General features: G+C 42.5%; 1 protein-coding gene and 1 non-coding gene across 9 annotated transcripts; one reads left to right on the top strand and one right to left on the bottom strand.

The window, feature by feature from the left end:
• Positions 1–781: 781 nt before the first annotated feature.
• Positions 782–41,777, bottom strand: SIRT5 (sirtuin 5). 8 transcript variants are annotated; one of them, XM_028152400.2, is made up of 10 exons: positions 41,388–41,524; positions 29,223–29,399; positions 25,490–25,639; positions 21,346–21,479; positions 17,887–18,112; positions 15,094–15,181; positions 13,321–13,374; positions 11,934–12,057; positions 9,163–9,278; positions 782–1,110 (listed from the first exon to the last, which is right to left on the bottom strand). In XM_028152400.2, the coding sequence occupies exons 3-10, from the start codon at positions 25,602–25,604 to the stop codon at positions 1,035–1,037; spliced, it is 933 nt and encodes a 310-aa protein (XP_028008201.1). In that variant the 5' UTR covers positions 25,605–25,639; positions 29,223–29,399; positions 41,388–41,524; the 3' UTR covers positions 782–1,034. The 8 variants fall into 8 exon arrangements, with proteins under 8 accessions (XP_028008201.1, XP_054577432.1, XP_054577431.1 ...); XM_054721457.1 differs by lacking the exons at positions 29,223–29,399; positions 41,388–41,524 and adding exons at positions 24,002–24,085; positions 25,299–25,345 and having other exon boundaries at positions 25,490–25,575; XM_054721456.1 differs by lacking the exons at positions 29,223–29,399; positions 41,388–41,524 and adding an exon at positions 41,751–41,777.
• On the top strand, positions 9,789–9,868 carry MIR9251 (microRNA mir-9251). The gene has a single exon (NR_128949.2). It is a non-coding gene; the product is annotated as a microRNA mir-9251 (primary transcript).
• Positions 41,778–72,089: the final 30,312 nt, after the last annotated feature.

Raw genomic sequence — 72,089 nt, forward strand, 5'->3', positions numbered from 1 at the left:
TTAGTATGGGGCCTGAGGATGAGAGATATGTTCTTGCTACTTTACTCTGAGGTAAAGTCCTATTGAAAACACTCCCTTCAGAATTCAGTGTCTGGGAAAGCTTGGCTTCTGTGTTTATAATATCAAGAAATAGTCAACCATCACCTCTTCCTTTCCTCCGTGGCTGCTAAGAAGGCTAGCACTGCCCAGCCGGTGTGGCTCAGTTGGTTGAGCATCATCTCATACACCAGAAGGTTGCAGGTTCCATTCTGGTCAGGGCACATGTCCCCCAGTAGGGGACATGCAGAGGCAGCCAACTGATATTTCTATCTCTCTCCCTCTCCCTTTCTCTATCTGAAATCAATAAAAACATATATTTTTTAAAAAGGTTAGTACTACATTTTAGTCAGTTGTGAATACCTTTGGAATCTATATATTTGTGTCATTTTGGGGTGGGGGCCTCATCCTGATTTTCCACCTTGTTGCTACTTTTCCTTCTTGAGCTCCTGTTCTAGGCGATCCCACATACTTTGAGGTAAAGCAGCCAAACAAGGTAAACACGGAAAAGAAAAAATCCTCAACAAAGATATCTCTCAGGGTCACATCTGTATACCATATATTACCTCCTGTAGAGAGTGATTTTATTTTCCACCAAAATTTGTATAAAAATCAGAAATAGCAATGTTTTACCTGTCTACTTCTATCTTTGCCAAATAGCAAAAATACGATTGAGATAATTACATTTTTAAGACAATCTAATTAGAATTTCCCCCCTCAATAACCAACCAAACACATCAGAGGATCAAGGTACGTTATGTTTAAGTTCAAACCAAATAACATGCATTAACTTTACAGTTCTCTGACTTCTTGTAACTATATTTGCTACTGTTACCTCTAAGGCCCCTACCACTTATCAACAGGTTGGATCCCAGCCAGGAAATCAGAGAATATTTTTAGATCTTCCAATACTCAGCTCCCCAATCCATAAGACTGTGTGTCATCTGTTTCTGGCCTGGTACTTAGATGTATTACAATCTCTTCCTTCCCCAGGACAATTAAGAAACCGTCTCAGTTTCATGAGGAGCCAGGGCTTCAGGAAGGGTCCTACCACAGAGCCCCTGGAAATGAAACCTGAAACAGAAGGACAAACACAGCAGTTAGGAGCTAAACCAATATATTCCTTCAGCAAGTCACACATTTCTTAATTTTACCCAAAGTAAATCCAAATTCTCACAAATGTGGCATTATGAGCTTTTGTGCCCACTTCTTTCATCTAGTTTCTGACAACTCAAGATATAGACATTTCACCATGGGTTTGTCCTTGTGATCAAGAAAATTTAGGAAATGAAATGCCTAGTATTTCAGTGGTATAAATAAGAATTTTATTTTAAAGAGCAGAGGGAGATATGATTGTAAAATGTATTTCATGATTATATTGCCAAACTCATAAAAGGTTGTTTTTATTTGATTTGAGAGAAAGAGAGAGGGAGAGAGAGAGAGAGAGAGAGAGAGAGAGAGAGAGAGAGAGAGAGAGAGAAACATTGATTTGTTGTTCCACTTATTCATGCATTCGTTGGTTGCTTCTTGTATGTGCCCTGACCGGAGATTGAACCCAAAAGCTTGGTGAATTGGGATAACTATCTAACCAACTGAGCTACAGGGCCACAATGAAAGCTTTAAGTTTTATGATATCTACATACTACATTAAAACAGCATTCATATGTACTAAGGAAAAGAGAAAAATAACTTCACGCACCATACAGACCACAGGATTTTAGCTGCATCAACAGGCCTCTCACACCAACCATTTCACAACTAGCTCTGACTTGTAGTCAGAAAGGAGAAAAAAAAGAAAAAGAAAAGAAAAAAGAAAGAGCAAAGAGGAGGAAGAAAAATCAATGATTTCTGCTTCCTTCAAGAGAAAATACTTAGGGCAGAAAAATAGCAGGGTTTTGTAGTGTATTATTAATAAGAAAACCAACTGAGCACAATTAAAAGTGAAAAAAGCATTTGCTCAATGTAATTCATCATATTACCAATTTGGATGCAACACAGATCGTTAATGCCTTAGCCCTTAAATACTGTTCATGTCACAAAGTGCCACTAATGGGCATCCCTGACCAAGTGGCATTTCCACTCCTGCCATGCTCAGTGTGCTGAACACTGGCCGCTAGAAAGCTCCTCCCCAGCATAGTGGTCATAGTCCCTTGAAGACTGTCCAAGAATTATAGCCTCCAAGGTACAAAGAGCTTTTAGGGAATTTCCATATCCTCAATCCCACATGGTCTCCTTCCTAAGAAAGTGACTCTCAAGTGCCCCTTTTCACTTCACCCTTCCCCCACTTCACAAAGGCAGGCTGCACCCCTCACTCACCCCAAATCTTAGATGGTGTCTTAGCCCAGAGTGTGAAAACCTATGGGGTGCTAACTAAAGAGACATTTGAAATATTGGTGTGGAATAAAGAAAACAAATGCTTTCTGAAGACTGGATATCACATCCTTATTCAAATAGGGCCTTTTCATCCTTGCTTTCAATAAAATGGAAAGAGGGTCTGACAGAATTGTCAGTTAACAGACAATGAAATAAGATATTACTATGGCATTTTAGCATGTAACTTGGAAGGAGGTCCAATATCTGAGTGGCCAAGCCATATGAAATTCTTTTCATGTCAGGGTTTATGTAGCCCAGTTCTCCCAAGTACATCCTATCTAATAATAGACAAATATGCAAATTGACCATACCTCCGACACACCCACAAGCCATGCCCACAAGCCACACCAACCATCCAATCAGAGCGAGTATGCAAATTAACCCAAACCAAGATGGCTACAGCCACAGAGAGCAAGGTTTCCTAGGTAACAGAGGAAGCCAAGCTTTCTGCCTGCCCTTGCCAGGCCTAAGCCTCCACTCAAGCTACAAAGTTTCAGTTATAGAAGGTAAACAAATTCAAACAAATAGCGGCAGAATGGAACTTGAGAGAGCAGGCCAGGGTTGCCGCCGGCAACAGGGAAGCAAAGCTCTCCGCACACCCTGGCCGAGCTCACCCGCTTAAGGCTACAAAGTTTCAATTATAACCCCAACACAAATGGCTGCCGGCCTCGGAGGGAGCCCCAGGCTTGGCTCCGCTCCAGGCTACAAAGTTTCAATTGTAGAAGGAAAATAAATTCCAGATATCAGGGCCTCCCCTTGGGTTGCCAGGGGGCGTGGCCGGCCTGTAAACCACCACAGGCCCCTCGCTCAGGCCGCCCCACACCCCAAGGGAAACCCCACCTGATCCGGGACGCCCTTCAGGGAAAACCAGCTGGCCCCCACCCCTGTACCAGGCCTCTATCCTATCTAATAAAAGAGTAATATGCAGATTGATCATCACTGCAACACACAATATAGCTGCCCCCATGTGGTCAAAGATCCTGCCCTCATGTGGACACAAGATGGCCACCACAGATGGCCAGCAGGAGAGGGCAGTTGGGAGGCACCCGGCCTGCAAGGGAGGGCAGTTGAGAAGGACCAGGCCTGCAAGGGAGGGCAGTTGAGAGGGACCAGGCCTGCAAGGGAGGGCAGTTGAGAGGGACCAGGCCTGCAAGGGAGGGCAGTTAGAGGTGATCAACCCTGCAGGAGAGGACAGTTAGGAGTGATCAGGCTGGCAGAAGAGGGAAGTTGGGGGTAAACAGGCTGGCAGCGGAGTAGTTAGGGGTGATCAGGCTGGCAGGCAGAAGCGGTTAGGGGCAATCAGGAAGGCAGGCAGGAAAGCAGTTGGGAGCCAGCAGTCCTGGATTGTGAGAGGGATGTCCGACTGCCCGGGCAGTCAGACATCCCTCGAGGGGTCCCAGATTGGAGAGGGTACAGGCTGGGCTGAGGGACAACCCCCCTCCGTGCACGAATTTCGTGCACCGGGCCTCTAGTCCATCTATAAAAACCAAAAACTAAGAATTACAATTGACATTGAAAAGATAATACTGAGCTTGGCCAGTGAAAATCAGCCCTGCCATCCCTCAGATGGGAATAAGAGACACAGATAAAGCTGTAGAGTGAGTAGGAAACGTATTTTCCCAGGACAAGCTGCAAAGAATCCTAACAACATCCTTCTTTGAGTAACTGCATACTTTTTTATTCACATCACTTTTATTACAATACTAGAGGCCCGGTGCATGAAAATTCATACACTAGAGGGGGAGTCCCTCAGGCCGGCCTTCCCCCTCTCACAGTCCAGGAGCCCTCAGGGGCAGGAGGCAACCTGGCAATCAGGGGAAAGCGACGCCCCATCACACCTCTGCTGCTGCCACTGCCAGTAGCACAAGCCTCAGCCGGCCCTAATTACCTGAGTCTTGGGCTGGCCCTGGGTGGCTGGGTAACCGCCATCCAAGGCTTGCCTTGCTGCGCTCCTGCTGCCCCGACAGGGATGAGGAGACTGGGCGTCACCATCTTGTGGCTATGTGCGCTGCCATCTTTGAGGGTGTGGCAGTCAATTAGCATATCCCCTCCTTATTGGCTGTGGGTGCCGCCATCTTTGGGGGGGCAGTCAATTAGCATATTCCCCCCTTATTGACTGTGGGCACTGCCACTTTTTAGGGTGGGGCAGTCAATTACCATATTTGATCCTTATTGGCTGTGGGCACCACCATCTTTGCAACGGCGTGAGGGTCAGTTAGCATATTCCCTTCTTATTAGATAGGATACTAGAGGCCTGGTACATGAAATTCGTGCATGGGTGGGGGGGTCCCCGCAGCCCAGAATGCACCCTTTCCAATCCAGGACCCTTTGGGAGATGTCCAACTGCCGGTTTAGGCCCGATCCCGGGGATCGGGCCTAAACCGGCAGTTGGACATCCCTCTCATAATCTGGGACTGCTGGCTCCTAACTGCCTGCCTGATAGCCCCTAACTGCCCCCCTGCCAGCCTGATCACCCCTGACCACCTCTACCTACCAGCCTGATCACCCCCAACTTCCTCCCCTGCTGGCCTGATCACCCCCAACTAAGCCCTGCCCCCACTGGCCTGGTCACCCCTAACTGCCCCTCTGCCATCCTGGTCACCCCCAACTGCACCCCTCTGCCAATCTGGTCACCCCTAACTGCTCCCCCTGCCGGCTTGTTCACCCCTCACTGCCCGCCCCCCACCCTGCCCCCGCTGGCCTAGTTGCACCCAACTGTGCCCCTGCTGGCTTGTTTGCCCCAACTGCCCCCCGCACCAGCCTGGTCGCCACCAACTGCCTCCCCCTCCCCCCCGCCAACCTGGTCACCCCACTCAGCCTGCTGTTCAGTCATTTGGTCGTCCCTTACTAACCCCCCTGGCGGCCTTGTCGCCCCACGCAGCCTGCTGTTCAGTCGTCCGTCCGGTTGTTTTGGTTGTGACGGCCCCTGGCTTTTTACATATTAGAATTGTTGTAAGTATTCTATTTTATTAGTTATTGCTGTTAATCTCTTATTGTGCCTAATTTATAAATTAAACTTTATCATAGCTATGTATGCATAGGAAAACACAGTATATATAAGGTTCAGTGCTATCTGCAATTTCAGGCATCCACTGGAGGATCTTGGAATATATCCCCTGTGGATAAGAAGGGACTTCTGCAGATTCATACTAGAGTTTGTTAAGTGGTATCTTGTGGTTTTAATTTACATTTCCCTAGTGACTAATGATGTCCAGCATGTTTTCAATGTGTTTATTGACCATCTTCTCTAATAAAATGGTAATATGCAAATTAACCATCACTCTGCTACACATGCCACACCCACCAGCCAAGCCACACCCATCAGCCAATCAGGGTGAGTATGCAAATTAACCCCAATCCAAGATGGCTACAGCCACAGAGAGCAAGGTTTCCCAGGTAACAGAGCAAGCCAATCTTTCCATAGCCGTTGCAGGCCTAAGCCTCCACTACAAAGTTTCAATTATAGAAGGTAAACAAATTCAAACAAATGGCGGCAGAATGGAACTTGAGAGAGCAGGCCAGGGCTGCCGGCGGCAACAGGGGAAGCAAAGCTTTCCGCACACCCTGGCCGTGCTCACCCGCTTAAGGCTACAAAGTTTCAATTGTAGAAGGTGAATTAACTGCCACAGAAATGGCTGCCGCCCCAGAAATGGCTGCCGCCCCAGGCTACAAAGTTTCAATTGTAGAAGGAAAATAAATTCCAGATACCAGGGCCTCCCCTTGGGTTGCCAGGGGGCGTGGCCAGCCTGCAAACCACCACAGGCCCCTCGCTCAGGCCGCCCCACACCCCAAGGGAACCCCCACCCTTATCTGTGACACCCTTCAGGGAAAACCAGCTGGCCCCCACCCCTGTACCAGGCCTCTATCCTATCTAATAAAAGAGTAATATACAGATTGATCATCACTGCAACACACAATATAGCTGCCCCCATGTGGTCAAAGATCCTGCCCCCCTTGCCGAAACCGGTTTGGCTCAGTGGATAGAGCGTCGGTCTGCGGACTGAAAGGTCCCAGGTTCGATTCCGGTCAAGGGCATGTACATTGGTTGCGGGCACATCCCCGGTAAGGGGTGTGCAGGAGGCAGCTGGTTGATGTTTCTCTCTCATTGATGTTTCTAGCTCTCTATCCCTCTCCCTGCCTCTCTGTAAAAAATCAATAAAATATATATTTAAAAAAAGATCCTGCCCTCATGTGGACACAAGTTGGCCACTACAAGATGGCCAGCAGGAGAGGGCAGTTGAGAGGCACCAGGCCTGCAAGGGAGGGTAGTTGGAGGTGATCAACCCTGCAGGAGAGGGCAGTTAGGGGTGACCAGGCTGGCAGAGGAGGGAAGTTGGGGGCAAACAGGCTGGCAGGGGAGCAGTTAAGCATCAACCAGGTTGGCAGCAGAGTGGTTAGGGGGTGATCAGGCTGGCAGGCAGAAGCGGTTAGGGGCAATCAGGAAGGCAGGCAGGCAAGCAGTTGGGAGCCAGCAGTCCTGGATTGTGAGAGGGATGTCCGACTGCCCGTTTAGGCCCGATCCTAGTGGGCAGTCGGACATCCCTCCAGGAGTCCCAGATTGGAGAGGGTACAGGCTGGGCTGAGGGACAACCCCCCGCCGTGCACGAATTTTGTACACCGGGCTTCTAGTATGTATATATTTGGAAAACTGTCTATTTGAATCTTTGACCCACTTTTTAATTGGATTGTTTGTTTTTTTATTATTGAGTTGTGAGAATTCTTTATATATTCTGGAACTCATTCCTTATCAAATATTAGACTTGCAAATATTTTCTCCCATTCTGTAGGTTGTCTTTTTCTCTTTATTGATGGTGTCCATTGAAGTAAAAAAGTTTTTAATTTTGATAAAGTCCAATGTATCCATTTTTCCACACTTGATCTTAGCCAAAAGGCCTAGAAACAATAATTTATCCATTTTTTCTTATGTTACCTGTGATTTTTATGTCATATAAAAGGCTTTGACAAATAAAAGGTCACAAATGTTTACTCCTGCATTTTCTTTTAAGAATTTTATATATTTGTAGCTCTTATATTTAGGCCTCTGATCCATGTCAGTTATTTTTTGTATATGGTGTGAAGGGGTCCAATTCCAATCTTTTCCATGTGGCTATCCAGCTTCTCTAGCACCATTTGTTAAAAAGACTATTCTTTCCATTACTGCTTTGTCTTCATACTTTTTCAAAAGTCAATTGGCCATAAATGTGAGGGTTGTTTTCTGGACTATCAATTCTATTCCACTGATCTGTATGTCTACCCTTATGTCAGTACCACACTATCTTGAAAACGGTAACTTTGTAGTAAATTTTGTAATTGGGAAGTATAAGTTATCCAACTTCATTCTTCTCTTTGTTCTGGCTTTTTGGGTCCCTTGCATTTTCTTTCTTTCTTTTTTTTTTTAAAATATATTTTATTGATTTTTCACAGAGAGAAAGGGAGAGGGATAGAGAAAGGGAGACGGATAGAGAGCTAGAAACATCTATGAGAAGATACACTGACCAGCTGCCTCCTGCACACCCCCCACTGGGGATGTGCCCGCAACCAATGTATATGCCCTTGACCGGAATCGAACCTGGGACCCTTCAGTCCGCAGACCGACGCTCTATCCACTGAGCCAAACCGGTTTCGGCAAGGGTCCCTTGCATTTTCATATAAATTTTAGGATCACCTTGTCAGTTCAGCAAAGAAGCCAGAAGCAATTTTGATAGAGAATGGATGAATCTGCAAATCAATTTGGGGATTATTGCCACCTTCATAATATTAAGTTGCCCAATCCATATACATGGATGTCCTTCTATATATTTAGGTTTCCTTTACTTCTTTTGATAGGGTTCTATAATTTTCAGAGAAAAGTTTTACATAGAAGGTGATTTTTTAAAAAGGATGTCTTTCCAGTTCCTACCACTTACACAAAAATGAAGAACTATGGATTGAGGACACCCGCAGGCTGTGGCTGATTAAAAATATCTGGACAAGGTATTATATCAGAATGGCATGGGTGGTAGCAACTCATCAGTATTCTAAAAATATGTAGCCGAGTTTGAAAACCACTGATTGAAGTAATGACAAGAGTTTCAGAATTGTGTTTATTTATGCTTGTTTATTAGTTATTTCTATTGTATCTCATTCGAGAAAGGAATTAAGCAGACTGACAATAAGATATAAACTAAATTAAAAGTGAAGACAAAAAAAGCAGGGGTGAAAGAAGAAAGGAAAAAAAGGTGAAGACATGAATGGGGCTAAAAATGCATACTATGATGATCTATCTACTCTTTCCACACAAACGTGGGAAACAGAATCAGTATCACAATAAAGCCACAAGTACAAATAGTCTTGGCAATTAGACCAGAGACGTGTGTAGCAGCCTCACCGTGAGAGCAGTGGGAAGAAGTTCTGGCTGGTATCTCCAAAGCTTACTGCTCAGCATTTGTTCAGCTCACCTACATCCAAATGCCTGCCATCACTAAATCTACTTAAAAAGGCAAATGAAAGCAAAGCCAAAGGAATCAAAGAAAGCTTTCAAAATGTGAAAAAATTAAAGTCTTATGGCAAATCCCTTGTAAAAAGACAGAGCCACCTTAGTCCACAGTTAACTATATTTTGTTCTTCCAAAAAAGCAACGACAGACCAAATAAAATACAAATTCAGTGTCTTTTTTTTTTTAAATTAGAACATAACAATAAATAATATGTCTTTAGATGACCATGTCCAAACCTGCTCAATGCCTCCCATTTCCCACCCTGGTAATCCCTGTACCTGAATTTGTTTGTGGCTTGAGTGGTTTCCATGTTAAATTCGGCCACTGGCACACCCCTGGCAGACACCTGGGGGGCAAACATGGCGGCAGGATAAACCAAGGAGGAAGTTCCCACCTACAAAGCAAACAGATGGAAACAGACAAATGACCACACTATGCGAGAAGAAACATATTTTTAGAAAATCTCACATAAGGTTGCAGGTGTGTGTGTGTGGGGGGGGGCGCGAGGGGGACTAAGCTGGATGAGATAAATGCAGAGGATTTAAGGGACAAATCAGGAGTTAGGAGGCATCTTTTTGGCTGATCACTGGAACTCAGAAAGATGTGTTATGAAAAGGAGGGTTGTGCAAATGGAGAGAGTGGCAACGAAATGACTCATCACCTTTTGGGGTTAGTTTTATTTTTGTTTCTGCTCTTTGAAGTGATGTAAATAATCCATGATCCTTTAAATAAAGACATATCATTCATAACCCTACTACCCCAAGATAACCACTGTTCACAATTTGATGTATATTCTTTCAGGTTATCCCCTATGGATATAGTTTTATAAATATTCTTTACAAGAATGGGGAGACTAGCTGGCTTATTTCTTCCCTGACTCACTTCCTCTACCTCTGTGACTTTGTAAATAAACTTTTGCTTGTATTTGAGTCTTCACTCTGAATTCTTTCTTAGCCAGAACTCAAGTACTGAGGTTTTGGGCGGGGGGCGAGGGTGATTGGGGGAAAACCAGCTTTTTTCACCTAGCCACTGACCCTATACTCAACTTCGGAAGCACTCAGTAAATACTGACTGACTGAGTACGCATCCATGAGAAAGTGGCTCTGCTTTTAAAGAAGTGTTAAGGAAAATTTGAAATATGCCTACCCTTTGTTCAGTTAATTCAATTTCTAGAAAATTTGTCCTAAGACAATAATTTGATGAGCATGTTTAAAGTTATGTCTGAGGCCCTGGCCAGGTAGCTTAGTTGGTTACAGCATCATCCTGGTATGCCAAGGTTGCAGGTTCGATCCACCGTCAGGACACATAAAAGAAGCAACCAATTAATGCATAAATAAGTGGAATATCATATCAATGTTTCTCTCTCTCTCCCTAAAAATTAATCAATACATTTTTTAAAAGAGTTATGTCTGAGGCTATTCACCACAATGTTGTTTAAAATATCAAAATTTGAAACAGCCTGAATGTCCAACAATAGAGAATTGGTTAAAAACATACACCAGAACACCGCATAGCCAAGTAAAAGATGATGTACTGACATGGAATATGCTAAGTGAATTGCTACATGAATAAAATAGTTTTAAAACAAAACATATATAGGCCCATTTAAAAATTTTTTTAAATTACCATTTACATCAATGTTATTTTATGTTGGTTTCAGGTATACAGCAGAGTAGTTAACTACCATATACTTTACAAAGTGCTTCCCTCAGTATTTCCAGTACCCACCTAACATCATACATAATTACTGCAATACCAGAGGCCCGATGCATGAAATTCGTGCAAGGGGCTTGGCCCCCATCACTGCAGCATTGTTGGGAAGGCTGTCTGGTCTAATTAGCATATTAAGCTTTTATTATTATTGACTAGACTCCCTAAGCTATAATTTACATCCCCAGGACTGTTTCATAACTTCCAATTAGTACTTCTCAATTCCTTCACCTTTTTCACCCAGTCCCCTAACCTCCTCCCCTCTGACAACCATCAGTCTGTTCTCTGTATCTCTGAGTCGGTTTCAATTTTTTTGTTCATTTATTTTGTTCTTTAGATTCCACATGTAAGTGAAATCATATGGTATTTGTTTTTCTCTTCTGACTTATTTCACTTAGCACAATACCCTCTAGGTCCATCCATGTTGTCACAAATGGTAAGATTTCATTCTTTTCATGGCTGAGTAGTAATCCATTGTATATATGTACATCTTTTTTATCTACTCATCTATTGATGAGCACTTGGGTTGCTTCCATATCTTCACTATTTTAAATAAGGCTGCAATGAACATAGGGTGCGTATATTCTTTCTAATTAGTGTTTTGGGAATATGAACCCATTTTTAAATTTTTTAATCAATATGTGTACATCTGCATATGGAAATGTCTAGACCAGGGGTATGCAAACTTTTTCTGTAAAAGGCCAAATAGTGCTGTTGGGTTTTTTTTAGGTTTTATAGGCCATATGGTCTCTGTTGCAAACATTCAGCTCTGCCAATGTAGTGTGAAAGTAACTATAGACTATACAAAGAAGAAAGGGCATGGCTGTGTTCCAATAAAACTTTATTTACAAAGACAGGTGGCAGGTCAGATTTGGCCCATAGGCCACAGTCTGCTCATCCCTGGTCTAGAAGAAATCATACTAAAATGCTAACAAATTATTTTTGGATGGTAGAATTATCGGATTTTTAATTTCCTCTTTTTGTGTTTTCTCAATTAAATTTAATAATGCGCATGTATTATTTTAAAAATTAGAACCAATAACATGCTCTTTTTATGATACTTTTTTTTTGTGGGAGAAAAGGATTTGAGAAGCCAAAGACATGGTCTTGCATTGTTTTGTATTTTAAGATAAATTCTTATTCACTGTTTTTTTAGTTTTTCTGTAGAACACCACAACTCTCAAAACACATCTTAAGAGAAGGAAAGAAGGAAGAAAAGCAAGAAGGGAGGAAGGGACAGAGGGAGGGAGAAGGGAGAGAGGGGAAGGAACAACATTAATCTCCACCCCAGTCCTGGTGTTTCAGAAAATCCCCACAATCAGGGAAGAACAAAACCTACCACTAGACATAAGTCACAGAGGGCCAGCTCTCTGTCAACCTCCTCCAGAATGGCAGAGTCCAGATTTTCTCCAAACCACACGACATAAGGTCGCAGCAGGCCCCCGCACCCTGCCTCTTCACACCTGTGAAAACATCATCCTTGACTCAACCCTGAGCCTTGCCCGAAGGTCTGCCCAGGTGGGTCGGAGGAAGACAGGGGCTGCCCCAAATCCAGTCTGCTAGATAGGTCACCTCATCCTCTGATCACCATCCCTGCCCTCCCAGCCCATAGGACCTTGTCCTGAATATGAAGCACTAACTTTAACTGCCTTATAAAGTTCCTATTTTGTCTGAATGCATTGGGTTGATTTAGAGACAAATGTGTTTCAGCCAAGCTTGACTTCTCTTTCTTAAACAGTTTTCTCTTTCATAGTGACTTCATCACACTCAAGGGAACGACTCTGCTCAGTGACCCAGGCTTGGGAGGACACACTGGACTAAGATTTGTCTCAAACACCCCAATCATCCCCTAATTTCATCAATGACCTCCTTTTATTTTCTCCGAGATTCGCGTTTCTCTGGTGCTGTCTATAACCAAGTTCTCCAGTATCAATTACTAGAAATCTGTCACCATTTCCTTCCCACTCTCTCTTAGTCATTTTATTCTACCTTCTAAAATAACCTCGCCCAAACATAATTTTCATCATATTATTGTCCTACTTAGGAACCCCTCAGGATTCCCTGTTCTTTCAGATAGAAACTTTAGCATTTAGTAATGAAAAGCCTTATTAAGAAAAATAAAAAGCGTTCTGTGGTCAAATAAACCAGTGAAATATTAGCATATTATAACCACTTTTTAGAGAGTAACAATGTACTTTAGCATATGAAATGCTCTGAGAAGTCCTACAGTAAAGCAAACATACTCTGACTTGGTTTAATCTAGTGTGATCTGAGCACATAACATCTTTTTTTCAAGCAATGCCTATGAACATCACATGGATAGAGTGCTCTCTGAAACACTTTTGGAAGTGCTATTTTAATATCTGGCTTTGAAAACTTGACAAAAATCTTTCTAGGTTTTTTTTTAAAAATCTACAACGTTTTGGTCCTATAATTTCATCTTTGCAAGAACTTTTACTGTCTCCATAAACCTGGATTAATAACACTGATGAGGAGGAGGAGGATGAAGATGACAGTAACTAATGAAAAGCAAGAAGGGTTGGAAAGCAGCAGTTCTCTTTCCACAGGTTTGGTTCATCCTCTGCACTTCTGCCCTTAGCCCCATAGGGCAGGGCTGGTATTTACATTTGAGGATTTAAGAGGCATCTCACCTAATGAACTTGGATTTTGATTCTTACTTTTCTTTCAACCTGGAACACCAAGTATAGATTAAAGATTTTACCCACCGGGGAAGTTTCTCCACTGGGATTCTGGCATCTTGCGTTTCGGGTTCTGGAGCACTGAACAAACAATATTAGAAAAGAAAAAATGTCATTGGTATTATCAAAGAACAAAGGAATAACATAACCCAATAAGTATGTATATTTGCTTGGCAGGATATGGTACAAAACTCCTAATTAATACATGAGCTACTCAAAGAATGGACACCAAATAATTACTAGTGGTTTTACCACAAGAGGGAATTTGTATTCGGGGAGGAGGTAGAGCAGCCATATGCGCTAACGGGGGAGTTTTGTGACTTACATTTTATATGTTATCATTTGAATTTTCTTCAATGACATTATGTTAATACTAGAGGCCCAGTGAATGAAATTCATGCATGGGGGAGGGGGAGGTGTCCCTAATCCCAGCCTGCACCCTCTCCAATCTGGGACCCCTCAGGATCCCAGATTGTGGGATCGGGCCTAAACTGGCAGTCGGACATCCCTCTCACAATCCAGGACTGCTGGCTCCCAACCGCTCACCTGCCTGCCTGCCTGCCTGCCTGATTGCCCCTAACCACTTCTGCCTGCCAGCCTAATCACCCCCTAACCACTCCCCTGCCAGCCTGATCGATGCCTAACTGCTCCCCTGCCAGCCATATTGCCCCCAACTGCCCTCCCCTGCAGGCCTGGTTGCCTCTAACTGCCCTCCCCTGCCAGCCTGATTGCCTCTAACTGCCCTCCCCTGCTGGCCTGGTCGCCCCTAACTGCCCTCACTGTAGGCCCGGTCACCTCTAACTGTCCTCCCCTGCCGGCCTGGTTGCCCCCAACTGCCCTCCCCTGCAGGCCTAGCCCCCCCGCAACTTCCCTCCCCTGCAGGCCTGGTCGCCCACAACTGCCCTCCCTTGCCGGCCATCTTGTGGCGGCCATCTTGTGACCACATGGGGGCAGCCATCTTGTGCGAGTGCGTGACAGTCAATTTGCATATTACCTCTTTATTATATAGGATATTTCTTGTATACTTTATACTGATTTAAAATGATCAGGTAGAATTTTTCTCAATATTCTGAGTCTACTCTTAATTCCCCTAACTACAATAATAATACACATTCATCATAGAAAAATTCAAAAAGATATAAAGCAGAAATCAGAATTACCTACCATCCCACCACTCCTTATAATCACTGTTAAAATTTTGCTGTGTTTTCTTTAGGTCTGTTATCTATACACAAATATATCAACATGGAGAGAAAGAGAGAGAGGCGGGGGGGGGGGGCTTAAATACAAAGTTGGGCCCTGACTGGCATGGCTCAGTGGTTAGAGTGTGGGCCTGAGAACCGAGGGTCACATGTTCCATTCCTTATTAAGGGCACTCACGTGCTTGTACCTGGGCTGCAGGTTTGATCCCCACCCTGCTGGGCACATGTGGGAGACAACCAATCGATATATCTCTGTCAACGTTGCTATTTCCCTCTCTCTCTTTTCCCTCACTCTCTCTCTCTCATCTTCCCTCCTCCCTTCCACTCTCTAAAATCAATGGAAAAATAACCTCATTTCTTGGGTGAGGATTAAAAAAAATACAAAGTTGGGATCAGAGTGTATAGAGTTAGATTCTGTGGTTTTCACTTAATATAAATTGTGAGCAAAATATTTCTTTCATAATATGGTATAATGTATTGGATCCTATTTCTTATAAATATCCATGCAAATCTTAGATTAATGTTTCATTTCCTTACATTTATGTTCAATTCAAAAGAGAAAACAACACACACTTATTCTGTAGTACAGAATAATTACCCTTTTCCTGCAAAAGCTTCACAAATTGGACTCTTGTAATTCTCAGCCACAACCCCACAAGAGGTACATTGAGTTTTGAATATGCTACCTGAAAAACATAAGTCAAGCAAGACCAGAAATAATATCATCAAGAGCAACTGTCTCCATGTCCAAAAGGGTACAAAATCACTTAGATTTTATATGTTCATTTTAACAAATGGGCCTACCCTAGGTATCATGGGAAATGTAAAGACATGCAGTACTATTGAACAAGTCAGGAGCATCTGCCCTCCTGGATTTTGTACTCTAGAGGGAAGAGAGACAGATGAAATAATCATTCATGACTAAGGAGCTCTCACATTTCTCGGAGTGATGCTCAGGTAGACCAATAGGGTAGATGAAGCCAACCAACTAAGGGCATGATTTACTAAGTATATGATTGATAAAGGTTCAGTAGCTTGGGATGTGTTTACAAATCTTAATTTTAAATTAATAAAACTAGAATATTTTATCCAAAACCAGATCAATCAATAATTAATCAACTAATAAATGAAGAAAATAACTGCTAGAACTAGCAACCATTAATTGAGCTCACCCAATAATAGTGACCACAATTCACCACATATTGTCATGTGCCCAGTGCTGTGATGAGCATGTCACACACACACACTGTGGTAGAAACACATTGTTCCATTGTCCAGTGTCACTTTGTTGAGGACCCATCTCTCCTCTATCCCATGCCAAGCTGATGAAGTTGTCAATCACATCCTAACATACAAGCTTGGATACATGTTTCGGACTGGTCCAATCCCAGTACCCCACCCCTCTAGCGATAGTGTTTGGTTAAAAAGCAGGTAAGTGACCCAAGCAAGGCTCCCCGAGGTTTATTTTCTGAGGAGAGAGCTAAGCTAGAGTGAGCCTGGAGCTGCCAGACGTTACCTTTGCTGGCACATGTAGGCAATCAACTACAGAGGGAGAGGTAAAGTAACTCAGAGTGAGCAAAGCTGAGGGAAGGAGAGGCCGAGAGGCAGGGAGAGAGACAGTGAGCCTGCTGCTGACGTCAGCTTCTCCCAGGGCTCCTCAGTGTTGCCAGCCAATGTACCTATCTTGTCAGTTTTAGCATGGCTACTTCCCCATAAACATCTCTGAAGCTCAGACGCGTCCTGCAACTGCCACTGGCCACGTGACGGATGTGACGTGGTTGCCATAGCCAGCACGTGCACAGACTTGTTGGAGGGTTACACAGTGACTGACATGTGTCCTGACTGGACAAACGCAGCCTCTGCATATTTCAGCCAACAAACCATGTAAGGTCCGTTTGGGGAAGAAAAATGAGTCCTGGTTGTTATCTAGAACCTTCCACTGACACCTTTTGGGAAGATCAAAAAGGCCCAACGATAAACCTGCAGAAAGTGTGTCAGCAGTTTGGGAGGGAAACCCAGAGACAAGAGGATCCCCATGAGGAGATGCTGCAGCCCCGACCCCACACACTGTGGAAACAGTCACCGCCACCTCTGAGACCTTCAGAAATCATTCAGAAGAAATACCTGAGCCATTCTATTTTACCCATGTTTTGTTTTCCATGTGCATTAGAGTGATAGTTTCTAAAAATGTGTATCTAAATAAGTTTTAACAAGCCCTTCCTATATGTATAAAACAGTGAATTCTAAGGGGTAATAAAATATCATGGTTTGGGCAGATTATTTTCTAAGTATCACATTAAAAACATGTTGCATCTTCAATTTGATGAAAGAAAGGGCTTCCTTTTGTTTTTACCTGAATGTGAAGAGAGTTCTCATCACTTGCAACCAAAAAAGCCCCAACTAATATGTATATATTATCTTATTTAATGCTTAAAGTAACTGGATTTCGATTTTATACATTCTACATGGCACGGGCCAGCCTACAATCTGACACAGCACAGGAACAAGAGCCATGTGGAAAGTATCCCAGGTCCAACAGAAGAAGGTGCCAAAAACGTTCGGTGAGTAGGTGGCTGACACAGTTAGGACACAAAAGAGGGGTGGGATCCAAGCGAACAATGCTCACCTCTCGTTATCAGGGTGACCATAAACTTAGGCAAAAATGGGCAACCTCACGGCGTACACGCACCAGCACCATCCCCTTTGGCTCACTCTTCCTGGAAATGCCACTATTAGAAATGCATCCCTTGGAATTAAAGTTTTGTAAACTCTTAAATGCAAATGTCCTCGGGAAAAAAAAAAATCCTTGCTTGCCCATTGATGCTCTTGTATGAATGGGTTTATTAGATTTTTTTGGTGAGAGCAAAGAGGGGAAAGGAATAAGAAGACAAGAGGGGAAAGGAGGCTGTCGTCAGGGAAGAGAGGGAAAGCCAGAGGGACCTAAGACAAAACCTATGTGTGTCACAACTTGGTGGGCTTGATTCAGTGCAGGTGGCTGAGCGGTAGCTCCCTAAAGGCGGCAGGGCTTAGCAGAAGCACAGCCTCAGTAGATAGAACCAACTGGGACAAAGAGAAAGTAATAGATACCCCAGGCATGCCAAGGTCCCCCATGCCAGATCCTGCTAAAGCCACCTGTTCAATGGCCCACCCCTCCTGGTTCCCTTCAGCCCAGCTGGGCAGTTGTCTCTAGCACAACCCCCTCAGGAGCTGCTCAGGAGGGGCGTGCACGCAGCTGTGCAGACTAGCGCTTTCACGGTGTAACAGGCGCACACCAGACACCTGGGTGTGTTGTCAACATGCAGATTCTGTTTCAGTGAGTCCAGGTGTAAAATGGCAGGACTGATGCTTTCAAGTCTAGTTCCCCTCCCCGTGTGAGGCTGGGGGTTCTCACCATGGATTTCCAGAAGGTTCTTGGTACCAGCCTTGCGGTGCAGCTCATCGATGTTTTGGGTGATGACCATGACCCGGCGGCCCTGCTCACGCAGCCGGGCCTCACACTCAGCGATGGCGAGGTGCCCAGGGTTTGGCTTCACGCGCTGTATGACTTCCCGCCGGTAGTGGTAGAACTCCCACACCAGGGACGGGTTTTGGGCAAAGGCCTCAGGAGTGGCCAGGGTCTGGGGGTGAGAGGAGGCAGGAGTCAGGGAGGGAAAGAGCGCTCATGCTCCTTCCAGAGCACAGCCAGCGGGGGCGCGGACGGAACCTTGGGGTGCGAGGGGCAGTGGCGGCAAACACTGGCAGGCCCCTCCTTCTCTACAATGGGCAGGCAGCTTTGGCAGGGTGCAAGCTGGCACACGGCTGCTTAGGTTCGTGCAGTGTGGCAGACACAGGGCAAGGGCCTGAGCACCAGCCTGTGTCCCAATCCTGGGACTAATAAGGGACCTTGGAGAAATCGGTTTTAATTTCCCCAATTATAGCTCAGAGAAAATACAACCTGTCCCATTTGACACTCAAGGAAGTTCTGAACATGAAGTAAAGTAATATGCAAGAAGATAATTTAGGTTGGAGCTCCAAAATGTATGAGTCAATATCACTTGACCAGGAAAAAAAGTGAAATGTAAAATGTCCAATTGAGGTATAATGGCTATAGTTGAGAAACTCAGTTTTTATCACTTATAGTTACACACTCACCATACACATTATATTAACAAGACATATAAAAAAATATATTTTAAGGTGCAATGCCTCTTCTAGGACAGACAAATCTCATGTACAGTGAACAGTCAGCAGAGAAGTAGTTGTCTAGGGCTGGAAGCTGACAGGAAATATACAAGGGAACCTTGGCAATGACCAAAGTATTCTGTAGCTCAGTGGAGGCAGTGGTGGCATCATGCATTTTATTTTACTGTAAAGGTCCCTATCTGCCTGGTAGCCATGTCAGCCTTCATTTGGGGAGTGGATCTTCTACGCTGTGGATTATCTATCCATTTCAACCCTGTACTTCCTTCCATCCCTCTACTTACAGCACAAGTGGCCTGGATATACAGGGGTGGGCAAAGTGGATTTATAGTAATTAATTAACAAAACAAGAATAAACTGTGCTTTGTGAACTCACAACTGTAAGCCTACTTTTGTGCCCCACCCTGTATGTGTCCTGGGAACACAGCTGGAGTCAAACATAATCTGTTGCTTCCCCACAAACTCAGCTGCTCTGACCTGACTGACCACCCTCTGTAGTTCCTCCTGACACCATCTGAGCCCCATCCCCTGATTCTCTAAATCAGGGGATGTTCTCTGTGGCTCCTCTTCTTGTGGGACCTTAATGGCCCTCGCTCTTCCTTCTCCCCTCCTTCACCTTTAAGGTGATGATGCCATGTCTACATTCCCAGGCTTTGCCTGGAGGGCAGAAGAGAGGTGACAGAACATCCTAAACCAAGCATGTCAAACTCAAAGGCTAACTTGGGTCAAGTAAACAAGGTTTAATATTATGTAGGCCACAAAAAAACAAAAGCTTCAATTTTCATATAAACATAGGTTTATTTCAATAGAGACATGCTGAATACAAAGGGCTGAAATAAATGAGTGATTGTTAACATAAAATAATAGAACATTTTAATAAAAATTAATATTTTTTCTTGAACATTAACTTACCAGACACTGAAAAATTGCACAAATTAATAAGCAAATAAACCTATTTTTCTTGTTCCCCGAAAGTGAAATATTTCCTGTTGCGCACACCAAGCAAGTCAGTACAAGACTAATGACGTGGCAATCGACTTCTAAAATATTCGCTGCTAGTATTAGTGGAGAGAAATGGTGCACCTGTGCGTAAGGCACGTAAGTCGCGTAAGGGAAATGAATGCAACACAATTATAGTAATCAGTCATTAGCAAATGTTGTAGTTCATTATTAATAATTATGTATAACAGGATATTGTAAAAATTAAGTTATGAAATCTTTATTAAAACGTTTCTTACAGCCCTGACCGGTTTGGCTCAGTGGATAGAGTGTTGGCCTGCAGACTGAAGGGTCCCAGGTTCGATTCCAGTCAAGGGCATATACCTTGGTTGCAGGCACATCCCCAGTGGGGGGTGTGCAGGAGGCAGCTGATTGATGTTTCTCTCTCATCGATGTTTCTAGCTCTCTATCCCTCTCCCTTCCTCTCAGTAAAAAAATCAACAAAATATATATTTTAAAAAAATAATAAAAATAATAAAACTAAAACATTTCTTACATACCATTATATTGGCTGGGCCACAAAAATATTTGTTGTGGGCAGCATGCAGCCCGCGGGCCTCGAGTTTAACATGCTTGTCCTAAACATTTGCCATCCTGAAACCTTTCATTCCGGAAAGAAGGGCAGGTTCATTAACCCTTCACTCAATAAGAAATCACCTGCTAAATTTGGAAGTCATGTATTGAAGTAATTATTTATGATTGCCTTCATTCAACCAACAAACATCTATTAAGCACCTACATAGTTCCAGAGTTCTCAGAGCTGGGGAAGGAGCAATGAATGAAACAGACAAAATTCCCTGCCCTCCAAAATTAGGGATTGCCTGGGGAGCAGAGGAGACTGACTGCAAAGGGCCTTGAGGGAATAATCCGTGGCACAGAAATGTTCCACATGTGATGGGGTGGTAGCTACACTCTGTATACACCTGTTAGAAGTTATTGAATTGTATACTTAAAATTGGTGAATTTTATTGTATGGCTAATATACCTCAATAAAAATTTTTTAAAAAATCCACACCCCCAAAGAACTTAATTTCTAATGGCCTTCATATAAAGTTTTGAACATTAAGCTCTAGGCCTTCAAGAATTCAACTTTAGTGTTAATATGAAAAGTTCACAGAAATTTTAAAAATGTGTAATACTTGCCCTGGCTGGTGTGGCTCAGTGGACAGAGCGTTGGCCTGTGGACTGAAGGGTCCTGGGTTCGATTCCGGCCAAGGGCACATGCCCGGGTTGCGGGCTCGGTCCCCAGTGGGGGGGCGTGCAGGAGGCAGCCGATCCATGATTCTCTCTCATCATTGATGTTTCTATTTCTCTCTCCCTCTCACTTCCTCTCTGAAATCAATAAAAATATTTTTTAAAAAATAAAAATGTGTAATACTTAATTTCAATATCTATAGTAATGAATTATGCTAATCAAGGTTTTCTGATTCTACTTTTTTTTAATCTGAAAAAATGTAAATTATACATTCCTAAAAAATAAGGGAAGTGGCTTTGCTTAAATCACAGATCTTAATCATATGGACATTGTGTCGATGCCAAAATGAACAGGACAAGAGTCACTGCCAATTTCAAAACTTTGCTCTCTGGGTTTCAGCCATCATTAGGTTCTGAGTCAAACTCTGTTATGGCTCCATTCAGAACAGCCTCTTAATATTCTGGGAACACTACTAACCTGAGCTTGCCACTTCCTCCAATAACCTCCGGCTCCTCTGAAAGTTGGAATCCCACTTTCAGCACTAATGCCAGCCCCTGAAATGATGACTATGTGGTTTGCTTTTGCAAAAAGTTTCCGAAAATCGGCCATACCTAAAGAGAGAATAAAGTCTTTATCAATCCAGTGCAGCATTTGGATATGTATATTCCATACCAATCATCTGCCTAGGTTTCCCCTGCTCTCCGCAAGTAGAGTGTTTCTTATGAAAACTTGCATAAAGCAGAGAAGCAACTACCTTAGGGCACGTTTTGCTAATGGATGCACAAAATAAATGGAGATAAAGCACAGATGCTCACAGACACAGTTCAAAGCTGTAGCGCTTGATGCTGAATGTAGCTTCCAGAGAAGGAGCTTGGGGGGGCACTCTCGCTGCTAGGGTGTGCCCTGTCTGTATAACTTGCTGCAAGACTAATGCTGAATGCTATTTTTATTTTAAACCTTTTTTTCAATGCAAAATCCTCTTCGGTTTTCTTTTGGTTAGGGAAAACAGATACTAATTTAGTTTTTGTAATAGTAAAGTGGTGTAGAGCAGCGGTCGCCAACCTTTCGGACCTCACGGACCACCAGTGGTCCGCGGACCAACGGTTGGCGACCACTGGTGTAGAGCAAACTTTGGAAAAGCAGGAGATACCTATATTTTGAAACTTGACCTTGTGTGAAATTATACTTTAAGATACTCAAATAAAAATCATTCCTGTTTCATGAAAATGCTATCCATGCCCTTGATGTGTGAATGTACAAGAAAGAAGCAGGGCCTTCAGGCACACAGCACTGGCTCTGAATCTCAGCTCCACCTACACCCATGTGTGAGATCTTTTGTGAATCACTGACCTTCTGCTATCCTGGGCTCCCTTGGCAACTTAATGTGCACAATACTGTCCTCCCCAGAACAGGGCTGCTATGAAGATTAATGGATAGGAATGAAACTTCCTTCATGAGAGTAAAGACAAGCTATGTGTGTGTGTGTGTGGTGTGTGTGTGTGTGTGTGTGTGTATGCGCGTGCGCGCGCACGCACACGCGTGGAGTGACCTCAGGCCCATCGAATCCCAAAGCCTTCCCTTCCACCCCAACTTCTCTTCCCTTTGCAGATCTTGCTAATTCTACCTTCTTTCAGCATCACTACCAAAGGTCAGGATGAGGGCCCCTACCCTGTGAACAAATGCTGTACCCTAAACCTAGACACATGACTTTCTCCTTTACGGCGCAAATAAGAGCTAGACTTTTCAACAAGATGTCATCAGAGACTTGGGGTAACAAAAGGGAATCGAACATAGAGAATAACATGGCAGCAGGTAATCATAGTCACAGACCATGGCTTGCCCTCCAGATCAAAGGCCTTGCTCTGCACCTCCAGGCATTCTACCCTGATCTCAGACCAACACAGGCAGTAGCCATTACTGAGTGAGGGCTCACTGCACCCCAGGCTGTGCCAAGCACTTCACATGGGTCACAAGATGAGTTTGCCCCTGAAGAGAATGTCCTCATCCCAGGATAAGAACAAGGAGCCAGACTTGACAGTGCCACTGTGTTTCTTAGGTGGCAGAGATTAGGTCAGGACCCAGCATATGGCTGAGAGCAACACCCTTCTCTCCCAGACACTGTGGCTCTGCAGGCCCTCTGGGAGGGGTAAGTGTTAGGCCCTCATGTGAGGGATAAGTGCTGTAGCTCCAGCAGAACAAAGGTAAGCCGTTCAGAGCTGAGCATAAACTTCAGGGAGAAGTGAGACTCCCTCTCTGCCCTCTACCTGGAAAAGCAAGTGCCAGACCAGCATTGCCTGGGGCTGGCCTGGGCCAAAAGCAGACATCGAGGAGTGGCCAACCTGTGCTAACAGAAAAGTTCAGCAAAAACGGAAGTGAGTTCCACAGCTGATGGAGTGGACTTTCTGGTCTTCCAACAGCAACCAAGGTTAACCCTTGGGCTGACCGAGCACACACTAAGAGATGGAACTGGTTTCAGAAACAGAAAAGCAGAGGCTCCAGCTCCCTTCCGGCCACATTCCTGGAGCTCTCTGGGATCACTTTTCCCGCAGCAAGGCTCAAAGGAATGAAGATGATTCAGGCACACTGTTGCCTTTAGGTATAACCAGCCCAACTACCTGCCAGCCATGTTAACACTCTGCCTACCCTCACATCCCTTTCAGAAATGGACTGATGTGTTGCCGAAACCGGTTTGGCTCAGTGGATAGAGCGTCGGCCTGCGGACTAAAAGGTCCCAGGTTCGATTCCGGTCAAGGGCATGTACCTTGGTTGCGGGCACATCCCCAGTGGGAGGTGTGCAGGAGGCAGCTGATCGGTGTTTCTCTCTCATCGATGTTTCTAACTCTCTATCCCTCTCTCCTCCTCTCTGTAAAAAATCAATAAAATATATTAAAAAAAAAAGAAAGAAAGAAAGAAATACACTGATGTGAAAAATAAGGCCTGCTAAAGCTGTCCAACCAAGAATACGTCTGAAAAAATATCTAATCTGAGTGGATCTATCTATCCCCTGAGAGAACAAGATGCTAACTACATCTTGGAACTATTTATATAACTCCTGGGTTGAACCATACAAACATATTTAAGGACTTCAAAGTTCACCCATAAAACTTTCCCCCGCTCTGAATGCCTTTTCTACCTCAAATGTAAAGTCTGTCATCCTTCTGTTGAATAGATTCCCAGGTCAGAGTGACTTCTACTAAGGTACCACTTTAAGCAATTTCTAGAAACAGATAAAAAAAGTCAACTCAGGTTTGGTTTTTGGAAAACAAAATGTAAGCTATAATAATATTAAAGCTGTGTGAAATCTTATTATAGACAAAATTTCCTAACTGCTAAAGGAAAACACACCAGCATGTTTTGTAGTTTCAGACCCAGGTGGCCCACTTTTTGTCAAGCACATGCTTCTGGCTCCCACCACAGCCTCTAGCAGCCTGTCCGGCATAGCTGTGAACACCAAGGGGTTTGACCGCTGAGTGGAACTGGGTTATTTGGGCTCTTTATTGTTCCTGAGATTGGGAAAAATGTAAGGAGGTATTATTACAACTCAGCAGACTTGCAGTATTAGAAAAAGTTATCCAAAAGTTGAAAATGAGGCAAAAAAGAGTTCAACTTGGCCTTTCAATGCCACATTGAAGAACTGTTTAACAGGCCCACCAAGGGATCATTTATTATATAAATCTGTTAAACTCTATACCCACTACAGAAGAAGGGCCTAGATATGTTAACTTGTAGGTTTTTGTCAGGTAGAGATTTACAGAGGACACATGAAATCTTATGCTAATCAACAAAATAACCTTCTTGATTAAACAACATATAATTTTCCCCAAATCAGGGAAGAGGATGTATGCCTTAAAACAAAGGCCAGGTTTGTCATGCCTGCCGTAAATTGCTAACAGCCTTTTGAGCATATTATAGGAACTAGCTTCAGGGAAGGACATTCTGGCTCCAGGAGACTTGCTTACTCTCAACCATAAAAATGACCTCCACTTGACCGGCTTTAAGATAATCATTGGGAATGGACTGTGCTTACTTACATATAGAGAACTTTCAACCCCACCTACCCCTGATTTCTTTGTTCTGCTTTCCCTCTCCCTCCTAATAAAGACCTCTGCCTGCACTGAGATGTTAAGATGATCTTTGGGATGAGAGTCCCCCATCTTCTCAGGTTGCTGGCACTTGAATAAACCTCTTTCCTTCTTACCAGCACCTGTCTTACAAGTTTGGCTTTGGTTGCTGCAGGCAGCCAAACCTGTGTTTGGTTAGAGATACAAATCATTTCTGTCCAGTAAAAAATTTAATCTGATATTACCGTGTAGGACAATCATCAGCTTTTCTCCCCTGCAGAGAGATGAAGGGTTTAAAATACAAATCATGTGTGAAAGGCTTAAGTGCAAATATTTTATGAGAAGCAACGAAGTCTTAAATGGACTTACCTTAACTGTTAAGAGATCATCTCTGACCTGTCTTGGAAGGGGCTTGCCTAAGGAGAAAAGGACAGAATGGCCTCCTCCAAAATCTTGCCCAGCACCCACTTCAATATAAACATTCCCTTCAAAGTGTAGGAACTTTCAGGTACTTCAAATTCCTTTAGAGATGAGGAGATGGCAGGCTAAGAAAGACCTACTTGAACTTGGACGAGCCATTGTTAGGCAAATCTTGGTTCCTGTGGCAACTGGAGACTTCAATCCACAATACAGTTGGGAAATTAATCGGCTGGGGACAATCTGGAGAAGTCCCATCAGGTTTTCTTTACAGTATTAATTCTTGAGATGGACTTTAGAAAAATCACAAAAACAAATACAAACAATCAGAAAACACTTGTATTTCACAAATATACATTATATATATACATATATTATATATGAAGGCCTTTATAATAATTTTTAGTGTCAGATCTTCATGGTATTCAGCTGTTTTCCATTGGTTCTCAAGAGCACCTACGTGCCCTGGAGCAGTGGTTCGCAAGTGGTTCCCCAGAACCACCTGATATTTTATTAGAAATGCAAAGTCTTGGGCTCCACCCCAGGCCCACAAATCAGACACTTTGGGGATGGGGGCCCACATTTGTGTCCAAGTGATTCCAATGCTCAAATTTGAGAACCTGCCTTAGAAGCTTGAGAAGGGATTAGATGTGAGAATTCATTTGAAACACAGGTTCAGCTCCTTTTAAAAAGGTGTGAAAACCATTGGCCTCTCATTTTTTGGTTAAAATACTGTTCTGTAGGAATGTAAATTCTGAGAACTGAAGCAGAAAAAATATTTTTATGACAATAAACAGGATACAAGTGACATCATGTAAAAAAACTTGTGTCTTAAAGCACATTTAGTAAATATCTATTACTGAGAAATTTTATAAAAGAAAAGGAGACACAGAGAAAGACAATATTTGGATCAATGACATCAAAATGGTACTGGCAGAGCTGACTGCTATCTAACCAGGTAAAACTGTTGGAAGAACTCAGGATTAAAGGAAAAATAGAAAAATAACATTTTCTAAAACTTTACAATCCTTTTGGAAAACAACCTATCAAAATTATAAATGCAATTTCCCTTTGACCTAGTAATTCTAAGTCTGAAGATTTTTACAACAGTCAGACTCACATACATCTAAAATGACATATCTACAGGGTTGTTCTTTAGACTATTGTGATTAACATCAAGAGACTAGAAATAACCTAAATGTCCATCTGCAAGGGATGACATAATGGCACATTCACAATGTACAACATGACTACTATATAAAAGAATTTATGTATGATTCTACTTACATGACATTCTAGACTAGACAAAACCATGGAGATAGAAAACATATCCATGGTTGCCCTAGCAGGGAAGACTGAATACACAAAGGGCCATGAGGGCTTTATAAGGCAATGGAATTGTTCTATATCTTGATTATGGTGGTAGTTACAGGATTGTGCCTGTCAAAGCCCATAAAACTCAACACTAAATAAGGTTAATTTTACTGTCTGTAAACTATAAAAGTTTTAAAATTACTAATGAATATAGGATTTCAGTTTTACAAGAGTTCTGGAGATGGGTTATAAGTGAATGTACTTAACACTATTGAACTGTACCCATAAAAATGGTTAAGGTAGCAAACTTTGTGTATTTCACTAAAATTTTTTAAAACACAAATGAACAAAGTCTAATTAAATGTGATTTGTTGGTTGATGCAGTATTTATAAGCAGACAGTTTATTGGCTTTCAAAGTGAGTGTTGGTATCAGCAGAGCAGAAGATAGGCACAGAGATTAGAAATAAATGTTTGGAAGATGAGGTCCAAAAACCTGTTAGTGCCAAATCAGATTATTTAATTCCATAAGTCATTCCAATATTCAAATTTCACATTTTTAAAAAAGCAGAATAAAGATATTCTCTCTAATCTGATAGAGATCTCCAAAATATAATGATGTGGGGGAAAAGTCAGGTGCAAAGTTGTGTGAGAGAAAGGGAAGGGAATGTGAGTATATATCACAGTACTTATTTCCATTTATATATTTCTTAATGGAAGAATTACCAGGATATTAGTTAAAAAAATTGGGGGTGGGATGAGAAATAGAATATATGTAGACAAGAGTGGAAGCAAGGATTTTCAATATATGTGTTTATGTATTGTTTGCATTGTCAATGCTTTGCAGCAAAAGACTAGGAACACGTTTGTAGTTGAACAAGTTGCAAGGAGAGAAAAGCAACCATGAAGAACTGCGGGGCATCTCAGTAACGTGTTAGAAAGGATTTCTTACAGAATTTGGGCTTGTGTTAGCTAAGGTTGGGGAGGGCTCAAAGAAGTGAGGCTTTATTCTGGATTGGATGCTGTCAGCAAAAAGGATACCTTGATTGAATATTTTACTGAATCTTATCTAAAAGGTGAAAGGAGTGAAGTGAGGCTAGAGCTATGATTAGTCAATACAGCAGGCCCTGGTATTAGCCAGAACAGGAGAATGTCTTGTCATTTTTGTGGTTTAGACATGTTCTTGTTTTAATCTAGGTTTAGACATTATGGAGCTATTTTATTTTTGTCCAAATTCACCAAAGTCACAGGGTAGCCTTGTCTGATGTTGGTGTTCTGTGAAATTATTTATGTTTAATAGGAGAACAACAAGGCCTATGAGATAGTGCCAGGCCAAAAACTGGAAGAAAATCAAATGTCCATCAGTGTATAAATGGGTAAACAAATTGTGGTCTATCCATGCAATGAAATACTGTTCAGCAATAAAAGAACCAACTGCTAATATGTAAAACAACATGGAGGAATTTTTAAAGTATTAGATAATAGTAACCTGCAGTGAAAAGGCCTGGCAGACACTATCTTAACCAAGTAGTCAAAGTCAATCCCCCAGTAATAAGACACTGACTTCATGTACACTCCTGGTAGGATGCAATGAGAAAGGCAAACATCATTTGTGTTGTATTTTCCCCCCAAAATGCATTAGCTCAATTTAATTATAAGAAAGCATCAGCCCTAACCAGTTTGGCTCAGTGGATAGAGCGTCGGCCTGTAGACTGAAGGGTCCCAGGTTCGATTCCGGTCAAGGGCATGTACCTTGGTTGCGGGCACATCCCCAGCAGGAGGTGTGCAGGAGGCAGCTGATCGATGTTTCTCTCTCATCAATGTTTCTAACTTTCTATCCCTCTCCCTTCCTCTCTGTAAAAAATCAATAAAATATATTTTTTAAAAAAGAGAAAGCATCAGAAAAATCCCAATTTAGGGTCATTCTATAGCAAAACTGGCTAATACTCTTTAAAAACATTATCATGGTTATGAAAGATAAAGACTGGGGACTTGTCCCAGGTTGGAGACTGAAGAGACAGGACAACTAAATGCAATGTGATATCCTAGATTGGATTCAAAACTTGGAAAAGATCATTAGTGAGAGAACTGACAAAATTTGAATGAAGTCTTAAAATTAGTTAATAGTACTGTATAAGATGTAAATGTCCTAGTTCAGACCACTGTCCTACAATTATGTCAGATATTAGCCTTGGGAGAAGTTGGGTAAATAGTATATGGGAACTCTGTGTACTATATTTGCAACATTTCTATAAACCTAAAAATATTTCAAAAGAAAGTTTTCTTTAAAAAAAAAAAAGAAAGATAAGCATTATATGAAGTGAAAGGCTACATGTTTGACCATTGAGATATTCTTTTTTTAACCCATTACATATTTTTATTTTAAAAAACCCTATATTTTCAACAATAACAAAAATGTACTTAAAGGAGTGGTATTGATTACATTTCTGCAAATCTCTTTAATGTAGGGTTAAATAGAATATAACTCGCTTCTCAAATCTGTTTCTGCATTCAATGTGTTGCCTACCACACCCTTATTTAGTCTCTGCTCAGGTCCTCTGTACCTTATTTTCTTTTTGCCATTATATTCTTCCCTTGGCCCTTTCCATGCATTACATCTCAGCTTAAATATCATTTCCTTAGAGAAGTCTCTTCCAACCACGTTTACATTTGCACCCTTTTGTCAATTTCATCACCATGCCCTTTCCAGCGTATAATGTCAAGGTAAGAAATATCCAAACCTGTAGAGAATAAATATTTATAAGAGTTTATGTGACCAAACTGATGACATATGCCAGGAGCAAGATTTTAAATGCTTCCCACTTATATAATATTCTGAAAAGGCAAAACTGTAAGTACAGAAATCACATCTGTGGTTTTCAGGATCCTGGAGAGGGAGGAGGCAAGGAGGCCCAGGGAACTTTTTTAAAGCAATGAAAAACAGTGATGCCAGAATGACAGGAAGAGGAACAAGGATTAGAAAACCTATTTGAAGAAATATTGTCAGAAAACTGCCCTAATGTGGAGAAGAAAAAAATCACACAAGCACAGAGTCCCAAACAAGATGAACCTGGAAAGACCCACAACAATATGCATCGTAATTATGATGACAAACTTTCAGGACAGAGAGAATCTTAAAGGCTGCAAGAGAGAGCCAGAAAGTTACCTACAAGGGATCTCCCATTAGATTATCAAATAATTTCTCAACAGAAACACATCAGGTCAGAAAGGAATGGAAGGAAATTTACAAAGTGATGCAAAGCAAGGGACTAAATCCAAGAATACTATATCCAGCAAAGCTATAATTCAAAATAGAAGGGGAAATAAGGAGCTTCACAGACAAAAAAAGGCTAAGGGAGTTTATCTCTACCAAGTCAGCAATGCAAGAAATGCTAAAGGGACTGGTGTAAAAAGAAGAAATAAAAAGGGAAGAAGGAACACAGGCACAAAAAATAAAAATGGCTACAAACAAGTGCCTATCAATAATAACTTTAAATGTAAACAGACTAAATGTTCCAATCAAAAGATATTGAGTTGCTGAATGGATAAAAAAAAAATGACCCATATATATGCTGTCTACAAGAGACCTACCTCAGAACAAGGGACTCACACAGATTGAAAGTGAAGGGATGGAAAAATATCTTTCAGGAAAATGGAAATGAAAAACAAAACTGGGATAGCAATACTTATATCTGACAAAATAGACCTCAAAGTGAAGTCCATAACAAGAGATAAGGAAGTCCACTTCATAATACTAAAGGGATCGATACAACAAGAGGCTATAACCCTGGTAAACATATGCACCCAATGCAGGAGCAACCAAATAAATAAAAAAAACTCTTGGAAGATATCAAGGGAGAGACTGACAACAATACAATCATAGTAGGGGACTTTAATACCCTACTGACACACTGGATAAATCCTCTAGACAAAAAATCAGCAAAGAAACAGCAATCCTAAATGACTCACTAAATCAGATGGGATTAACTGACATCTTCTGAACATTTCACCCCAAAGCTACAGAATATACATTCTTCCCAAGTGCACATGGGACATTTTCAAAGACACAATGGGTCACAGGCAAAGTCTCTCCAAATTCAAGAAGAGTGAAATCATATCAAGCATCTTCTCAGACCACAGTGGCATCATATTAGAAATAAACTATAATAAAAACAATAAAAAAAATTCAAACACTTGGAAGCTGAATAGCATGCTATTAAACAATGATTGGGTTACCAAAGAGATCAAAGAAGAAATTAAAAACATCCTGGAAATGAATGACAATCAAAACACAACAATCCAAAATCTATGGGACACAGTGAAAGCAGTCCTGAGAGGGAAGTTTATAGCTCTACAGGCCTACCTCAAAAAACAAGAAAAAAAATGGTAATAAATCATCTAACTCTACAACTTAAAGAATTAGAAAGAGAGCAACAAGAAAAGCCCAGAGTGAGAAGAAGGAAGGAGATAATAAAGATCAGAGCAGAAATAAATGACATGGAGACCAAAACAAAACAAAACAAAACAAAACAAAAAAAACAATACAAAAGATCAATGAAACCAAGAGCTGGTTCTTTGAAAGGATAAACAAGATTGATGAACCTCTAACCAGGCTCACCAAGTAGCAAAGAGAGAGGACCCAAATAAACAAAATCAGAAATGAAAGAGGCAAAATAACAATAGACCCCATCGAAATACAAAGGATTGTTAAAAAAAATACTATGAACAACTCTATTCTAACAAACTAGACAACCTAGTGGAAATGAACATATTCCTAGAAAAATCCAACCTTCCAAAACTCAATCAGGAAGAATCTAAAAATCTCAATAAACAATAACTACGGAGGAAATTGAAGCAGTCATCAAAAAGCTTCCAGCAAACAAAAGCCCGGGGCCAGACAGCTTCACAGGGGAGTTTTACCAAACATTCAAAGAAGAACTAAAATCTATCCTCCTCAGACTATTCCAAAAAATTCAAGAGGAAGGCACACTTCCAAGCTCTTTCTATGAAGCCAGCATTACCCTAATCCCCAAACCAGATAAAGACACCACAATGAAAGAGAATTACAGGCCAATATCCATCATGAGCTTAGATGCCAAAATCCTCAACAAAATTCTAGTAAATCAGATCCAGCATTACATCTGAAAGATCATACACCATGTAGGATTTATCTTGGGGATGCAAGGATGGTACAATATCCACAAACCAATAAATGTGATACATCACATAAACAAATTGAGAGATAAAAATCACATAGTCATATCAATTGATTCAGAAAAAGCATTTGACAAAATCCAACACCCTTTCTTGATAAAAACCCTCAGCAAAATGGGAATAGAGGGATCATACCTCAACATAATAAAAGCCTTAGATGACAAACCTACAGCCAACATCATACTCAATGGGCAAAAACTAAAACCATTTCACCTAAGAACAGGAACAAGACAGGGATGCCCACTTTCACCACTCCTGTTGGACATAGTATTGGAAGTGCTAGCAATAGCAATTAGACAAGAAGAAGAAATAAAAGGCATCCAAATTGCAAAAGAAGACATAAAACTGTCATTATTCGCAGATGACATGATACTGTACATAGAAAACCCTAAAGACTCCATCAAAAAATTATTAGACTTAATAAATGAATTCAGCAATGTAGCAGGATACAAAATTAATGCCAAGAAATCTATGGCATTTTTATGTATTTTTATTGACTTTTTACAGAGAGGAAGGGAGAGGGATAGAGAGCTAGAAACATCGATGAGAGAGAAACATCGACCAACTGCCTCCTGCACACCCCCTACCGGGGATGTGCCTGCAACCAATGTACATGCCCTTGACCGGAATTGAACCTGGGACCCTTCAGTCCGCAGGCCGACGCTCTATCCACTGAGCCAAACCGGTTTTGGCAAGAAATCTATGGCATTTCTATACACCAATAGCGAACTTACAGAAAGAGAGATTAAAAAAGCAATTCCATTTACCATCACACCAAAAAAATTAAGATACCTAGGAATAAACTTAACTAAGGAGGTAAAAGAACTGTACTCGGAAAGCTACAGGACACTGAAAAAAGAGATAGAGGAAGACATAAACAGATGGAAGAACATACTGTGTTCATGAACTGGTAGAATCAACATCATTAAAATGTCCATACTACCCAAAGCAATCTACAGATTCAATGCACTCCCCATTAAAATACCAACGGCATATTTCACAGACCTCGAACGAACGCTCCAAAAATTCATCTGGAATAAAAAAAGACCCCAAATAGCTGCAGCAATCCTGACAAAGAAGAACAAAGTAGGAGGAATCTCAATACCAGATATCAAGCTGTATTACAAAGCCATTGTTCTCAAAACTTCCTGGTGCTGGCACAAGAACAGACATATAGACCAATGGAATAGAATAGAGAACCCAGAAATTGACCCAAACCACTATGCTCAATTAATATTTGACAATGAAGGCAAGAGCATACAATGGAGTCAAGACAGTCTCTTCAATACTAGTACATGGTGCTGGGAAAATTGGACAGGTACATGCAAAAAAAAAAAAGAAAGAAAGAAACTAGACCACCAACTTACACCATACACAAAAATAAACTCACAATGGATAAAGGACTTAAATGTAAGAAGGGAAACCATAAAAATACTAGAGGAATCCACAGGCAGCAAAGTCTCAGACATATGCCGAAGAAATATCTTCACTGATACAGCTCCTAGGGCAATGGAAACTAAGAAGAAAATAAACAAATGGGACTACATCAGAATAAAAAGCTTCTGTACAGCAAAAGAAACCTTCAACAAAACAAGAAAGCCCACTGCATGGTAGAACATATTTGCCAGTGTTGTCACTGATAAGGATTTAATCTCCAACATTTACAGGGAACTAAAACAACTTAACAAAAGGAAGATAAACAACCCAATCAAAAAATGGGCAATGGACCTAAATACTTTTCAAAAGAGGACATAAGGGAGGCCAAGAGACATATGAAAACATGCTCAAAGTCACTAATCATCTGAGAGATGCAAATCAAAACGACAATGCGGTACCATCTCACACCTGTCAGAATGGCTATCATCAATAAATCAACAAATGACAAGTGTTGGCGAGGATGCAGAGAAAAAGGAACCCTCATGCACTGCTGGTGAGAATGCAGACTGGTGCAGCCACTGTGGAGAACAGTATGGAGTTCCCTCAAAAAACAAAAAATGGAATTCCCATTTGACCCAGTGATCCCACTTCTAGGAATATATCCCAAGAAATCAGAAACACCAATCAGAAAGGATATATGCACCCCTATGTTCATAGCAGCACAATTTACCATAGCTAAGATTTGGAAACAGCCTAAGTGCCCACCAGCAGATGAGTGGATTAAAAAACTGAGATACATCTAATGATACACATTGGAATACTACGCTGTGGTAAAAAAGAAGGAATTCTTACCATTTGCAACAGCATGGATGGAACTGGAGAGCATTATGCTTAACAAAACAAGCCAGTCAGAGAAAGATAAATATCACATGATCTCATTCATTTGTGGAATATAATGAACAACATAAACTGATGGACAAAATCAGATCCAGAGACAGAGAAGCATCGATCAGACCATCAAACCTCAGAGGGAAGGTAGGGGAGGGTGGGGGTAAGGGAGAGACAGCAACCAAAGGACTTGTATGCATGCATATAAGCCTAACCAAATGAACACAGACACCAGGAGGGTGAGGGCATGAGTCGAGGGGTGGGGTGGGGGGGCAATGGGGGAATAAGGACACATATGTAATACCTTAATCAATAAAAAAAAAAGCCATGAAAAATTCTGTCTTTTGTGCTTGTTTTTCAAATCTCATAGAACTTTATAATAAAAAAGGGTGATTTTTATAGTATATAAATTGTATTTCAATAAACCTCACTTAATGACAAGAAGAAGGTAAACAAATTTTCATTGTAACCTGTCTCTGCTGTAAAAAAACAACACACAACAAAAACTGAAAGAGAAGATTGGAATACCAAAGAGAAAAATGGGGTAGTGTTGGTTTCCAGAACACTTCAGGGCACAAGAGCCTCTGGCTGCCCAGAATCATTTACTCAGAGAATGTAGGTCAGAGCCAGAAAAGGCCCTTGGCTGACTGGTTACCAGTGGAGAAGGTGGGCAGATTCAGACGTCACCGCCAGGAAGGCCACTCTGGTGAGCAGCTTGTAGACTCGAACAATGAAATGCCCGACCATCAAGAAAATCAGCCCATGGGAGAAAATAGCTTGGCATGATTTTCAACCAGCAGGGGCATGACAAACTTTTGGTAAGCTTCAATTTGTTTGCAAAAATTAATTATTGGAATACCTTAGTAATGGATAAGTAAGGTGTTACTATAGTTTATTTTTTTTAATTATGGAAAAATTTAAACATCTACAAAAATAGGAGTTATTGTTCTATCACCTAGCTTCAATAATTATCAAGAAAAGGGTTTTTTTTCCCAAAGAACTTACATGCATACGTTTTCCCAAAGAACATATACGCACAGCCCATGGACAGACACTGGTGCTGGGAAGGCCTGGGGAGGGGATGTGTGGAGTGGGATGCAGTGGGTCAATGGGGAAAAAAGGGACGTCTGTAATACTTTCAACAATAAATTAAAAAAAAAAGCTGTTTTCTCAGATCCATTTGAGGCTTTAAGATATTGTCATAGATGATATTGTTTTAAACGTGCACATCTTGAAAACTGTGAAGATTAAAGTACTCAATACTGTCTAACTTACTAAAAGCTCCTGACATGTTACATGAAATTACTACGTTATCGTTTTGAGCTTAATATATGTCTTTAGTTATTTCTCCCAAAGATGTTTGATTCCACTATTGCTTTCTAATATTTTAATTAGGAGACATTAATTTGATCTAGAATTTTTTTTTCTTCTGTTAATTTTAAATGTTAGGAAACATTCCCATTTATGGTCAAAGAATTCTGAATAACTCCTGAATACTGTCATATTTTTTTCTCAGACATGAAGATAGGACTTTTTGTTTTTAAAACTACATTTAAAAATATTTTATTGATATTGTAAATGTGTTATTTTTTTAGAGAGAGGAAGGGAGAGGGAGAAAAACATCAATTGGCTGCCTCCTGCATGCCTCACACTGGAGATTGAGCCCACAACCTGGGCATGTGCCCAGACCTGGAATTGAACTGTGACCTCCTGCTTTATAGGTCAACACTCAACCACTGAGCAACATCAGCCAGGCCTAACTGGTGACCTCTTGGTTCATGAGACTATGCTCAAGCAACCGAGCCACACTGGGGGCTTTTTAATTGATTTTGAGAGAGAGAAAGGGAGAGGGAGAGAGCGAGCCCAAAACATCAGTGTGAGTACGAAGCGTTGATCAGGTGCTTCCTGCATGTCCCCTATGGGGGACGGAGCCACAACCCAGGGAATATGCCCCGGGAATGGAACTGGCAACCTTTCAGTGGTTGGGACAACGACTAACCAGCTGAGCCACACTGGCGAGGGCAGACATGAAGGTAGGATTTTAAGTCATTAAGAATTTAAGGAAGGATCTCTTACCCTTTGAGACAGCATAGAGGGACCAGGAAAGCATTATGCTAAACAAAATAAGCCAGTCAGAGAAAGACAAGTATAACATGATCTCACTCATATGTGGAATCTGAAGAACAAAATAAACTGATGAACAAAATAGATCCACAGACATAGAAGCATGGAACAGACTGTCAAATCTCAGAGGGAAGTCAGAGATGAGGGGGTGGGATGGGGAGAGATTAACCAAAGAACTTATATACATATTAGAGGCCCAGTGCACAAAATTTGTGCACTCAGGATGGGGGGGGGGGGTGTCCCTCAGCCCAGCCCGCACCCTCTTGCAGTCTGGGAACCCTCGGGGGATGTCCAACTGATGGCTCAGGCCCGCTTCCGGGGGCGGGGGGGAAAGGGGTGCAGGACTAAGCTGGCAGTTGGACATCCTTAGCACTGCCAGCCGTGAGCTGTGAGCCAGCTTCTGGCTGAGTGGTGCTCCCCCTGTGGGAGCACACGGACCACCAGGGGGCAGCTCTGAGTTAAGCGTCTGCCCCCTGGTGGTCAGTGTGCATCATAGCAACTGGTCGTCCTGCCGTTGGGCCGAAACCAGCTTTCCCACATCCCTCGAGGGGCCCCGGATTGTGAGAGGGCACAGGCCAGGCCAAGGGACCCAATTAGTGCACGATCGGAGCTGGGGAGGGATGCGGGAGGTTGGCCAGCTGGGGAGGGACTGTGGGAGGGCTCCAGGGTGTGTCCGGCCCATCTCGCTCAGTCCTGATCGGCTGGACCCCAGCAGCAAGCTAACCTACGGGTCGGAGCATCTGCCTCCTGGTGGTCAGTACATGTCATAGCGACTGGTTGACCAGTCAACTGTCTGCCCCCTGGTGATCAGTGCATATCATAGCAAGCAGTTGAGCAGCCTTAGCATATCATTAGCATATTATGCTTTGATTGGTTGAACGGAAGACCGGACGACTGGACACTTAGCATATTAGGCTTTTATTATATAGGATATGCATCACCCATGGAAACAGACAATAGTGTAGTGAGGCCTGGGGGTGGGGTGGGGCTGGAAGGGGTAAGTGGGGAGGAAAAAGGGTATGTCTGCATTACTTTCAACAGTAAAGATAAATTGTTTAAAAAAGAATTTAGGGCTAGCTGGTTTGGCTCAGTGGATTGAGTGTGGGCCCATGGACTGAAGAGTCATGGATTCAATTCTGGTCAAGGGCATGTACCTCGGTTGCAGACTCCATCCCCAGCCCCAGTCAGGGCTGTGCTAGAGGCAACCAATCGATGTGTCTCTCTCACATTGATGTTTCGGTCTATCTCTCTCTCTCTCCCTTCCATTCTCTTTTAAGTATCAATGGAGAAATAACCAAAAGAAAAAGAAGGATTTAAAAGATCCTAAAGCCCAGCTGATGTGGCTCAGTGGTTGAGCATGGAGCTATGAACCAGGAATCGAACCATGGTTCGATTCCCAGTTAGGGCACAAGTCCGAGTTGCGGGCTTGATCCCCAGTGGGGGCCAAGCAGGAGGCAGCCGATCAATGATTTTCTCTCATCATTGATGTTTCTATCTTTCCCTCTCCCTCTCTGAAATGTGTATATATATACTAGTATACTAGATATATATATTTAAAGAACCTAAAGATTTAAAATCCAATCAACAATGCCCTGCCTGGTGTGCTCAGTGGTTAGAGTGTCGGCCTGTGCACCAAAGGGTTGTAGGTTTAATTCCCGGTCAAGAGCACATACCTGGGTTGCAGGTTCATCCCCAGCCCCAATCAGGACATGTGCAGGAAGCAACTAATGGATGTGTTTCTCTCACATCAATGTCTCTCTCTCCCTCTCTCTCTGTCCTGCCCACCCGCTTCCACTCTCTAAAAAAAAAATCAATGGCCCAGCTGGTGTGGCTCAGTGGTTGAGCATCAATCTATGAACTAGAAGGTCACGGTTCAATTCCCGGTCGGGAAACATGCGGGTTGCAGGCTCGATCCCCAGTGTGGGGCGCGCAGGAGGTGATTATCTCTCATCATTGATGTTTCTGTCTCTCTTTCCCTCTCCCTTCCTCTCTGAAATTAAAAATATATTTTAAAAAATTGAGGAAACTGATAACCACTTAAAAAAATCAATGGAAAAAATATCCTCTGGTGAGGATAAAAATTAAAATCCAATCAACAGAGGTATGGATGAAAAATGGGTTCTAGGAAAGTAGCCTCACAGGATGATCTGATCATCATAAATTTCTAACTAGGCAGGTGATGGTGGGTAGTCACACTGCAGACATATAACTTTTTAGTAAGGGGCTTATCTCTGCCTTAAACAAGACTTGTCCATTGCTTTTGTGCATCTAGGTTAACACACCTTTGAAATAATCACCCTCAAGAAAGCATATAATCTTGTTCATGTAATCTTCCTTTAATTTCAATACATAAAAGAAACTGCAGCCCTGGCCAGGTGGCTCAGGCGGTTGGAGAGTCATCCCATACACCAAAAGGTTGCAGGTTTGATCCTTGAGGGGTGCATACAGGAGGCAACCAGTCGATTTTTCTCTTTCACATCAAAGTTTCTCTCTCTCTCTTCCTTCCTCTCTCTAAAAATATCAATAAAAACATATCCTGGGGTAAAGATTAAAAAAAAAAAAAAAAAAAAACCACTTCAGGCCCTGACTGGATAGCTCAGTTGGTTAGAGCATCATCCCCATATACCAAGGTTGTGGGTTCAAATCCCCAGTTAGGGTACATATAAGAATCAACCAGTAAATGTATAAATAAGTGAAGCAACAAATCAATGCTTCTCTCTTACCCCTCTGTGTCTAGAATCAATAAATAAAAAGAAAAAAAAGAAACTGCAAATCTCATTCTCCAGAGAATTTGAGAACTTGCTTTCTGGCAATGTCATCAGTTTGGGCTCAAATAAATTCTTATAAAAATTCACTACAGGTGTGGACGCTCTTACAAGGACAGAGGCAGCAATATAAAACAGTTGACTCTGCTGCTATAACTCTTCTACATGAGGAACTAAGGATGGGTCATCTGCTGACTAGCTGTGCAATGAAGACAAGTCTTCATTCTACTGTGAACATGAGTTTGAATTTGTTGAGTTGTCAAACAGAGATTATTAAGGAATTTTTATTTTTATTATTATTATTATTTTTTTACAGAGAGGGAGAGTTAGAAACATCGATGAGAGAGAAACACCGATCAGCTGCCTCCTGCACACCTCCTACTGGGGATGTGCCTGCAACCAAGGTACATGCCCTTGACCGGAATAGAACCTGGGACCCTTCAGTTTGCAGGCCGACGCTCTATCCACTGAGCCAAACCGGTCAGGGCTATTAAGGAATTTTTAATTGTAGGATTGACAACATCAGGACTTGTATTATCTGGGTAAAATGTTACTATTTTTCATCTAAGTTTCTTTACTCAAATGTTTTTTATTATTAAGTAATAATAATTACTTTCACCATAGCACTCCACTCAAAGTAAAAAAAATAGAAAAAAAGATTTACTTGCTCATGTTTTAACATTTCCAAAAAATCACTAGCTTCTAGATCCTTTGCCTAAGCAATGCAATCAGCAAATATTTTGTAAAGACAGCTTTAGTTCTCATGTGAATTATGTTTAATGACATACATGTATTATACACACACATGTATACACACACTCAAGAACTGTATAAAATTAAAAATGCTCTTTCTAAGTGTGTATTTTTAAATTTCAAATCTTTTATCATACTAATTATTACTAAAAATCTAATGTATAGCTGACATAATGAGCCAGTGAGAAAATTTTGGTCTCCCAGGTTACAAAATCCATTCTACCACCAGTTTTATTAGTCAACATTTCACATGTGTTGTTTTTTTTTTTAAATAAATGTGGGAATTGTTTTGCCAAATTTCCCGATAATTTACAAGATGGTCTGCAAATCTCTCAGTAAATGTGAAAGCAAAGTAGAGAATGAAAATAAAATGGTCACATCTTTTCTGGTCAGTGCCACCAGAAATTTATTTCCAAGATCGGAAATGCTGAGATCACAAGGCTATTTTAAAGATGCTACCACAAAGTATTTATTGTCTGTGTGCCAACGTATATCTGCTTTCCTGGGGGGAGTCAGGGTGGGCAGTGGTTCTACCTTCCACGCGCTCACAGCCCTGTTCAAGTGTAAAAGCAAGTGCCCAGAAGAAAAGGGAAAGGCCACAGGGCAATGGAGAACTCAGGTTATCCCCTTCAGAAACCCTCCCGGCGAAAACTGCCCTGGGTGAAACTACCAATTATTCTGCCTTGATTGTATCTTCAGGGGGAGAAGCGAGCCTCAGGGGAGGCAATAAACTCATTCATCAAACCAGCTTTCTGGAGGCGGTCCAGGCTCCCAAACACTGACATTAGTCTAATGGCAGTCCCCAGTGTAACCAGGCTTTCTCGTGAAACCTGAAACTCACCTATGGAATTAGGAAAAAAAGAAAAATGTATGTTCCCTGTGAAAACACGGGGCAACCTACTAATTCTGAAAAATATAATAAATGAAAGGCTATATCAGGAATGCAAGAGAAAAATTCACACACAAAAAATTAAAGTACATGGAAAGTATATTGCAAAGGAACTCCAAAAACTTAACAGGCGTTCAATAAATACTTTTTGAACGCCCACGAGCTAAATTTATGCAACGCACCAGTCCTAGGCTATCAACACTGGCAGGCTCATCCCCCTCCCTCCTCCACCACGTGCTCCCGTCAAGGTCACTGGGGACCTCCACCAGGTCAACCCTTGACGAAGTCCAGTCTCCGACCCATTTGCTCACCTCTCCTCCTGCTCCTCCTGGCTTCCAGGGGACACCCTCGCCTGGTTTTCCACCTAACTCTCTCATGCCCCTCCTCCCCGGGCTCCAGACAGACGGCTCCCACCCACAGGGCCAAGCTCCGAACTGTCCCCAGACCTTCAACCCGCCAAGCCTAGGGCATCACCCTCCTCGGCCCCGGCTTCTCCCTCTCTCACACCTCACACCCCGCAGCCAGGCTGGTCCCCGTCCTGACAGCTGCACCTTAAACGCTGTGCCGAGTCCGACCCCTCCTCCCAGGCCCACAGCCACCGCCCTGCCCCAGGCCCCCAGCCTCCGCCACCCGGACGCTGCGGGGACAGGGTGACTACTCCGCGGGGGCGCTCCGCGCAGGGGCTCCCGGGCCCCCCTCACAGCGGCCCACCGGCCCACCTGCTCGGGCCGCGTTACTTTCCAGCCTGGCTTCCTGCCCCCTCCCTGGTCTCTCGTGCAGCAGCCGCCCCAGTGCGGGGCCAGAAGACACCGGGCCGAGGAGCCTCTAGGCCCTCCCGCAGAGGCCGGGCCGCTCCCCTCCCCGCACCCGCCCGTCCTCCCCCGCCCAACCGCCGACGCCGGGAGCCCGAACGCGGGGGTGGGGGTGCGGGTGGGAGAGGGAGGGAAGAGACTGGGCTGCGCATGCGCGCGCCGACCCCGTCCCGGGTCCGCACCGGGCGCTGCGCAGTAGGAGGAGCGCAGTCGGCGGGACCCGGGCCGGAGCTGAGAGAGGCCCCGGGGCCTCGGCCCGCGGACACGCACCTGCAGGAAGCGGCGGCGGCGGCGGCGCCCAGGCGCAGGGGCGGGCCGGGGCGGGGCGGGGCGACCCAACTGCGCGGGCTGCAGCGGCCCCTGCCTGAGACTCTGACCTGGCCGGGCTCCCAAGCGCTGGGCGCCGGTCCCGGGTCTTGTTCATCATTAACTTTTTTTTTTTTAATTTCTTTATTGATTAAGGTATCACACATTTGTCCTCATTCCCCCATTCCCATCCCACCCCCCTCCCCACACATGCCCCCACCCCCCTGTTGTCCTTAACTGCCGGTTTGGCTCATATGTCTGCACACAAGTCCTTTGGTTGATCTCCCCTTTACCCCCACCCTTCTCTACCCTCCCCCCAAGGCCCGACAGTCTGATCCATGCCTCCTTGTTTCTGGGTCTGTTCTTGTTCATCAGTCTATGTTGTTCATTATTTCCCCTAGATGAGTGAGATCATGTGCTATTAGAAATACACTTATAAGAACCGAAAAACACACTAGGTGACAAAACAAGCCAGAGGAAAACCACCCGGGCAAATAATTGGTTATGGTGACAGGCAAATGAATCGGTCTGTAGTGAGTTTCTTTCTGGGCCAACAGTTCTTTTGAGACCCAATTTCAATGTCCAACAGTTCCTTATGTGTACATGTCAGCACTGACATTTCAGTTCTGAATGGTGGACAACTGGTGGTAATGCAGGTCCGACTCTGTCTGGTTTGGTCCTGTGCAATCTGCAGTGATGCACAGCTGCTAACTGCTAGTATGGGAAGGCCACATCAGCGTCTTCCATCTCTGGACTGCTTCTCTTCTGTCTTCATGGCTGGAGTAGTCCTGTCGATTCCTCTCTTGCTGGAATCCACATGGTCTCGGAACAACTCCGAGATCATTAACGTTTGTTTCTTTGCTTTTCTGTGTTTGGGTGACGGCGGAGCGAGGGAGGAGACAGCATCGTGGCCTGGTCTCTGTGAGCTTCCCAGTTAAGTCGTGATGTCGTGAATTACTACCTATTTCCCTCTTGAGCCTGCAGCTGGATCGCACAAATCAGGACAGAACATTTCAAATGTTGGGGCTTTCCCTGGAACAGCAATTTCCAGCGATGGTTCATTGGGTTCCCAGGCGAGCCCACCAAACCTGAGCGCTGGTGCCGAGGTCCTTACCCGTGCCCGTGGGGAACAGTTTCAGGGCTCCGAGGACTGGCGCCTCTTAAAATACGGCATCTTTCTTTTTCTTTAATCCGGGTTTACCTCCAGTGCTACTTTTCCTGAAATGTATGTGATTGCTTTGGAGCGTGCCAATGGACCCTAAAGAGCAGTGGTCTGAGAACTCCGGTGCAAGAAAAAGTTACATTAACATTTGTTTTCCCCATCAAACGTCAACCACTTCCCGCAGTTTAGCTGGGAATTCAGCCCACTTTGGAGCCCCTCTTGCCCCTACAGGCCCCTCGGGAGCTTACAGGTTCCAAGATCATTGGAGGAGGACCTCACATCTGGCTGCTATTTTCCCCCTAACTTGTATGTGGAACTTACTTTGTGCCAGACACTTCTAAGAACTTCACAAGTATTAGCCAATTAAAATTTCCCCCACCACGTGGTATAACAGATTTTGTTATCTCTGCTTTACAGGTGAGGCAACTGAGGCCCACGGAAGTCAAGTAACTGCCCCAGGCAGAAAATCTGTTGAATAGTATAGTTGGGATTTGAACTTAGCCTGCCACCACGCATATTGCCTCTCATTCAAGTATTATTGTTCCATTGCTTCTTGTGCTTATGATATTAGCCATCGAGTGTTAATCTTTTCCTTCATTCAGACATTGGGGGGCGGGGGGTAGGGAGCAGAGAGGCCCAGTGCCCTCATTGCAGCCTTCCATGGTCTGAAGGGCCAATATGTAGCCCTTTGTTACCACCCATAGCTGGGCCACCTCTGAGGCATTGCATTCCATCAAGGTCCAGGAGTCCACCCCCCCCCCCCCAGCTACTCTGCATTTCACTCTTCACCCCCATACTTTCTTCCAGACTTGGAAGAGCTGACTCTTCCTCACAAGTTTCAGGCTACATCCTCTTCTGGAAACATCAGCCACCATTCTTTCCATCTTTCAAGCAAGTCCAGCTTAATTTTTAAATTAATTTTAGAGAGGAAGGGAGAGAGAAAGGAGAATAGAAACATCAATGATGAGAGAGAATCTTTGATTGGCTGCCTCCTGCATGCCCTCAACTAGGGATCAAGCCTGCAACCTAGGCATGTGTCCTGACTGGGAATCAAACCCCTGACCTCCTGGTTCATGGGCCAATGCTCAAACCACTGAGCCACAGCAGCCGGGCTCCAGCTTAATTTTTTGATGTTCTTGTCCTTCCAAAACAAGAAGCTGTTCCCTCTTCCAGGACTGTTCTTTTCCCATTCACTCCGTAATAACTCCTCTCTCCCTCTAGTCTCAGTGCTATTGTCACTTCCTCAAGAAAGCTTTGTCTGAAGCCAGCCTCCCCTGCCCCACTAAGTGAGGTCCTTTGTCCCTGATGAAGGCTTTTACTGCACCATAGTAGTTATCCCATCAAATTTCAAATGTTTACTTGATCACATTTTCTCTCCACTATAAGCTCACTGAAGGTGACACTTTTGTTTCTATTTCTCAGCATGATATTTCCAGCCCTTCAGTGCCTGATGTTCAACTTATTGGTGCAATATGTATTAAATGAATGAACAGCCTCACAGGAAAAGCAGCCCAGAACTCAGGTTAATGAGCAAATTACTTTCTCCTTCTTATCCTATATAATAAAAGCCTAATATGCAAATTGTCCCCTCGACTGGGAGTTCAGCCAGGGGGTGGGGCCAGCCAGCCAACTGCAGGAAGGGAGGCCTGGCCAGCGGCAGGCAGCCACTAGGGACCCTACCCATGCACGATTTTCATGCACTGGGCCTCTAGTTGTTTATAAGTGCCTAGCAGCACATAGACACAAAATTAGCAAAAAACAGTGGCTCGCCCTGGCCAGTGTGCGGTATGGCTCGGTTGGTTGGAGTGTTGTCCCATACACCAAAAGATGTTGGGTTCAATTCTAGGTCAGGACACATACCGCAGGAGGCAACTGATCAATGTTTCTCTTCTCTCTCTCTCTCTCTCTCTCTCTCTCTCTCTCTCTCTCTTCTCTCTCTCTCACTTTTTCCCTCTCTCAAAACCAATAAAAAATAGCACTGGGTCAATAACTCGTGCTATTTATGGAGGTTTTCCTGGGATAACCAGGTAGGTGCATAAAAGTTAGCAGTGCATATCCTGGTGAGGTAGTACTATCTCCTTTCTTAAGTGAAATTCAGACATACCACCCTTTACCTTTGCCTCCTGAACTTTATATCCTCTCAGGGTCACTAACTTTACTGATTATCATGCTGCCCTTCAGAGGTGGACTCTGGTACAAATATAAATATGGACATGAACACCTGTGCTTGCTGTCTTTTGATTGATTGACTTTGACACACTAGGAGAAAGCTGAAATTTTCTAAGGCTTTTACTCTAAAAGGGAGAACAACAAGTAAATAAACCTCAAGATTGCAAAACTGCAAGAGACATAAACACAATCCAGAAATTGTGCTAAGTCCCAGCCCCACTAGATTCTATATTTCCCAGCTCCAGTCTGTTTCCACAATGTAACATAATCACGCACTGGTCTTGGGCTCTTTGTGGAGAAAAGCAAGAGAGCAAGGCCCTGTCTGCACAGCTCCTTGGGTTCTTTAGGTTTCAGTGTGAGGCCAGAGAAGCTGACACCAAGAATGACCTGCCTGCCCTAAGCCGGATCCCACACACCGCATCCAAGGTGTGTGGCTCTCACCTCCGTCAGTCAGTCATCACATCCTATATAATAAAAGGCTAATATGCAAATTGACTGACTTGCGGAATGACTGGTCACTATGACACGCACTGACCACCAGGGGCAGATGCTCAATGCAGTAGCTGCCCCCTAGTGGTCAGTGTGCTCCCACAGGGGGAGCACTGCTCAGCCAGAAGCCCTGAGTCAGACATCCCCTGAGGGCTCCCGGACTGTGAGAGGGCACAGGCAAGGCTGAGGGAGCCCCCTGAGTGCACAGATTTTGTGCACTGGGCCTCTAGTCTGTATATAACAGGTCTGTATCTAATACAACAACAATACACACCACCCACACTTAAGAAAAGAAAATTGACACAAATAACTGAATTGAATTGTAAGAGATGGTGAACAGGAGATAAGGGGGCAGGATAATAAGATACTGCCATCATTACAGAAAATTGTATTGGAAAATGTTGCTGCAGAAGTTTAATAGGTTTAGGTTTTACATTTAGGTTTATGATCCATTTGATCCAGAAATCTCACTCTTGGGTATTTCAATTAAAATGGAAATATGTGCACAGAAACATCTCAAAGCTAATGTATATAGCAGCTGTATTTTAAATTGCCAAAACTTGGAAGTAACCCAAATGTCCATCAATTGTGAATGGATAACCAAATTGTGGTAGAGCCTTACAAAGAGATGCTACTAAGGAATAGCAAGGGAGAAATGAATAACATATGCAACAGTATGGACAACTCTCAAAAGCATCATATTAAGTGAAAAAAGCCAAACTCAAAATTTTCTTGATTTCATTTATATCACATTCTGGAAAATGCAAACTATAGGCATGAAAATCAGATTAGATGACAGTGATGTGGGTAAAGGATTGGTTACAAAAAAGCATGCGATAGAAATATTCTATCTCTTCTTTGTAGAGGGGATTATATGACTATATATATATTTATATATATATATATATATATGTCAAAACTCATAAAATTGTACCCCTAAAAAGGATGAATTTTACTGTATACAAATTATATTTCAACAAACCTGACTTTAAAAAATAAGAACTGTAGCCCTGGTCTGTCTGGCTCAGTTGGTTGAGCATTGTCCTGTGCACCCAAGGGTCGCTGGTTTGATTCCCAGTCAGGGCACATACGTGGATTGTAGGTTTGATCCCTGGTCAGGGCACGTGTGGGAGACAACCAATGGATGTTTCTCTTTTACATCAACGTTTCTCTCTCTCTCTCTCTCTCAGTTCCTCTCTAAAATCAATAAAAACATGTTTTGAAAAAAAAGGGGGGGGCTATAAACAAAAATGAGGATATAGGTTTAGAATTATCTATTGCTATGTAACAAATTATGACAAAACTTAGCAGCTCAAAACAATAAACATTTATTATCTCACAGTTTCTGTAGATCAGGAATTTGGGAGCAGCTTAGCTGTGTGGTGGTGCTCAGGATCTCTCAAGAAGTTGCAGCTAAGATGTCAGCTGGAGCTGCTATCATCTGAAGGCTTGACTGGTGCTGGGGCACCTTCATGCTAAGCTACTTCTGTTTCTTATAAGATAATAAAAATGTTTGTTGTTTTAAGCCCTTAAATTTTGGGTTAATTTGTTACACAGAAATAGGCAAGCAATACACACATGAGTGGCAGAGAGAAAATGGGAATGGCGCAAAACAACAGAAATCACTTAGCGCCTATAGAGGTTTGGTAGCAGAGGCAGCCTCTCATCTCTGCGCTCAGCTGAGAATTTCCCAGGCGCTCAACTAGACAGGGCTAAAGAGGGGCTCCCTTAATGTCTTTGGAAACAGAGGAGAATTAGGCACAGGATGAGAAGAAAGTAATGAGCATTTTTGAGACTTTCCATATGCTTGGGCTTTACTCAGGCCCAGGGTCCTTTAAACTTGCTCATCCACCCCATGATGATGTGCATGGTAGAAGGTACTACCAAGAAAGTCATGGTTGGTGAACTGGCAGGTGAATAGCAACTAAAACAAACAAGCAAACAAAAAACAATAACTACAGAGCCTCTGAGAGTGAATTCATTCTATGGGAAGAAAAAGTCAGGCACGCTGAGCAAGACTCAGCAATAAGCCTAAGGTTTGGAGGAGAGCAGCAGTTCCAGGTAAAGCACAGTGATCATTACATGAGCCTGTCCCAGGCCAGTCCCCTTGCCAACATTTGAGCTCTAAAGAGGAAAGAGATTGTGAAAAATTAAACCATTCACCTTATTAAACTCTGTGGTACCTGAGGCTAAAGATGTGTCCCAGAGGCCTCTTAAGAATGTAAGCCAAGAAGAGCAGTATCCACAAGTCATTACCATTTCATAGGAGAAGTGACATGTGAACAATCGCCCAAATAAGACTGTTGAGAGGTGGGTGGGGCTGAGTCATCTTGCTGAATTGGGCAGTGGCACGAAGAAATGTCTCAAATATATGAAGAAAGTCAAAGACCAATACTTGGAAAAAACAACCCTGGAATCCTGTAGTTACACAAGTGTGGGCTATTGAAGTAGTAAAGTGACTTTATTTGTACCCTTAGCTGGTGAGGTTTGTGGACTTTCTAGTTATGGAAAAATAGCAGTCTACTTCTTCTTCTCTTCCTCCTCCTCCTCCTCCTTTTTTTGTTGAAAAAAAAAAAAAAAAGAATAGTTTATTGATTTTTAGAGAGGAAGGGAGAAAAGAGAAACATCGATGTGAGAGCACAACATCAATCAGCTTCCTCCTGCACCCACCTTACTGGGGTTCAAACCCACAACCTGGGCATATGCCCTGACCAGAAATCAAACCAGCAACTTTTTGGTGCACAGAATGATGCCCAACCAACTGAACCACACCAGCCAGGGCAGCAGTCTGGTTCTTAATTGCAGCAATAGAAAGTAATTCTGGCTGATTTAATTAGAAAAAATGAATGTATTTTAAAAGATATTGGATAAATAACTTTATAATAATTTGCTAATTGATAACAAGATAAAACATGTGGAGAGGTAGAATAAAAATGTAGAGCTTTATAATGCATTCAAACAAGCTGTTATTAACTTAAAATATACTGTTATAAATATAACTTGTTTTATGTAAGCCTCATGGTGACAACAAAGCAAGACCCTATGGTAGTACATAAAAGATAAAGAGAAAGAAATCTAAGCATACCACTACAGAAAATCATCAATTACAAAAAAGAGCAAGAGAAGAAGAAAATAAAAAAAAGGAATTCTAAAACAACCATAAGCATTTACTAAAATAATAATACTTTCATTCCAATCAATATGTACTTTAAATGTAAATGAACTAAATGCTCCAATCAAAAGACAGAGCAGCTGAATGAAAAAAAAAAAAAAAAAAACACATGAAAAAAACAAGAAGACCTGACTATTTGCTGCCTATAAGCAACACACTTCAGGTTTAAGGGCACACATGCATGTCTTCACAGACATGACAGTGAAGAGATGGAGAAGATATTCTATGCAAATGGAAACTAAAAGAAAGCTGCAGTAGCTTTACTAATATCAGACAAAATAGACTTTAAGTCAAAGACTGTAGTAAGAGACAAAGAAGAGCATTATATAACGACTAGAAGCCCAATACACGAAATTTGTGCATGGGTAGGGTCCCTAGGACTGGCCAGCCATCAGGGCCAATCTGTGGGGCCACTGGTGGGGTGATCAGGAGACCCCCACTGGCACCCACCTTGGCTGGCCTGGAGCCTGCAGGCTGGGGCAGCTCCTGCATTGAGTGTCTGCTCCCTAGTGGTCAGTGCACATCATAGCAACTGGTCATTCTGCTGTTTGGTCAATTTGCATATTAGGCTTTTATTATATTGGATAAAGAGGTCACTCCAACAAGATATATAATATTTATAAAGATTAAGCACCCAAAATAAAAGAACCTAAATATATAAAGAAAATATTAACACACCTAAAGGGAGAGATAGACAGTACTACAATAATATTAATGGACTTTAATACCCTACTTTCATCAGTGGATAGGTCACCTGGACAGAAAATGGATAAGGAAGCATTAGACCTAAACAACATGTTAAATCAGATGGACTTAATAGACATATGCAGAACATTTCATTTAAAAGAAGCAGAATACACACTTCTCTCAAGTGCACACAGAAGATTTTTCATGATAGATCTTTTAACAAATTTAAGAAGATTGAAATCATTATTAAATATCTTGTCTCACCACAATGGTATGACATTATAAATCAACTAGAGGCTTGGTGCACGGATTCATGCACCAGTGGGGTCCCTCAGCCTGTCCTGTGGGGATCGGGCCGAAACTGGCTCACTGACATCCCCCAAGGGGTCCTGGATTGTGAGAGGGCACAGCCCAGGCCAAGGAACCCCACCGGTGCACTATCGGGGCTGGGGAGGGATTGCGGGAGGGCTCCAGGGTGTGTCCGGCCTCTCTGGCCCAGTCCCGATCGGCTGGACCCCAGCAGCAAGCTAACCTACTGGTTGGAGCGTCTGCCCCCTGGTGGTCAGTGCATGTCATAGCGACTGGTTGAATGGTCCAATGGTCAGACACTTAGCATATTAGGCTTTTATTATATAGGATTACAAGAAGAAACTAGAAAATTCAAACATGTGGTGATTAAACAACATGCTGCTAAAAACCAGTGGGTCAAAGAAGGAATAAAAAGAGAAATCAAAAACTATCTTGATACAAATGAAAATTGATACTCAACATACCAAAACTTATGAGATGCGGAAAGAGCAATTCTAAAAGGGAAGTTCATAGTGATAAATGCCTACATTAAGAAACAAGAAAGATCTCAAAAAAAAAAACAACAACCTAATTTTACACCTAAAGGAATTAGAAGAACAGACTAAGCCTAAACTTAGTAGAAGGAAGGAATACCAAATATCAGAGTGAAAATAAATGAATACAGACTAAAAAGACAATAGAAAAGATCAATGAAACTAAGAGCTGTTCTTTTTAACCTTTTGCACTCAGATGTCGAGATTAAAATTACTCTTTGAATGTATCAATAAGTTGAAATATAAAAAAATCCAAATAAATAAGTTTGTATGAAAAGAAACTCCAGTTTTTTATTCTACTGCCGCGCTTTGTAAAATCTGGGGTATTTAAAAAATTAAATCTCGAGTAGAATAAAGGAATCGAGAAAAAAGCAAGCGAGTGCAAAGGGTTAAAGATAAACAAATATAGATAAATCTTTAGCCAGTCTTACCAAGAAAAGAAGAGAGAACTGAAATAAATAAAATCAGAAATTGGAGAGATGTTGCAACTGATACCACAGAAATACAAAGGATCAAGAGGCTACTATGAATAATTATACATCAACAAATTGAACAACTTAGAAGAAATGGATAAATTCCTAGAAATGTACAACCTACCAACCTGCAAATCATAAAGAAATAGAAAATCTGAACAGATCAATTACTAGTAAAGAGGTTGAATCACTAATTAAAAACCTCTCAACAAACAAAAGTACGGGACCAGATGGATTCACTGGTGCTTTTTACCAAACATTTAAATTATAATTAAATAGATGCCCGGTGCACAAAATTCGTGCATGGAAGCGTGTGGGGGGGTGTCCCTCAGCCCAGCCTGAACCCTCTCCAATCTGGGACCCCTCAAGGGATGTCTGACTGCCCGTTTAGGCCTGATCCCGCCTAAATGAACAGTCGGACATCCCTCTCACAATCCAGGACTGCTGGCTCCCAACTGCTCACCTGCCTTCCTTCCTGATTGCCCCTAACCGCTTCTGCCTGCCAGCCTGATCACCCCCTAACCACTCCCCTGCCAGCCTGATGGATGCCTAACTGCTCCCCTGCCAGCCTGTTTGCCCCTAACTGCCCTCCCCTGCAGGCCTGGTCACCCCTAACTGCCTTCCCCTTCAGGCCTGATCACCCCTAAATGCCCTCCCCTGCAGGCCTGGTCCCCCGCAACTGCCCTTCCCTGCAGGCCCGGTCGCCCCCAACTTCCCTCCTCTGCTGGCCTGGTCACCCCTAACTGCCCTCCCCTGCAGGCTTGATCGCCCCCCAACTGCCCTCCTTGCAGGCCTGATTGCCCACAACTGCCTCCCTTGTAGGCCTGGTCCCTCCCAACTGCCCTCCCCTGCTGGCCTGATTGCCCACAACTGCCCTCCTTTGTAGGCCTGGTCCCTCCCAACTGCCCTCTCCTGCAGGCCTGATCCCTCCCGACTGCCCTCCCCTGCTGGTCATCTTATGGTGGCCATCTTGTGTCCACATGGGGGCAGCCATCTTATGTGTTGGAGTGATGGGCAATTTGCATATTACTCTTTTATTAGATAGGACTAGGGGCCTGGTGCACGAAATTCGTGCACTGTGGGGGTCCCTCAGCCCAACCTGCCCCCTCTCACACACTGGGAGCCCTCAGGGGATGTCCTACGGGGAGCGGGCCTAAGCCGCAGTCTGGCCTCCCTTTGTGGGAGGCAACCGGGCTGATCAGGGGAAGGCACCAGCCCCATCATCCCGCTGCTGCAGCCACTGCCAGTCACCACAGCCACCAAGGTGTTTTCATCAACACGGACTCCAGTCCCTTTGCCAAGAAAAAATGACAACTTTCTTTAGGCATTTTCAAGATGTGTCTTTCATAGGATATGTATTTCTTTTTTTTTTATCCTCACCTGAGGATATGTTTCCATTGACTTTTAGAGAATGTGGAAGAGAAAGGGAAAGACAGAGAGAAACATCAAAATGAGAGGAACACTTTGATTGATTGCCTCCTGCATGAGCCCTGATCTGGGCCCCTGCCAGGGAGGAGCCTGCAACCTAGGTACATGCCCTTGATCAGAATCGAACCCAGACCCTGCTTCACATGATCATGATCTGCATGCTTTGGCTGTGAAATTCATTATTGGGTCAAATGAATAAACTTTAATGGGTCTGAGGATTAGGTGATAGTGATGTGTCAAAGTTAATTTCCTGATTTTAATTGTTGTCCTGTGGTTATGTAGGAGAATGCTCTTGTTTGTAGGAAATACATACTAAAGTACTTGGAAATAATGGGACATCAGGTCAGCAATTATTGTCAAATGGTTCAGAAAGCTAATTGTGTGATACTCCCAATTTTTCTGTAAGTTTTTAATTGTTTCAAAATGAAAAATATTTTTTTAAAACATAAAAAAAGATCTTGGCTAGCAGCTCTATTATACCTGGAGTGGAGGGTGGGGCGATAGCAGATAGGTAAAGAGCGTTTGTTAGTCTGTTCCCTCTATTTTTGCGTATGTTTGGAAATTTCATATTTAAAAGTTAATAACAGCAAAAGGGTACCAGGTATTTCACAGAATCACTGGGACCAAGTTTGAGATCTCCGATCAGGAGCAATGTTCAAAATCCTGCTATAGAAACTGCTATAGAAAGAACACCTCTATAGCCCGCTCCGCTGGGAACCACATCTGAACTTGAGCTGTGGACTCTGCTCATTCTGGATATGGATGCTGCCACAGCATCACTTTCTCTCCTGCCCAGGGAGTTGATCCTTCACATCCTTCACCACTGTCAGAGAGAGTTCCTTCTGGCCCCTTCCTAGCTCTGTCTTCCAAGTCCAGGGCAGGTGCCTTTGTCTGGCACTGTCCTGTGGCTGTGTCCTGGGAAAGTGAGAATCTTGCATTCTCACCTTCTTGAGTCCAAGACAGACTCTGCCTCCTATCAAAATTCCTAAGGTGGGAGAATTCTCCAACAGTGGAAGCAGGTACAGATGCTGAGCACCCAAAAAAGGGAATAGTATCCACTGTGACAGTAAGCACCATCTCTTTAAAGTGTTGTCTTGAATTGGCCTCCTTTGGTCTGGAAATGCCTCGCATTACAATAGCACGTCTACACATGTTGCAAAACACTGAGATGGTTGACAGGGGTCCACTTGCCTGTCCATTGCTTCTTCCACATACTCTACTGCAGTTTCCGGACAAGACTCTTAAACACTCCAAACCAGCCAGCATTTTCTGTTCCAACTTGTTTAATAGTACAAGCTTTACTTTCTATTTTCTTGGTCAAGAAAACAACAACAAAACACACACAAAAAACAAACAAACAAACAAACATGGCAATGAGGAGACCTCAGACTTTTTGACACACAAAGACAGATTTGAATCACATCAAATTGTTACAGTACAACCACAGGGAAATAAGCAGACAGCAAATTCACAAGTGTCCACTTACTTTGATGGATTTGTCCTTTGGCAAAAACTTTGTGGTGGAAAAGGGATATATATTGTCCTTTGCTTGAATTCACAGGATGCCAAAACGGCGCTTAAGTGGTTCGCTTCCACTGTGGCAATTGGCTATCATGCTTCATTTAATGCTATTTGTATATTATTGCAAGAGAGATTTTTATAATGCTTTATGGGTCTTAAGTGCTTTCAAATCATTAATAAGTTATTCTTTCCTGAATTTTCAGTTCAGTGTTAACATCTTCCACTTTAAATGCAGCCACTTGGACATGGAGGTTAAGTGACTGGCCCAAGGTCTGGTGGTGAGGCACTGTCAAACCTGGGGTTGTGTGGTATAATTCAATAGAAAAAGAAGAGTCCAACACTATATCATTCATCGGAAGAAGGCTGCTCTTGAGCCAGGCCACTCAAAGGAAAGAGAAAGATTAAGTGATGAGCTGTTTAAAACTTGGCTTAGAGGAGTGTTAGCCAAGAAGGGCTGATAATCTTGCTGTGATAAGACTTCTAAATCAGTGCGGTTCAAGGCCTTAAGCTTAGACACTGAAACTGTCACTTCAGACATTTCTCCTTGCGTTTTTTATTTATTCACACTCATGTTCTAAAAATGACCTCCTGAGGGGCTAATGGAAGAGGTGACTTAGAGCTCGGGTCACTAAAATTGATATTAAAAAGAGAGAATTTTAGCCCTGACTGGGTAGCTCAGTTGCTTAGTGCATCGCCCCATAGACACACCAAGGTTTCGGGTTTGATCCCTGGTCAAGGCACATACAAGAAGCAACCAATGAAAGCATACGTAAGTGGAACAACAAGTCCATGTTTCTCCCTCTCTCTCACTTTCTCTTTCAAAAATCAATGTAAAGAAAAGAGAATTTTAGCTTAAGCAAAGGAGTCATTTCTTAGAAACTAATATTCTATTATTCTTTTCCTAGTAGCAGGGTCTGTTTAAAACATATTTGGCAAAAATGCAATACCTTTTTGTAGGACTCTTAAGCCAGGGAAGGTCAAAAGCACTCCCAGGCAGCCCAGGCCCTGCCATACAAAATCAATAGTTGCAACCTCCGGGCTTCAGCATCAGAACGGTGCTGTCTTCCAGTTTTCCTTCTTACGCTCCTCAGAGAGGCTGCAGAAAACCTTCGGAAGGGAATCCAAACTTGGTTTCCTTTGCCTTTCAGAGAACCCTGTAATTAAGCAATAGTGACTGAATGAGAGAATCGGAGAAAATGGATCTTCTGCAGTGTCAGTAGGAAAAGCTTCGGCCTACATCAATTTCTTGGTTCATCTTGCATTCTATCCTCTGGATACCAATGAACCTCTTAGCTGTCAGTGGTTTATTTCTGAGGCAGCAGAAAGCAGTATTCTAGACAAGGCAAGTGGTATAGGGTCATTTGACCCAGGGCAGGTGGGAACAGAGCCTGTTGAGTGTGGAGAAACAAAACCCAGCAGCTAAACTATTGAAAGGCCATTTTCCAAATCGACCAGTAATTCTGCTGCTGGCTCAAAAAAACTAACAAACAAACAAACAAAAAAACACCCAACCAGTTACTTTGGGGTTCTGCCACATTTCAGTGTCCAGGTCACAGGTAAGCAGGTATGGGTGTTAGAAAGAACGCTTAACTGGAAGTCTGAGCTGAGCATCGCCAAGCTCACGGACATATTTCCTGGTTGGTTGGTGAAATCCTCTTTTTTGTGAACTATGTTTAGCATCCAATGAAGGTGACATGAGACATTTAATTAATCCATATAACTCCTTTCTTCCTGACAAATACTAAAATGGGGACAGGGAGGGAGATGGGAATGTATTTCTTTTTTTAGGCCAAATAAGTAAAACAAAGCAAAAGTTCCTTTTTTATCTTTAATTTTTAAATATTGCATGCACTTTGGGGAAGATGTCCTAAAACTAATAATTTTTTTTTTACATACTAATTTCAACTATATTTCAAAGCTATAGTAATTAAAACAATGTTATTGGCATAAAAACAGACACACAGATCAATGGAACAGAATAAAGAGCCCAGAAATAAAACCACACATATATATGGTGGTTTAATTAATGGTTAATTAATTTATGACAAAAGATACAAAACTATACAATGGGAAAGGACAGTCTCTTCAATAAATGACATTGGGAGAACTAAACAGACACATGGAAAAAAAACTTCATAGCTATCATACTCTATACACAAAAATTAACTCAAAATGGATTAAAAACTTGAATATAAGACCTCAAACCACAAAACTTCAAGAAGAAAACATAGGCAGTAAGCTCCTTGACATAGGTCTTGGCAATGATTTTTTTTTTGAATCTGACACCAAAAGCACAAGAAACAAAAACAAAAATCAATCAATCAAATTTATTTACTTATCTTATACTAAAAAGCTTCTGCACGGCAAAGGAATCCATCAACAAAATAAAAAACAACAACAACTACTGAGTGGAAGGTTTTGCAAATTATATATTTGATAAGGAGCTAATATCCAAAATATATAAAAAACTCATACAACTCAATAGCAAAAAAAACAAAAAAAAAACACCGCCCCCCAAAAAACAATGCCATTAAAAATGGGTAGAAGGTCTGAATAGACATTTCTTCAAAGAAGACATACAGATGGCCAAAGGATACATGAGAAGGTGCTCAACATCACATCAGGGAACATCAGGCAAATGCAAATCAAAATCACAATGAGATATCACTCATAAAAGTAATAACTATTATTTGTTGAAGGTTTCATAGGTGCCGAAAACGATGCTAAGCATTTCACATAATGCTTTAATGGAAACTTCCATTGCAAGAGGCAGAGACCTACTTCAAACTGGCTTAAGGAACAGAGAGTTTTTGTCATCTGATTGTGGTTATGTGTGTGAGAATTTTCAGAAATGATAAAGTGCAGAGACATGCAATTTTTGCTTCTTTTTGGTTTTATTCTCAGGCAGGCTCTTTCTAGGTAGTGGTAAAGGTGGCCACAAAAGGTCTAGGTTTATACCGGTAGGAAGAGAATGTCTCTGCCCCAGAGATGCCACCAGAGAGGGGCTGAATCTCATTGGTTTAGCGTGGGTCATGTGACCACCCTAAAAGTAATCACTGGGGCCAGGAGGCTGGAAGATGATGATTGGCCAGACGTGGGTCACAAGTCCCTCATGGAGTGGAGAGGCAGGTCAGCTGCATCTGAGCCACATGCACTAAATAAGAATGGAAGAGAGTGATCACCCAAGAGAAAATCAATATACTGTTAGAAGTCCACTGGGAAATGGATGCTGGGCAGCCAAAAGCAACAGATGTCACTACAGAAGTTCATCTGATGTATGAGGAAACTAAGGCTCCGGATGTTAAGCAACTTAGTTAAGGTCATAAGGTAGTGAGTGGTTCAACTAGGTTTCAAACAGCTCTGAGCAAGGATTAAGAGTCTAAGCTTTGCCCCACTGGCTGCTCTGAAAAGCCATCTTTGCATTGTTCCTGTGTCTGCCTCTCGCTCGCTCGCTGCACCCTCCTCCGCTGACTCCAGCAGCTTCTTCGCCAGAGTCAATCCAACCCTCGCTTAAAAAAAAAAAAAAAAATCCTCTGCACAGGATCACCTGTGTGCCCCACTAGGTCAGACACGGCCGCGGACACCAGCTCCGAGATCAGCACCAAGGACTTAAAGGAGAAGAAGGAACTTGTGGAGGAGGCAGAGAATGGAAGCCATGCACCTGTGAATGGGAATGCTAATGAGGAAAACGGGGAGCAGGAGGCTGACCATGAGGTAGATGAAGAAGAGGAAGAAGGAGGGGCGGAGGGGGAGGAGGAAGAGGAAGGTGATGGAGATGAAGAGGCTGACGATGTTTACACCAAGAAGCAGAAGACCGATGAGGATGACTAACAGCAAAAAAAAAAAAAAAAAAAAAAAAGGAAAAGTTAAACTTTAAAAAGGCCCCTGTCACCTATTCACCCTCCACTTCCTGTCTCAGAATCTAAACGTGGTCACCTTGGAGTAGAGACTCCCGCCCGCCTGCCCACTCACCCGCCTGGGGCAGTGCCACCACCCAACCAAAACCACAACGTGAATTTGCAACAGGGGAGGAGAAAACCCAAAACTTCCAAGGCACTGCTTATTTTCTTAAAATCAGATATCACTCATAAAAACAATAACTATTATTTGTTGAAGGTTTCATAGGTGCCGAACACGATGCTAAGCATTTCACATAATGCTTTAATGGAAACTTCCATTAAAGGAAAATTGGTTTGTATTTTTTATTTGCATTTTATGTTTTTGAACATATTGTTAGGGGTCAGCCATTTTTAATGATCTTGGGATGACCAAACCACCTTTGGAGCGTTCTCTGGCCTACTTCTGACTTTACTTGTGGTGTGACCATGTTCATTATAATCTCAAAGGAGAAAAAAAACACACAAAACCTTGTAAAAAAAAAATGCAAAAACAACAACAAAAAAACATTCTGAGCATTCCAGTAACTTTTTGTGTATGTACTTAGTTGTACTATAAGTAATTGGTTTGTATGAGATGGTTAAAAAGGCCAAAGATAAAAAGGTTTCTCCCCCCCCCCTTTTCTTGTCTAAGCAGTTGCTGTTTATTTATTTATGTTTTTGGCCTGTTTGATGTATGTGTGAAACAATGTTATCCAACAATAAATAGGAATTTTATTTTGCTGAATTGTTCTAACAACAACAACAAAAAGAGTCTAAGCTTTGCCCTAGCCAGTTTGGCTCAGTGGATAGAGCATCGCCTGCGGACTGAAGGGTCCCGGGTTCCGGTTGCAGGCTTGATCCCCTGTAGAGGGCGTGCAACCGGATCAATGAGGCAGCCCATCAATGATTCTCTCTCATCATCGATGTTTCTATCTCTTGCTCCCTCTCCCTTCCTCTCTAATATCAATAAAAATAAAATTTTTAAAGAAGTCTAAGCTTTGGTATTAGCTATGAATTGAAATCATGGCCCCACTGCTCACTGGCTATGTGGACTTGACTAAATTAATTTCTCTGAGCTTTAGTTTCTTTATCTGTAAAATGGAAATAATACCTGTTTCACAGAATTGAATAAAATCATACATAAAGCATTTGTTAAGATGGGTGGCACTTAGTAAGCTGGTGGGAGTGGCTATAATGTTATATTTCTCCCTATCCCACTTTTAAATCTTTTTAAATACTAGGATCTTCCTTTTCTTTCCCTAAGCAGGTGAAGGTACTGACCTCTTTTTGGCTTACACTGAAAATGGCTTTCACCTCTGAGCAAGGTTGTTGCAGAGCATTTGAGCTCTCACGTCACCCATTCTTAATTCGATTTTAGTAACAACTAAGGCTGTCAAATATTGGAAAGAGAAACTTCCTATGATTTAAAATGAAAACTACGTACATTTTTTCAGGTAAAACAGCAGATATCAAGGCCCCTCCATTTTCCAGGCTCCAGCTCCTTTATTATTAGTTTCCAAAGTAATAATGGTGACCTCTGCATCAAATACATAGTGACATAGGAACAAGGCTTATAGCACTATTATTTGTATTATTTTGATCTTTCCTGAGGATATTTTAAGGACGGGGGCATGCATGCTGTTCTCAGACAATATCTTAAATATTTTGAGAGTTACCTTACTATAAAGTGCATATGGGACTATCTGCTGACATTAATGTATCAACTTATGGCAATGCCAAATATTTTCACTGATAATGATGGTTATTTTTGAAACAGGATGATCTTCAGTTCAATGCCAGCTTGTGAGCCTCAGCCAGCTAGTGGCTGTGCCTGGCACTCCTGGGCCTGAGAGCTCAGTTCCGTCCCCAGCCAGCCTTACCTCTTCTGGCCTTGCATCTTTGTATCAGCCTGTATCTATTCCAGGGAGAATAAAGCTCACCTACATCACATCTCCGGGTGAGCCAAACTGTAGGTGAGGGTGCTAAGTGACTCTCAGCCCACCCCTGAGGTTCTGGGGCAGGGGGCCCGAGGACACAGACTTGCCTGTCTCAGCTTGGAGACAATGCCTGGAGGACCGGGAGCGCCTGGAAGTAAGTTAGAGAGAAACACAGAGATGATCGAAAGGGTTAAAAAAAAGAAGTTGTTAGCTCATTTAACTTAGCGAGGGAGCCTGAGAATGCTCTATTTAGAGATTTTAAATATAAATTTTAATCAAGAACTATTTATTGAGAGCCTACCATGCACTGGGCAAGGGTTCCCCAGGAGGAATAGTCGCCTGGGGAACAATGCCTAGCTGTTCTGGCTGTGCTGAGAATGGAACAAAGGCAAATGGATCTGCACGGCAGAAGAAGAGCTTCAAATGAGCTGTAATGGAGAATTTTCGACTTCACATAATGCGAGCCCTTAAACCCCGGGATGGCTTGCCAGGGGAATGCGGGAGCCAGAACTGTGCCTGGGGCTGGCTTGCACAAATCAGTTCTGGTTGGTTTGAAATCCACAGCTCACAGCAATCAATTTTTCAAGTAAAGCTGGGGTTGAGATAGGGGTATGTTGTTTTTCTCTGTGTTATTTTGAACTTTAATTTTTATAAATACTACTGAGAAATCTCTCAGAAGTATTAAAAACAGTTTACTTGGAGAAAAAAGGAAGGTCTGAACTCTACATGAGAGACAGCACAATGGAAAACACCGGGAGGTTTAAAATAAACATTTCTAAATGTTATGACAAAAGTAATCAAATGTAAAAGAAAAATAGAAACCTGAGGACAATACTGAGACCATGACAAATGACAAAATATTTACTATCTAATTATTCACTGAATTTGGTTGGAAAAACATTAAAGCCCCAATAAATAGCTGGATGAAAAATTTCATGAAAGGAGATTTATTTCTGGCCAACAAATGAATTAAAATATTTTGATTTGGTTACTTATAAAGCAAAATTAAATTCAACCACTTAGTATAAATTCCTTTCTAAAAAGTCAACTAAATTCTTTTTCAATAATAATTCCCATTGCTCATAAAGATACAGAGAAAGGGGCCTATTTGGACATTAGTGTGATTCTCTATGAGTAGCACTCCTTAAACACATTTTTAGAAATTCCATCTTTTTTTTATTGATTGATTGATTTTGAGAGAGAGAGAAAGAGAGAGAAACATCCATTTGTTGTTCCACTTATTCATGCACTCATTGGCTGATTCTTGTATGTGCCCTGACCAGGGATTGAACCCCAAACCTTGGCATGCAAGGACGATGCTCTAAACAGCTGAACTACCTGGCCAGAGAAATTCCATCTATTCTTAAAATCTAAAAATAATTTTGCTCAAAGATATTTATTACATTATCCACAATCACAGATAAAGTTTAACATTACTCACAATCACAAGAAATTGGAAGTAACCCAAATGTCCAATGATAAATAAATGTTTCATAAATTATGATATAACAACTCAACATATTGACAACAATTAAAATTATGTTTAGAGTTGTAACAGGGAAAAGGTCATGTTCAAAATTAAGTGTGAAAAAAGTAGGATATGCTTAGTTTTGCCACTTACTCTGTGGCTAGTAAGAGACTCAGGTTTTCATCTATAAAATTGGAAGTAACAACATCTTCTCCATCAGGTTATTTTGATTAGTAAGTGGACTTACCTAAATAAAGTGTTAGCAATATGTCTGGCAAACAGTAATTGCACAATAAATGACAGTTCTTGTTTTTTTGTGTTTTTTTTTGAGTGAGCTAGAACCTTACATCTAAAGGGTCATTATAAGATTTCAATCTAAAAACTAAGCTTTAGCCGAAACCGGTTTGGCTCAGTGGATAGAGCATCGGACTGCGGACTGAAGGGTCCCAGGTTTGATTCCGGTCAGGGGCACATGCCTTGGACTGTGGGCACATCCCCAGTAGGAGGTGTGCAGGAGGCAGCTGATCGATGTTTCTAACTCTCTATCTCTCTCCCTTCCTCTCTGTAAAAAATCAATAAAATATATTTTTAAGAAAGGAAAAAGAAACAGATGAAATCATTAAAACACACACACACACACACACACACACACACACACACACACACACACACACAAAACTAAGCTTTAGAGAAAGCCTGGAAAGACATACGTCAAAGGCAAGGATTGTCTCTGTGGGTGATCAGCTATGGGTTCAAATATGGTTCAAGTATTATTTTCTCCATTTTTAAATTTTTCTGAGTTTTTTCCTTACACATCTCTACTACCTTTACAATGCATAAATAGATCAGACTATTTTTAAAATATCTAGACATATATGATTTAGTTTAATTTACAATACTTTCCAATAGAAATAGATGAAGTCACTAAAGTTCAGACAAAAATTACAAGCACTATCTGGCAGTCAATTCAGGACTTTATTGCAGACAAGGAACAGTCGGTTTGCCACGCCCACCTCCAGGCCCCACCCCTCACTCATAGGTTTTGTTATTTAGGCTGTGCTAGACCACAGCTGAGCCTAAAAGGGGCTTTTCCAGTGTTTATAAAGCTGTGTGCACAGTCTGGCTTTTTATGCTTCTTGCATTCTTTTCTCCAGCAAGCAGAGAACTGCTAAGACAGATTTTCCAGAAAAAGCCAGGCTTTTATATAACCAACAGCCTGATTCATCATGCTTGACTTAATGATGAATTTTTAATTTTTAGATTCTCAAAAACAAAAATGGAAAAACCCCTGATCTCTATCCTTGAGTCAGCAGTTAGTGATTTTTTTAAAAAAAGAGACTTTATATTCTTTATTTTAAAAATTAATAAAATAAAGGGGAGAAAAAAAACCCTACCAGTAATTTCCCCCCAGGAACATCAAAGCCTGCAAACTGGGTGAATGAGGATCCGTGTTCATTCTGTTTGCATACACACCAACATGTGTGAGAGTTTGAGTTTCTGCTGTGACCCGGGGTCTGCTGGGAGGGAAGGAAATTGCAGAAAAGGAGCGACGACCCTGAATTCTAATGCTCTGGCATTCATGTCAAGGACAACTGTGAATAGGGTTTGGGGTAAATATCCTCAAATAACCTCCCGTGAGTTTATACACATCTCCAACCAGAAAACCTTCCCCGCCCCTTTGCTTCCTTCCTCTCCTGTTCTTTTAAACGTCGTATAACAGCCATGGCTTACCATCCCCACCTTCTGCTGCCTCTCCCTCCCACCCCGGGGCCTGCAAAGAAAGCCTCTCTTCATGAGCAGTGCAGCTGTGTGTGGCCGGCCACGTCCCTCTCCTCACCACCAGGAAGGTGGGACTCCCCGCCTGAATGTGATGGGAAGGCTCCCTCCAACCCACCCCCCCTCCCCTCAGGGCTGCTTGTGAGGCTGGCGTTACCAAGGAAAGGCTCAAGGAGCATAGCAGGCTGGCCCTAGCGCCAGGGACTTAATGCAAACGCTGTCTTCTCTTGGCCAGGGTTTCTGTGGTCCGCCTATTAGCGATAGAAGAACACTAAGGAGAAGGTTTGATTTTTGCTATGACCGTGGAAAATAAATTATGCTGAGATTTAAAAAATAAATGAGTGTGCCCCACCTAGGCACAAAATGTCAGGCAGGAGGCTGGATCTTTATTCTCAGAAGCTGAAAGGAAACAGCTTTGCCTTAGAGCAGGGTTTCTCAATCTTGACACTCTTGCCTTTTTGGATCAAATAATTCTTCGTGGTGGGAGACTGTCCTGGGCATTGTGGATGTGTAACAGCACCCCTGGCCTCTACCCACTCTTGGAGTCGTGACAACCAAAAATGTCTCCAGTCGTTGCCAAATATCCCCTGGGCATAGGGTTGCCAGATAAAATATAGGCTGTCCAGTCAAATGTGAATTTCAGATAAATCATGCAGTGTTTGAAACATGCTTACACAAACAAATCATTCGTTGTATATTTATTTGCTGAATTTGGCAACTCTACCTGGGGAATAAAGTCGCTCCCCATTGAAAACCACTGCCTTAAAGACACCAGGAGCCAGGACAGACTTCAGGCTTGGGGTCTCACTTATATGTGGAATCTAATAAACTGACGAATAAAATAGAATCAGTGGCATGGAAGCGTGGAACAGACTGATGAATCTCAGAGGGAAGGGGAGCGGGGGGAAGAGATTAACCGAAAACATATGCATATATGCCTTGCCCTTGGACACAGACAAGAGGTGGTAAAGAAATGGAGGGGGGCAATGGGGGGGGGAAAGAAGACATCTGTAGTACTCTCAACGATAAAGGTTTTTAAAATGCAAAAAGAGAACTATAGAGATACCAGCCCTAACCAATGCCCAGCATCTGCCTAACACCATATTTCTTGTTTAGTTAAACTTTTTGTGACTTGTGGCTGAAAACATTCCTAACTGATACAGAGAACAAAGTAAATAATTCAGGAAACAGAAAAACAAATAAAACCTCCATAATTCACTCAAATCCACTTCATATCCTTAGAGAAATTGAGTATTGATTAATCATTCCTCCCAAAGAGAATATATTTTATTAGTTTCTTACTGTTTCTTAATGTAAATAACGATGAATATAATAGATATTCTTATTTCACTATAAGTAGCATATTCTATACATTCTATATACACTATTATACACTGTTTTGTACCTTCATTTCATTACTTAATGATATAGCCTTGTAGATAGATCTCTTCACATCAGTAGGGGGTCTTCCACACTCCTTTTTATGGCCGCATAGTATTCCATCAAATGGGCATGCCTTCATTTACTTACCTAGTATTTAACCACTAAATATATGAGTTGTTTATAATCTAAAATTTTACAAATTATGCCACAATCAATAAACTTGTGCATATGTTAAATCTTACTTATGGAAAAGATTGTTTAGGCTATATCCTCAGAAGAGAGATTGCTGGGTCAATGGGAAAATATATATGTATTTCTGGTAGAATTGCCAGATTCTCCTCAAAAAGCGGTTGTATGATTTTGCACCAACAAAATATGGGAGTGCTTGCCCTAACCAGTTCAGCTTAGTGGATAGAGCATCGGCCCTCAGACTGAAGGGTCCCAGGTTCAATTCCAGTCAAGGGCATGTAACTTGGTTGCGGGCACATCTCCAGTGGGAGATGTGCAGGAGGCAGCTGATTGATGTTTCTCTCTCATTGATGTTTCTAACTCTCTATCCTTCTCCCTCTCTGTAAAAAAAAAAAAAAAATCAATAAAATATATTTTTAAAAAAATATGGGAGTACCTATTTCTCCCCAGCCTTTCTAACAAAGTGTGATACCAAATTTTTAGATTTTTTTTTCTGGAGGGAGGGGCAATCTGATAGGTTAAAAATGGCATTCTGGTGCAGTTTACATATATATATATATATATTATAAGTGAAGTTGTTCATATTTTCATATGTGTAAGGGTCATTTATATGCATTAGAAAAATTAGCCCTTTGTAATATAATTTACAAATATTTTCCCACTCTATATTTTGATTTTTCTTTTGGTGTTTTTGCCATGTAAATGTTTTTGTTTGTTTGTTTGTTTTCTGTGTAGTTAAATGTATCAATCTTTTCTGTGGAGACTTGTGAATTTTTAGTCATAATTAGAAAGGCCTTCTCTATTTCTTAGTTAAAAAAAAGCACCCCTATTTTCTTCTATTAGGTATTTGTATGCTATACAGTTTAATTCTTTACATTAAAACTTTGTTTTTTTTTAATCATGTTTTTTTTTAATACTGAGTTTTTTTGTGTGTTTTTTTAAAATATATTTTATTAATTTATTTACAGAGAGGAAGGGAGAGGGATAGAGAGTTAGAAACATTGATGAGAGAGAAACATCGATTCAGCTGCCTCCTGCACACCCCCTACTGGGGATGTGCCCGCAACCAAGGTACATGCCCTTGATCAGAATCAAACCTGGGACCCTTCAGTCCGCAGGCCGACGCTCTGTCCATTGAGCCAAACCGGTTTCAGCTTTACATTAAAACTTTGATCCATTTTGAGTCTGGTGTGAAGTATGAATCCAACTCTAGCTTATTCCAAATAGCTTCCCAGTTACTGCAATATCTTTTTCTAAAAAGCCTATTTTTACTATACTGATTGGAAATGTTACCTTTTTCATGAATTAAATTTATTTATAAGATTGAACCTGTTTCTGGACTTTCTATTCTGCCACAAGGCTCTATTTGTCTTTTTGTGCATAATACCACACTGTTTTTTATTACTAAGGCTTTGTGTATGTCTTAATATCTGACAAGGCTTGTCCCCTCTCAATGTATCACCTCATAGAACATTAAGGGCTTTTGCCTTTTGTTTATTTTACCATATAAATGTCAAAATAAGCTTGAATATTTCCAGAAAAAATTTTGTTGTGTTTATTTAAATAGCATCAAAAAGAAATTAAGTGCTGTCCGAAATAAGAAATTTGGTGATATGGTTGGAAAACAGTCAAAGACAACTTTTTTGGGGGGAGAGAATGGAAAATTCGAAGTGAGAAAAATGTCTGAAATATCAAATCAGGAGGTCAAGTAATCAACAAGTAGGAGTCCAGAAAATGAACATAGAGAAAATGGAGAGAAGGAAATTATTAAGAAAATAATTTTTGAAACATTTGACATGAGTCTCCTCACTGAAATGGCCCAGTATATTCCAATATAATATATAAACACAATCTCTCTCTCTCCCTCTCTTTTTTTCCTCTCCCTTCCCTTCCTCAGGCTTAATTTCTAAACACCACAGATAAAGAGATTAAACTCTCCAGAGAAAAATAATAGATCCCAGTTAACTGAATGAGAATTAGAAAAGCAGGAGGCTTTTCAATAGCTTTATGGGATACTCTAAGAATCTCCAAGAAAAACCCAGGATTCCTGAGCAATGCTTCAAAATTCCGAGGGATCATTATTGTGACACTAGTAGCCCGTTTGCACGAAGATTCGTGCAATAGACCTTCATTCACTTGGCTGCCTGCACCGGGGACCCAGGCCTTGGCTGTGGCCACCGCCTTCTGCCTTCTTTCAGGATCGGGGCTTGGCCCCGGGGCGGTGGCCTTGGGCTTGGCCGCACCCAGCGTCCCTGCTACCGATCGCAGGAGCCGACCCCCAGTGGTTTCCTGCGATCGGCGCAGGCTCCCCGCTGGCTCCGCCACACCCCAACGTCCTTGCAACGGTTTCCTGGTGGGCGTGGTTGGTGGGCGTGGCTTGATTGGTGGGCGTGGCTTGGGCGTAGCGAAGGTGCGGTCAATTTGCATATTTTTCTATTATAAGGTAAGATGAACTTCTGTGCACAGGCAAACTCTTAGTGTATTAGTTCATAGAGTGAACTATTAGTTCATCATTCTTTAGTGAAGGGTGAGAACCAAATAAAGACATTTCAGACATTTTAAGACTCAGAAAATGTACATCCTGTGCACCTTTCCTAAAAGGCTGCTGGAGGATGTATTTAATCAAAATGAGGAGGTAAACCAAGGAATAAGAGGAGTAGAGGAACCAGTGGCTGCACAAGGCCTCAGCAAGTCACATGGTTCTTAACCCTGGCAGCGCACTAAAGTTGCCTGCGGAAACGTATTGAACAAATGCCCAGATCCTTCGACTTCTTCATCCACCTTCATCCCCCAAATTTTGATGGATTTAATTTATCTGGAGTGGAGCCCAGGTATTGTTTTTCTTTTCTTTCTTTTTAAGCTTCCCAGGTGATTCTGTTGTGCAATAAAGGTGAGAAGCACCGAATTATGAAGAAAATAACTTTTAATCATTATGGTTGGAACAATCATCTGCTGCTCCCATGGTGTTTTTCAGCCAGATCTGCAGGTCAGAGCTTTTAATGTATGTAATTAAATTTGGTTGTTTTCTTCTGTTCATCTGTCTCATGTCTATTTGATTATTAGAACAGCGAAAGAACCTGGAGGGTGGAGGAAAGAGTCTTCTTCCCCATAGGAGCATTAAAGACATCCCTACTCTCTTCCAGAGTTTAGAAACTGGCAGCAGCCTAATCATTACATCTTATTCATATCTTTTTTTGTTTCCTTTCTGGCTTATTGAAGAACTCTAAAATTTTATTTTAGTATGGGAACTCTGCATACACGAGAGAGCCAGAGACCCCACATACCTAAGAGGTTCAGAGGCAGAAAGGGAAAATAAGGTTTATTAGACATTCTAAGTTAGGGATGAGTTAAGGCACCTTGGGGCTTAGAAGGTAATTGCAGGAAGAGCACATGTTCAGTAAGTAGTAGTTTGCCCTGCCATACAGATAGATTGTGGGAGCCCCTTTCACGTCCCGCGTGATTCAGGGTTCCGGTTCAGGGTTCGGGTTCTGGAGAAGGCTGCACACAAATGAAGAGACTTTAGAAAACATTTAATTTGGGAAATGGGAGCCAGGCGGTAGTCTAACTCTAGTGGGAGAACTACTACTCACTCTGGCTTTTCCATCCCTTTTATTAAGACTAAAATGATAGGATACACCCATATCTCCTAGGCAGGAAACTCCAATAAAAGCCAATCAGTGAATTTAGGACTAACAGGTGGGGGCTTCTTCAACTACCAATATCTAGTAATTAGCTCTGACCCTTTAGAGCAATTAAGGTTGATCAGCCCTCCGAATTCCCTGTCCACAGCTCTCTATTATTAAAACAACTAGAGGCCCGGTGCACGAAATTCGTGCACAAAGGGGGGTTGTCCCTCAGCCCAGCCTGTACCCTCTCCAATCTGGGACCCCACCGGGATCGGGCCTAAATGGGCAGTTGGACATCCCTCTCACAATCCAGGACTGCTGGCTCCCAACTGCTTGCCTGCCTGCCTTCCTGATTGCCCCTAACCGCTTCTGCCTGCTAGCCTGATCACCCCCTAACCACTCTGCTGCCAGCCTGTTTGCCCCCAACTTCCCTCCTCTGCCAGCCTGGTCACCCCTAACTGCCCTCTCCTACAGGGTTGATCACCTCCAACTGCCCTCCCTTGCAGGCCTGGTCCTTCTTAACTGCCCTCCCTTGCAGGCTGGGTGCCTCCCAACTGCCCTCTCCTGCTGGCCATCTTGTGGTGGCCATCTTGTGTCCACATGGGGGCAGGATCTTTGACCACATGGGGGCAGCTATATTGTGTGTTGCAGTGATGATCAATCTGCATAGTACTCTTTTTTAGATAGGATAGAGGCCTGGTACAGGGATGGGGGCCAGCTGGTTTGCCCTGAAGGGTGTCCCGGATCAGGTGGGGGTTCCCTTGGGGTGTGGGTCGGCCTGAGCGAGGGGCCTGTGGTGGTTTGCAGGCGGGCCACGCCCCCTGGCAATGCAAGTGGAGGCCCTGGTATCTGGAATTTATTTTCCTTCTACAATTGAAACTTTGTAGCCTGGAGTGGAGCCAAGCCTGGGGCTCCCTCTGAGGCCGGTAGCCATTTGTATTGGGGTTATAATTGAAACTTTGTTGCCTTAAGCGGGTGGGCCCGGCCAGGGTGTGCAGAAAGCTTTGCTTCCCCTGTTGCCAGCGGCAACCCTGGCCTGCTCTCTCAAGTTCCATTCTGCCGCCATTTGTTTGAATTTGTTTACCTTCTATAATTGAAACTTTGTAGCTTGAGTGGAGGCTTAGGCCTGGCAATGGCAGGCAGAAAGCTTGGCTTCCTCTGTTACCTAGGAAACCTTGCTCTCTGTGGCTGTAGCCATCTTGGTTTGGGTTAATTTGCATACTCGCTCTGATTGGATGGTGGGCGTGGCTTGTGGGCGTGTCGGAGGTATGGTCAATTTGCATATTTGTCTATTATTAGATGGGATGATTGGCTTCCGGCAATAAATAAAATGTGGCTGCTGGTGATAACGCTTATTGTGGGCCAGGCTCTTAATTTAATTATTCTAGATAGTTAAGTGTGGAGCAGAAGTTTCTCTTGAGCCTGTAGGTCCTGGCTGCCTTTAGCTCAAAGTAATCTGCACCCATGGAGGCATATAGTGGGGTAGCTTGTTCTGAAACCCTGTACTACTCTTTGAAGGGAAACAGTAGGCACACAGGAGAACCCTCCACCCCCACCCCTGCATGGTAAACAGAGTGCTGTAATTAATTTCTTGGTAGGAATAGTGTCTGAAAGAACTATGAGTATGCAAATTATAGATTCTGGATAACTGGGCCTGACTAGTTTTTCCCTGGTGAAGCTGACACCACAGTTCCTCTGTCCTCTCTCAGCTATTGTCATCTTTAGCATCATCAAGGTATTGGTGTCTGGAACATAATTTTTGCCTGAATAACTGCTCTAAAGGCCAGAGTTTGGCCAGTTTTGTTGTTGTTGTTGCTTGTTTTTGTTTTGCCAATGAGTAGCTGTGGGGCCAGGTTTACTGTGGGGAAGCACAGGACTTGGTTGGAATGTCTGTAAGGAGGATTCTCTGAAAGGTCGGGGGCCTCTGAGGGGACCTTGCCGAAGGTGGCAGCCCCTACTTTGACTTTACAAACAAGTCCTAGCTCCCCGGTGTTTTGCTAAGGTCTCTGTTTAGTCTTTTAGACCTGAGCTTGTAGAAGCATGTGCTTTCTCAAGGATACTTACCCTGCTGGTTGTATCTAGGTTTTAATTTTAGTTCAAGCTGTTGTGACAATAAAAGCTTAAGGAGGCAGGCAATCGGGGCTTTTTTGGCTCCTTATGCCAACTAGCCCCTTAGCTTCTCTTTCACAGAAACGTGTGTCAGAATAATCAATCATTCATCCATCATTCAGGGTCTGCCAGTCAGCCCCAGCAGTTTACCTCTGTGAACACCTTCAATTTTCTGAAAAAGGGTGTGATGGGTGACATTTTGGACCTCATGAGCATTCAAATATAGAAAAGTTTTATAAGAGTTTATTGGAGCCAAATTTTGAGGGCATGCCCGAAAGCAAGATCTTAACAGATTGAGAAATGGTCTGGAGAATGGCAATTTTGCAGTAACTTTTATATGTTAGAATCAAAGGAGAAGACATCAGGAAGGATCATGAAACCCATGGGCAGTAGGTTAAGGAGGTGGGACAAAGCATATGGGGGAAATTTCTAGGATTAGGTTATAAGCCAAATGGAGGAACACATATTTCTTTTACATTGGTGGGTACAGAATAGTTAATAATAACAATGGCAGCACACGGAGACGGTATTCAGGGAATAAGATAACAATGAGGGGTTCTGTGCGCTGGTGCCTGCAGTTGCGCCTTCGAGAGGTCTAGAAAAGAAAATCACTCTGACATTTCAAAGGTATGGTATCCTAGATGCATAAGAACAATGGACAGAGCTCACTTAAAGATAGACCTTTGCTAAGGAAGCTACAGTCCTGAGATGTGACGACCCAACATGGGCTGTTGCAGTTAGGAATTTATGATCAGACCATCCTATGTGGTTACCTTTGGTCACCTTTTGTCTCCTCCCACCTCCCTGCCCTCCCCCGACCAGCTTGTCAGGTCTATTGCAAAGCCCGCTTTTCTTTCACATCATGAAGGAACACCATTAGTCCAGGCTGGAGGTCCTCCATCTACTCAGGCACCAAGAACCTCTCCAATTGGAACTGAATAGAAGAAATTGGGGGAGACTGTAATTTCTTTTTAAATTATTCTAAGGAATTTGAACTTCAGACTTGAACTCACAAGGGTCAGCCCTCTGCCTACTAAGCACAGTTACTGGGGAATGTTAGAGGATTTTAAGCAAGCGAGTGCTGAGACTAGAGTTACACTGTTGGACAAATACTGGTTTCTGTTCCAAAGTCAGATACTTAAGCAGACAAACTTCAGTGTCACCAGCTGGAGGGTTTGTGAACGCCCACAATGCTGGATCCCACCCCTAGAGTTTCTGATCAAGTAGGTCTGGGGTGAGGCCCAGGGAATTCCCATTTCTAACAAGTTCTCGGGTCTGGGACCACACTTGTGGAACCACTGGCCTAGAGTGTAAGCAGGGAGGACAAGGAAGGCTCTTTGTGGCCTGGCCCCACTATTCTTAATTCTCAGTCTTCTCTCCCTCAAAGAGAATATTTGCCAACCATATCGAAATTCTTTTGTTTTTTAACATGCTTCATGTTTTCCAGACCTTCATACATGAGGTTCTGTCTAATTAAACGTTGTGGCAGTATTCAGCAAATGATTTTGATTTTGGAGATTTTAAAGTGTGAAAAGAATGGTCAGTGTTAATTGTATCCCAATCTCAGAGATGTTAAGGTCTTTGAATTGATTAAATATGCTGTGTCTGGGGAAACTTCCTCTATCCCCATGGACTGCTTCTCATAGCTCTTCTACTACTGTGGCTGTATTCCTCTTAGAGGAGTGGCTCTCACAGTGGGGCCTCAGGCTGGCTGCAGCACCATCCCCTGAAAACTTGTTAGAAATGCAAATTCTTAGTCCCTACCCCACTGAATCAGAAACTCTGCTTATTGGGCCCAGCAACCTTTTTCTTTTTAAACAAGTCTCCTGGGTGATTCTAATGCGCACCAAGTTTGAGGACCCCTCCGTTTGTAAGATTCATGAAGGCAAGAACCATACCCGCCTCCCAACTATTGTGTCCCCTGCACCAATGTGGGAGGGGGAAGGGGTGGTGCCTGGCATGGATTAACAATCAACGGATGTTTGTTGAATAAA

The sequence above is a fragment of the Eptesicus fuscus genome, chromosome 9, assembly GCF_027574615.1.
Source record: "Eptesicus fuscus isolate TK198812 chromosome 9, DD_ASM_mEF_20220401, whole genome shotgun sequence".
Classification (NCBI taxonomy): Eukaryota; Metazoa; Chordata; class Mammalia; order Chiroptera; family Vespertilionidae; genus Eptesicus; species Eptesicus fuscus.

Bases quoted from the DNA above. Each gene is read 5' to 3' on its own strand.
- SIRT5 (XM_054721456.1), bottom strand. From the start codon at position 25,604: ATGGGACTTCTCCAGATTGTCCCCAGCCGATTAATTTCCCAACTGTAT. The intron at 18,113-21,345 runs GTTAGTAGTGTT...TCTCACCCCCAG, and splicing joins GGAGGAAGTGGCAAGCTCAG to ACCCTGGCCACTCCTGAGGC. The intron at 1,111-9,162 runs GTACAGGGATTA...CTTCTGTTTCAG, and splicing joins CAAGCCACAAACAAATTCAG to GTTTCATTTCCAGGGGCTCT.